Here is a 72,089-nt window from a genome sequence, read left to right as displayed (position 1 = left end):
TTTGACATATGCACGCTTACATGCCCATGAACAAACTCGTATGCTCGCGACGGCCTGCGCCGCCCTCAGCAGCACCCTGCTCGCGTGCCTCAGGCTCATCGCTTTGAGGAAAATATCAAGGAAATGGATTGCCGCTTCTGAACCACGGTGGTGATGGGGGTCAGCTGCCACAGGTGTGGGGTTTATATGGGGGCAAAGGGCGGCACATACCGTGGACCGTGGTGACTAACAGGGCCGGGCCCACAGTTGTCCCAAACGTGCGGCCCGCACAGGGCCCATAATTTTGGGGGGGCCCAATTTTTTTATGCAGGCCTAGTATTTCAAAAATAATCCAGATCGAAGCCATACAGGGCCGCTGGGCGCTGAAGCTGGCCTTAGTGGAGGCCATCGAGCGCTCGTGCCTAGTGCTCGATCTAAACTCGATCGATGGAAACAGGATCTTCCGTGGAAAAAAAAACCTGAGATCGCATCGCAGCCTACGCCCTAGAGCAGTTGACCGGGAAGATGGAATCGGGAGCGTCTCCATCTGGCCATAACTGCAGTCGCGTCGGTGTCGGGCCGTCGGCGACCGGGCGATAACGCTACACCAAACCGAACCCTGCAGTCGCGTCGGGCCGTGGGGCATCGGCGATCCGGGCGATCAGCCGATCACGCTACACCAAACCAAACCCTGCAGGAAACGGATCGCCTTGGCCTCATCGGACCGGTCGGATTCAGGCTGCTGCCATGGTTGCCTTCTTGTTCGTTTCCTCTCCCAAGTTTCAGACTCGTCGGATCACCGACTCCAGCCTCCAGGTGCTTAGCGAGTCCTACTTTTCAATTAATTTTGATTCTTACTCCTAATTCCTAATTTCCCAATTAACTTTTGGCATGGATCGTCGTTTCGTGTCTTCGTTAGAGATCGGTTCTTACCTCCCCGGTTAAAGATCACACTCACATTTTATTCATCTTTGATATATGCTATTGTTCAATTGTATTTTATTCATCTTTCATATCTTGTGTTTTAATAATACATTTTTAAATCATCATGCGAAACATCAGTTTGGTTCCTCTAAGCGCAAGAGAACAGAAATAAAACAAAAATTAATTGATAAATCTTATAAAGGTGGAATGAACATATATGTTAGAAAAAAAGCACCGCCGTTGTCATCCGATAATCAGTCTGTTGATCCTTAGTTTTTTTTAGTGTGATAGGGCCCCGTTTTTTAGTTTCGCACAGAGTCCCGGATTTTGCCCGCCCGGCCCTGGTGACTAGTGCCGTGTAGTACGGTTGGGCTTCAAAACCATCAGATTACTGAGCCTGATGAATCGATTGGTTCTTCGTCGCATCGTCGACATGCCGGTGTTTTTCTCTTCCGGCGTGCGGTATTGGCCGTCCATGAGGCAGCGTTCCGTGTACTGGGTTCACAGTAACCGGTGGCCGGCGGTCGGTCACTTCTCACGTGTGGACGAAACTGAAACGGTCGTGCGTGCACACAGCTTGCTGGAGGGAGAGTGCGACGTATGGTTTTTGTTTCTCGCTTGTGGAGCACACAGGTAACGGGAATCTAATGTGCTACATAGATTTCGTCTTCTCTTCAGCTTAACCAGTACTCCATCCACCTGTACTCTCTTCGATTCATATCAATTGTTGCCAATTGAGTATCAGCGACAATTAATATGGATTAGAGTGAGTACTTTTTTCCAGGCCGGTGATCAGGTTTACAAAATTCGGACTGCCGTTTTCTATAGCATGGATGAACTGTACGAACAATTCCAAAAAAAAAGTATGAACCATACGAAGGCATCTGTAAATTCAGAGCGACCGTATGTACTGAAATCCTCCCGGATAGAGCTCCTTGAGCGCCTCCACCGTGCCCGCGCCCATGCTCATCGCCGCCGCCCAGGACGAGGCCGTCGCCTTGCCGCCGCCGCTCGCCATCTGACAAACTGTAGGACTGCAGATATCGAGGTGCTTCTGATGCAGAGGCCGGGGATAACCTTTTTTTTGAAAAGGAAAAAAAGATATCGAGGTGCTCGACTGAGTGCTTCGTTCGTTGCTGTTGCTGTGTGTTGCTCACCTGCCTGCGAAATGGCGGTGTTCCTCACGGTAGTTTTATAGGGGATGCCGCTGTCGGCGTGTGAGCCGTAGTACGTCCCGGCCGTCGCTGCCTCTGCGTAAGGGTGCGCGCATGGTTTGTGGACTCGTGGGCGGAAACCGTGTGCAGTGCCGGCGGCCTTGGCGCTTCAGGTTGTTGTCGGACGCCGAGGTCGGGAAATGCGGCGCCCCGCTTTTGCCACAAGTTGTGTGCTGCTGACACGGTGCTACTACTACTCTTTTCGTTCGGAATTACTTGTCTTGAAAATGGATATATCTAAAACTAAAATTACAAGTTTTAGAGTGGTTGGGCTTTTTTAGAACCGTTCGTTGATGTCGATCTAACGGCAGACAAATACGAAGTACTGGGTAGTACTCCGATGAAAATACGCGAAAGTACTAAAACGAGTGGGGCCGGTACTCGTGACAAGGTGGGGACGCGTTTTAATCTAGGGGCAGTTTAGTCCTAGGAAAATATGCACGCGCCGCCCCTCTCGTCGAATGAATAACCGCCGCCATGGTGCTACACATTTCATAATTACTCATCGGCGGCCATCTCCTCCCTCTCCTCCATGTCCACCGCAGTCATCTCCTCCTTCTTGCCGCTGCAACTTCGCTCCACTCAGGCAACCCCCCACCCCCCCCCCACCCACCCCCACCCCCTCTTTCACGGCAGATCGAGCTGATGGCCGGCGGCGAGAACACCGACTTCGTGCAGATCGCCGGCGGCGACCAGGTCAAGTTGGCCAGGTTGAGGGAGATCCGTTCTTGGTTTGACAACACAAGGCAGATGAGCTGGACGGCAATGGCCACTCTCAAGAATTTGACGAAGAAGGAGAGGGCAAAGCTTTTCCCCAGCCCGCGCAACCGATTCAGAAGATCGAGATCCTCCTCTGGGCGATGGAGCAGGCCAATTCGTCCAGCGAGTGGACCAGGCGGAGGTGGTGGGCGTTCAGATCCAGGGTAGAGCATCCACTTGATCAGGAACCCACCGTGCACGAGGTGCCGTTGCAGATTGTGCAGCCTCCAACCGAGTCACCGGAGACTTCGAAGCGCAAGATGAGGAGGACAATGGTCGCGACCTCGCTTCCCCGCCGTTCTCCACGCTTCCCTCGCCGCTCTCCTCGTCTGAACGGCGGCGGTAGCTATGTTTAGAGTAAGCTTCCCCACTCCTCATCTTTCTACTGCTCGTGCTTACATCGTGGTGATACTGATCATAATAGTTCAGAGAGGGAAGGCTAGATGGCATTTTGATCTCAATGAATTGCATGAACATTTGAGTACATGGATTTGGAGGATGGATTATGATGTATGTGAACCCTAGGCATCATATGAACCCTAGGAAAAATTAGTAATGTTGTAGTGGTAGACACTGAAATATTTCGGTACACACCGGTAGGCACTGAAATATTTCGTTACTGCCCTAGGCAAAATTTGTAATGTTGTAGTGGTGGACACTGAAATATTTCGGTACACATCGGTAGGCATTGAAATATTTCGGTACTGCCCTAGGCAAAATTTGTAATGTTGTAGTGGTGGTAAACACTGAAATATTTCAGTATACACCGGTAGGCACTGAAATATTTCGTTACTACAATTTCAGTACACACCGATGCACACTGAATTATTTCACTACTGCAGTTTCAGTACACACCGGTACACACTGAAATATTTCAGTACTGCAAATTCTATACAAAGTTGGCATTTTGTCATTTATGTGTGAATTAATCCATGCATCATATGGCCTAACTTTGTACATGAGTTTGGGTCAATTTCATGTCTATTTATTGTTAAAATTATTGTCATGCCATGAAACACAAGACAAGTCACTGACCCAAGCTTGCAAAGATGCCATATCAATGTTGCTGATATGAAATATGCATGTTTTCACCTAGTCTTGTGTCTGAATTAAAACTGAGCATTTTTTCTTGATGGTATCCATGGATCTAGAACTCCTATGAATTTGCTCATGTTGGATGTTTTGTTCTCCATCATTTGTACTAGCATTCCGTGCGATTAGATGCCATGACAAGACCCCTGGCATATTTATTTTCTTGCCTCCAACATCACATGTGTGTTTTGCAGGAAAAAACCTGGAGTTCACCGGGCTGGCTGAAGTTGTGAGGCTGGGAGGCTGATGGTGCTGCTACTGGCTGATCCTTCTTCTTTCAGTTTTTGCTCGTCATTTCTCAAGCCATTAGACCAGTGCTACTTCCCTATGTGCTGTTAATGTATTAAGTAGTTCCTTCGAATTTGTAGTATTAGTTAGTTTGAATGTGGAAGTACCTTAATTTGTAGGAACGAAATGTTGCTATGTATGACCAAGGGTTTCATACCTTAATCTTTGGATAATTAATTATGTGAACTGTTGGATGTGGTGCATAACAAAACGTCTCTACCATTGATACTAGTTCAACATGTCGGTCCAATTAGAGACCAGCCACTACCATATAGAACAGTTAGCATTTCATACTACAACCTGGCACGTACAAAACATCACACAGTGGAAGCACATCCCTAAGCACCTTGCATTGTACAAGGTCTTAGAGACAAGCCTGTACCATATATAACAGTTACCATGTCACACTACAGCCTATAAAACATCACACAGTGGAATAATCATAGCTAGTAGAGCATTAGGTACCAGTTAATAATAGTTGCAATCCATCACAAGCAATAGTACCTAGATATGAGTAGATATAGGTACGGTAATACACGACAAGTACTCGCAAACAAGAGCTAACATAACAAGTTCATTTCAGATTGATACATGGCCCACCGCAGTTCTAAATGAGGTGGATGGTGATCATCATCCTCAAGTCATGGCGACGGGTGTTGGCAACAGTAAGTAGGATGGCCTGTCCTACCCGAAGATTCTTGGCACGAAGGAACTTCTTCCACCCTGCCCTGCTCAAGACAGTGCGACCGTCCGTGTCCACTGCATAGGCACAGCTGGTGATGGAGCCTGTTCTGGTAAGGCGTAGTCCAGCAGCCATGCCTTCTTCGTCTGGGTCGATGCCACAGCTATCAAGTAACCTCTTAGGTAATTTCTGAAAACAGTTGACATGATCATATACATTAGTGGAAATAGCAAAACAGTTGACATGATATATGATCATGTCACGTGCAATTATCAACAAAGCATACACTTGAAGACACATATATCATTGGATTCAACACTGAGCATATATATCATCACATCAGTACACTATACGCCAAGTATCAAATTACTACAGTAATTAGGCATATCATTAGATTACTGCGTACACTAAGCATATCATCGCATATTACTACACTACATGCATGTCATAAAATTCTTCACTAAATGAATTCTAAACTAGGCCTCTCATCACAGTACTACAACATGCATATCATATGAACTACTACACTAACTAAGCATGTATATCATGTAATTACCACACTAAGTAACATACCATGATATGCCGTTTAACATTCGTCCTTGTGAGGCGGGTCACGAATGGCTTCCCTAGGTAGTCTTCACGTAGCGGAAGCATGTCCCAGAGGTTGCCGATTTCCTCGTCGCCCAGTTTGAGTCCTTGGGCATACAGGTATTCAACAAGTGGGTTCTCATCATCATCAGAATCGTCATCATCTGACTCAGCACCATCTTCCTCCTCATGAACTTCATCCTCACTATCCGGAATCAAATTTAGATAGATAACAGAAATCTTGGGCCTATCTTTTCTGAAGGAGAAGCTGATCAATTCACCCCCACTAAGACGGTTGCGGGCGATGAAACGATCCCAATCATCTCCTCCTATCTGGGTTATCTTTCGCCCCTTCTCGACCTGCATAGTGTATGGGCCCCCAAGAGCATCGAAGGTCACGGTGTCTGCGACGAGCTCATTGAATGCCAATCTCACATTGCATGGTACGATCTATGTAAGATAAAAACAAATAACAGACACAATACATTAGTGGAAATAGCAAAAAAAACAAAAAGAATGTACTGTCAGAAGGTTCATATAAATTGTTACCGCTGCGAAAACAAAAGTAGGCTGGAAGTAGATGCCGAACATCGTGGCAGTAGAAAGGCTGGTCCGGCACCGTGAGTTGCAGCATCCACATTGTGCTTCCTCCATTCTACACAGAACGTGTTGAACTCTAAGTTGAATTGTACATAGTACAATACAAAGATCATACATATAATAAATCATAGTGATAACCTATACTGGCAATGGCCAATCAATCTATTTTGTATCATCTACGTAATAAAGCAATGCCAATGACAATGGCAATGCCCGTCTCATCTAAACCTGGGAATAGTTCGGCATCCAAACTAAAACCAGTCCAATCCACAGCACACATCAAAACCAAACCAATCCAGATATTTTCATTTAGAATCTAGACCAAACCGAACTATACATGCTCGTCATCCAACCCAGTCGAAACCGTTTTCAACTTTTGAATTGAATCCAAAGGTTCAAACCGTGGACAAAGCCATATGCGAGGGCACGTCCTGAATCTAGATCAGACATGACGTCAAAGCTCGTGTGAGCCGACGAGCTCCGGCCGGCAACAGCGGCTCTTGGATTTGAAGCAGTAGTAGGTGGTAGTGGCGGCTCAAACTAATTGATTGATTTGGTCTCAAACCATATAAATCAAATCAAGATCCAATCCAAAAACTAAGTTTCAGTCCAAACCAATCGGCTCAGATCCGCCTCCGTAGGGAGACGCGTTTGGGGAAGGGAAGAAGAGGGGAGATATCACGTACTTGCCGGAGTTGGCGGCGGCCGCGCACCGGCAGCGAAGAGAGGGGTCGTCGGGAGATGGCGGCGGAGGCGGCGGCGCTGGTCGAGAAGGGGAGAAAGAAAGATGTGGAGTGGTCGAGACGGGGAGAAAGAAAAATGTGGTACATGTGGTGGCTCGGTTGTGTGGATGACAAGGGGACCCACTTGTGAGACCGATAGCAATTGATGGCAAACCGCAGGAGGTGCACGACCGCGTGCACGACCGCCACGTCCCCACGTGGAATGGAGACGGCCGGGTGGGTGTGTCAAGTCAAATCGGCACCCTCGGCTTCTCGGTAACTCCAAGAGGCAGGAGCAGTGCCTTTCTTCCCCAAATCGGGTAGAAAACCCTCGTCCTCTCCCGAACCTAACCACCCTCTCTTCCTTCGTCACCACCTCACCACCCTCTCCTCCTTCCTCACCACCCTCGTCCCTTCCTACGCCTCCCTCCTCCTGTCTTCGACCGACGATGAAGCGCGGGCGTGAAGATGCGGCGGACGAGCCGGAGGCAACCATCGGAGCACAGCAGTCTGCTGCCGTGGCTGTAGCCGTGGGTGCAGCGGCTGAGTCCGCCGTAGCGGCGGAAGCTGGCGGTGCAGCGACCGTTGTGCCTGCTCCCGCTGCCATCGCAGCCGTCGAGGCACCCGTCGGCGAGCACAAGGTCGGGGAAGATCTGGAGGAGGAGGAGATGAGAAGGCGTAAGCGGAAGGTGCATGACGAAATCGACGAGCTCATGGAGGAGAACGCCATAAAGGAGTTCGACGTAGATAGCAGGAAGGGCAGCGACTTTGACGAGGATGCCATCGACGAGCTATCTGAGGTAGTACTCTGTTTTTTGCTCTGTTTTTTCATGACATTGGGGTTTTTCTTGTAAACTAGATGAGCATCAATTTCACTTGGGCGTGCTAGTTGTACGTATGTAGGATTGTAGGGGTGTAGCATAGATCTTCATGTTGGATGTGGATTTTTAAATCTGATTCACATTCTGATTCCAGCAGATACTCTGGGTTTTTTTTTCATGGCATTGGGGTTTGTCTTGTTAACTAGATGAGCATAAGTTTCACAAGAGATACATTAATGAAAGAAGTGGGGTAATGAACCCAAATACAAGAAAATGTTCATGGCAAGGATACATTAATGAAAAAGTGGGTTAAACAATGGATATATGGCAGGATTCTCCATTGGCTTCCCAAGGACAGTGACAAAATGCTGCAGTTCCTGATTCATTTTAGTTTATGTAGATGAATTAATTTGCACACATGTTCATATATGATTAGTTTGCACACATGTTCATAGATGATCCATTTGCAAATTCTATACAGCTTTCCATTTTGCAAAGGAAGTGATCGCTCCCTTAATAATTATGGGCTGACAGTACATATCCACTGGATACCAAAAAATCAAAACATTTCATCTAGCCAATTTTGCACAGTATGTTATCTAGATGATCACAGCCACATCTCTCATCAATATGAACAGTGAGAGACCCCATAGCTCCTTTACCAATTTCCTTCTGAAACTTATCAGGGTCTAACAATGTTGGAGAAGCAGTATTGCCGCTGTCAGAAAGAATAATGGTTTCTTCATTCCAGTAGATAGAACAAACCCCCCTTGTGTGAAGCATGGAGGAGTATAATGAAGCCATTCTTCTGATTCCAAGAAGAATTACACCTATAACAAGTATCAAATATCATTAAACCAAGCCACTTCATGAAGTCTTTCATGTGTTAATTATGTACTACTTGTGCACTAATCTATAAATGCAACTATTCCACCGTCCATATTTATGCATGTCAGTTTATTTGGATCAATTATGTATGTGCACATACGCCTTGTTTCTAGCAAATAGATAGTTGCCATGTTACACATGTGTACTTTCAAAACATTGTAATTAAAGTCAATGTACCATAATAGATTAGCTGAGTTGTTCTATGTGTACTAATTCACTAATTCACAGGAGGATGACGACGACGTGGACTACAGCATGGACAGCAGGCACAGCAAAAGCCGGTACACCCTGAGGCATCTGATTGCTGGGAAGATCAAGTACCGTTTCTTTGGCAAGATTGGGTGCCCTTTCTGTTGCAAGCAGATCGGTGGCGGCATAGATGGCATGATCCAGCATGCCTTCAGCACTGGCAATGGACATGGTAAGAAGCATCAAGCCAGTACTCTGGCTAAACATGCTGCCTATGCACGCTTCCTCGAGATTGTCAAAGTGAATGAGCCCTACAACATGCATTGAAGAAGGGAGAGAAGTGATGTGCTGCTAGAGTGCTGCTGCTGCCCCAGGACCGCCGTGTCCTCTTATGTTATCTATGTTTCTTTGTTGTTCGAGTCTAAAACTGATGTCCTATGGTGTGTCTGAACCTATGCTGAGCGGTGGTTGATCTGCCGTTTATGTTAAGAGTTTGCTGCTACTCTGGTTTAGTGTTCCTAGTTGTTAATACTATTTTGGTGATGCATGTTTAAACCTTGTACAATGCTAGATGCTTAGGGTGGTGCTTAGAAAAATAAACAGGGTTTTTCTGAAGCACCGGTGCCTATTTGTACAGGAGAGACGCTGAGTTATGCGTCTACCCTATACAAATAAGCACCTATGCTTATGAAAAGCCTGGTTTATTTCTATAAGCAACTCCCCTAAGCACCTTGCATTGTACAGGGCCTTAGCAACTCAAGTATCGTACGGTGGTCTATGTTATGTTTGCTGTGTTATTCTGCCGTACGGTGATGCATGCTAGGAACTCTAATAATATGACTATGGTAGTTATAGCTTGGCATGACTATGTTTAGTGTATAACTCAGCATGTTCCTGCCATATCTATGAGCAGTTACAACTGAACTATGCATTAATTTTTGACAAAATTAAAGCATGCAAATGATTGCCGATTCGACCTATTGCTAAATCAAGCTTTGTACTGATGATGCATTAGATATTGCAATAAGTAGGGGATGCTCATGATTGCCAAAAGTACCTATTTCCACTTTCTGATAAGAACTAAACGTGTATCAAATGATGCTAAAAGTAGAGCATGAGCACGAGAATGTATCAATGCATTAGATATTGCAGTAAGTAGAGGATGCTCATGATTGCCAAAAGTACCTATTTCCACTTTCTGATAAGAACTAAACGTGTATCAAATGATGCTAAAAGTAGAGCATGAGCCTGAGCATGTATCAATTGATGATCAATTGATGCTACCTATTTGTGTTTGAATGGGCTCAATAAAGCTGGTGCTGGTTTATGCTCTCTGCGTGACCGTGATGGCAACGAAGACACTTGGTTGGCTATGGTCTTGCTGTCAAATTTAAGTTTCAGTTCTTTAAGACTCTTTGTTTTTGCTGCTTGCTCGGGATCGACTAGCTTTCTCGGGCGTCCACGTGCTCTCTTCCTTTTGGGGGAGTTGGGTGCACCATTTTTTGGGGAGTTGGCTGCACCGGTATCCTTCTGGGAGTTGGATGTGTCAGGTTCGTTGGAACCATCGGGATTGTTGACTAATTGTACGTCCTCTTCTGAAGCATCAGGTAAAACTGCTTGCTGGGCATCGTACACCTCCTTCTGTATAAGAGAGAGTGCTGTGTTAGTTCTAATCATGAGACTTATGAAATAAATGATATATTCTTCATGTAGCGCTAACCGTTATGGGGAACTTATATGATTCGAGACGAAGCTCATTGCAATTTGAATGCAGTAAGGCTGTACATATTTTCCACCTGAAAATATCTATCCTTGCCTATATTGGATAACCGACACTGACGTCAGCATAGCTTTCAAGCTAAACAGAGTACAAATTTAAATTAGGCATTCAATTACCTGGTTCAAAATATCGGTCATTTCATCCCCGTTCCATGATAACATGTACTGCAGTGTCCAAACCGCACAGGAAGTCCTGCGATGTTTAGTTAAAGATCAGTAATCTTATTCGTGTACGCAAATAATAATTTATGAGGCCATGCGTACCCATCGGTCTGTTGTGGTATGTTCTCATAGCGTTTTTTGGTCCATTTGGCAAAATTGATGTTATTAGCTGGTGATATCAACCCTTTCTTGACAGCTTCGTCAATGCAGAACTGAATCGAGTCCACCTAGGCTACGACGAGTTATACATAGGGTTACGGTACTTTGGGAGCTCATGTTCCATGCGGATCAAAAGAGGCAGCAAGAGAACACTTACAAGAGAATCTTCCTTGGTCTTGTCGCAATGATAATTCATGGAGTTCAGAGTCTGAATTTCTTTTTTGTCAAAATTAAACATCATTAGCATCCAATGGTTTTGGTGTACATTGAGTGGGACATGCACCTGCAGTAAAATTTGGGTTGGGTTGAGAACCGAAATTTGTTGTGTACAGTGTGTACGTAAACTATGAAAGTGTGGAAAACGTGTACCTTTCGGCGCCCTACAAATTTTCCTGCTACACGAGCTAACCATGAGGCTGCACGTCCAACAGGAACCACCCCCTTCATTTGTAACAGCTTTTCGGTTTCTTGAGGGGATATGATTGAGGTACTATCATTCTCAATTTGGCTAATGAGAGCATATGTCATAATAACCTGCCAAATTTTCAATCATACAATAATAAGACAGTTGTTGCAGTAATGATGTAGAATAGAGTATAATGGGCTTACATCACCATAAATGTATTTCTCGTCCAAATTTCGCTTCAGATTTTCTGCTGTGAGGGAAATGTCTCCGATTCTAGCTATTTCAATAGGGTCATATGTTCCGCGGATGTAAACGGCTGTCTCTATGTCCTCATCCATGAACTTGTAATCATTACCAAAGACAGGCTTCATCGGAGTTAATTGTGGTTCCTCATTGTTTTCCGTCACATGTCTTGCACTTGGTGTACTCGAAGTCGCTGTCGTGATTTGGCTAGCCCTAGGAGTTCCTGTCAGGGATGAATTGCACACATTGACTTGATCCTACAATAAACAAAGGTAGTTCATCATTAGTTTGTTACTTTTAGATATTAACGTGTTGGGCCAATTTTGATCACCTGCACGCCTCCTTTCTGTGACACTGATTGTCGGTTCCTTGTAAATTCATATTTTAAGTCCTGTAACAATGCAAACAATAATGAACATGAAGGAACATATTCATAAAAAATACAAAATGCACAGTATGACATACATGGAGTTCCCTCCTTAAGTCTTTAATTTCGTCCTCGGCCTTCGACAACCTAGGATTAGTGCCAGTTTTAGTCTTCATGTCGATCAAGTCTTCACCTAGAGTCTGGTATTTGACATCAAATCTGTGCTCAATTTCCATTAACTTCCTGCATACCTTCTTTTCATGATCAGCAATGCGTGCATTCATGACTTCAACTACCATTTCAATCTGTGTAAACAAAATAAAACCCCGTTGGTAACAATAGCTAAATGAATGAGGTTCCATGACACCTATTTGTGATATTGCAAAAACAAATAGTCTTTGGAGTACATACTTGCTGGCTACTAAATTGCTGTCCTTGTGATGGTGCTCGATACGAATCATGTTGATGCACATGCTCATCTTTTTTTCTTGAAAAATTATTAGAATTCTCGGACGGTCATTGAGGGTCACAAATTTCCATGACAACCTATTTTTTTAAAATATAATGAACCATTAGTACCAAATAAAAAATCGGATATAGAAAGTTCAATTGTAGATAGGTACCAGCCCGTTATGAAGACCTCCTTTCTCGTAAGCATCGCTTCTTAAAGTAGCCATCATTTCGTCCCATCGTGCGATCAATGGAGGGGGTCTAGAAGCATACATTAATCGGCCACTACGCACGTGCTCCCAGTACCAATACTACACAATAAATTAGTTCATCACCATACAGATATGCAACAAAACAATAATTAAAGGACATTAAGTAGTGATCTATCACTAACCTGGAGCAGAATTAGATTTCCTTGTAGATTTACGTGATCTCGATTTCTAAACTTGTGAACGGACTTGAAGAAGTGATTAAGTGTGAAACATCCCCAGTTAAATTTCCGAAGGTTTTGAAGATCTGTAACAAGGTTGAGAAATTTCGAGTCCACATAATGTTGTGCTGTTGGTGCTAGAACAGTACCAATTGCGTACAGAATGAACCGCCTCAGGAAATCGCCATCTGGGGCTTTGGAAGCTCGGATCGCCGTTTCAAGGTCAGAAATCAAAATTTGCCCATTGTTTGCATAGGCGGTAAACAATTCTGTGTCGGTTTGCATTTCCAGATGTGGCTCTATATCCTACCCTTCTATCGGAATGCCAAATATACCTTGCACGTCCTCTTTTGTTATAGGAATTGGCGTTTTACCGATGGTAATGGATTGCGTGTCCATATCTATGCTCTTGGCTAGTCTAACCAACATTATGCGCCATAGAGTCACTTCATGCATCTGGGTTAGACCGCCAAGACTGGTTTCTGATATGATGTACTTTTTGTGGTCTTGTGACAACAGTTTCATGGTTTTTCCGAACCTTGTCTGTGAGCATACTAACTTCATATGACCATGCTTTTCGGCGAGTTCCTGTTACATGCCATTAAATATTACTGAGTACACATGAATTATGTGTACGAAACGATTGTACACAAACAGTAAATTACTTACCACATCGATAATTTCGGAGATGGGCTTTTCTCCATTATTAAGGTTCGTATCTGAAACTGACATTGCTGCCTCGTATGCAATGATAAAATCAGGCTCAATTAATCTGAACAAAATTGGAAAATGTATAACAAAATTAGCAGAGAATTAATTTTAACAAAATTAACTGGGTCATTTAACATATGATCCACTTATGGGTTTAAGCACAGAACCTATTTGGGTGCAAAACCTATGAGGGTTTAACAACTAAAGCGTCGGCGGACAACGATTATAAAGAGTTACATCAGCTAATACCTTATCTCGGAGATGGTGCCACCGAGTAGATGGCGGCGGTTAGTGCGTCGGAAACTATAAGTGCCGGTATAGCGCGGTCGACGGCGCAAAGGAAAAACGGCACGTTCACGCGAGGAGGAGGCGGCGAGAAGAACACTGACGTCCGAGCCCTCAGATAACGTTGGCGGTGGGCGGCGAGTGGTGGCCGCCGACTCCTGTATTCTGTGGGCGACCGGCATCTCCGATCTGATCTTGCAGCGGTCGTGGGAGGTGCGGACGGCCCGGGTGGTTAGAATGCGGAGCTGTAATCGCGGGATTTAGGGAGGGGTGGGCCGCGTGAGTTATGTGAGATTTGGATAAATGATATAAAGAAATAAGAAAATCTTGTGAACTCGGTGTGGGGTTTATGGGGTTTAGGGTTTAGGGGTTTAGAGTTATTAGGGTTTAGGGGTTTAGGGGTTTAGGGTTATCAGGGGTTAGGGTTATCAGGGTTTAGGGTTGAGTGTTTACATGCAAGCCCGGAAATGCGCGTGTCAGAGAACGTACTTGCATGTATATGTACTAATGATCCCAAACTTTCTTAATGGCATCCCACGACCACATAGAGAATCAATGCATAATGGTTTCCATGTTGGGCAAAATTTTGAATGTTTTTACGGTTTAGTGTGGGGGGGTGGGGGGGTTTAGGGTTATCAGGGTTTAGGGTTTAAGGGTTTTAGGGTTGACGGAACTATGTTTGTCTTACGGTGGACGTAGCACACACACCGGACATTGGTCGAGCGTTGGTCTACAATGGATTCCCTCTGGTAGCATCGATCCGATCCGTTGAATGGCTCGGCCGACAAACCTCGTGCCACATAGAGCATGCATCCATCCACTGGACCGGATCAATGTTTGGTTGGTTTCATACACGTGAGGAACCCAGCTAGTGCTTTCGGGGTGTTGACATGCTAGGCCGGAAATGCGCGTGTCTGAGATCGTACTTGCGTGTATAATCCCAAAAATCTTTCATGGCATCCCATGACCACATAGAGAATGCATGCATAATGGTTTCCATGTGGGGCAAAAATTTGAATGTTTTTACGGTTTAGTGGGAGGGGTGGGGGGTTTAGGGTTATCAGGGTTTAGGGTTTAAGGGTTTTAGGGTTGACGGAACTATGTTTGTCTTACGGTGGACGTAGCACACACACCGGACATTGATGGAGCGTTGGTCTACAATGGAGTCCCTCCTGTAGCATCGATCTGGTCCGTCGACTGGCTCGGCCGACATACTTCGTGCCACATAGAGCATGCAGGCATCCACTGAACCGGATCAATGTTGGGTTGGTTTCATACAGGTGAGGAAAGCAGCTAGTGCTTTCGGGGTGTTGACATGCTAGGCCGGAAATGTGCGTGTCAGATATCGTACTTGTATGTATAATCCCAAACTTTTTTCATGGCATCCCATGACCCCATAGAGAATGCATGCATAATGGTTTCCATGTGGGGCAAAAATTTGAATGTTTTTACGGTTTAGTGGGGGGGTTAGGGTTATCAGGGTTTAAGGGTTTTAGGGTTGACGGAACTATGATTGTCTTACGGTGGACGTAGCACACACACCGGACATTGGTGGGGCGTTGGTCTACAATGGATTCCCTCTGGTACCATCGATCCGGTCCGTTGACTGGCTCGGCCGACAAACTTCGTGCCACATAGAGCATGCATCCATCCACTGGACCGGATCGATGTTTGGTTGGTTTCATACACGTGAGGAACCCAGCTAGTGCTTTCGGGGTGTTGACATGCTAGGCCGGAAATGCGCGTGTCAGAGATCGTACTTGCGTGTATAATCCCAAAAATCTTTCATGGCATCCCATGACCACATAGAGAATGCATGCATAATGGTTTCCATATGGGGCAAAATTTTGAATGTTTTTACGGTTTAGTGGGAGGGGTGGGGGGGTTTAGGGTTATCAGGGTTTAGGGTTTAAGGGTTTTAGGGTTGACGGAACTATGTTTGTCTTACGGTGGACGTAGCACACACACCGGACATTGATGGAGCATTGGTCTACAATGGAGTCCCTCCTGTAGCATCGATCTGGTCTGTCGACTGGCTCGGCCGACATACTTCGTGCCACATAGAGCATGCATGCATCCACTGAGCCGGATCAATGTTGGGTTGGTTTACATGTACATGTACAGGGACCCGAAATGCGCGTGTCAGAGATCGTACTTGCGTGTACATGTACCATCCGTTCCATCCACTGGCTGGGCCGACAACCTTCGTGCCACATTGTTCACATTGTCCAATTAACACTTTGTATAGAATTTTTTGGTAAAAAATGAACGAAATAATGCAACTAATCTGAACGTAACGTTCGGCATGTATCAAACCAAGTTGCCACTATTCCTCAAAAAAAAAAGAACCCAGTTAGCCACTAATTGCGCCAAACATATCTTGTAATTACGAACGAAAAAGGGTTGACAATTATATCTATCTGGAAATTCTTGGACTGAATTTATTGCTCTTCCTTTTTTAGAGAACAATAAGTTAGAATGGTGGGCGGCGGGTTGGCACGGGCACGGCGATGGATCGGGCTTGTGTCATATGTGGTTCGACCCGCGGTCAGTGCACATGTTTTCGAAGCCCCGAAAAGATCGCGCTCGTTAAAAGAAAACTTGCATCGAAGCGCATTACTTCAAAATAACTAATTAACCCTACAATCACGGATATATACCTTCCCATTCTACCGCATATCTACCCTATCCTAACCACCCCCATCTACCCTGTTTCTCCTCACATAGCCATCGCCGGGATCGCGCCATCGCTTCTCAAGCGACCACGCCGACGCCGGATTAAAAAGATCTCTTCCATGGCTTCTCTCATCTTCGATTGCAGTGCTGATTATTTTTTCCATTGATTCGACCAACAAGTTATTTCCGAAGAGATTAGAAAATCCAGCTTTTGCCATAGTTGAGTAGTTCTGGTGTGATTCGAGTACAGGATGTCATGCAAGAGCTTTTTGATTGATAGTTTGTACTAGTTGATCGTACGAACTGATTATGAATATTTTTTCACGGTCGTATTGTTTCGAATTAGTTGGATGAGGGTGTGGATACAGTTTTCATACTATGGGTATATGTGTTGCTGTAGGGACCATGGTCTCAGAGGCGCATAACAACCGTGCGGAGTACGACAAGTCTTTGCATGAAGCGCGTCGGGAGATCGACTTGAAGGTGCAAAAGGATCGCGCTGAGATAGATAAGAAACTGAAAAAAGAACGTTCATACGTGGACAGGATGATAAAGGAGGAGAGTGAGGAGTTTTACCTTTAGATGGCGAAGATGCGTCTTGAGATTGAAGAAAAGTATAAGAGGGACTGTGAGTACATGGAAAAAAAGTTTGTCTTTGGCTACAAGGAAATGCATCAAACGTTGCAGAAGGACCGGAAGCTTGTGGACAGTATTATACAGACATAGCGAGTCAAGATGGATGCCTATGTGTTGCAGGCACGTGCGGATATGGACAGTAAGCTGCTACAGGAGCGGTCGGACATGGATTATAAGGCCATGCTGGAGAAGGTCCGCTTGGAAGGACATATGTTAGAAGACCGTGCGATCTCACGGCCACCCCGACAACATGTCTTCAATTATTCTCCCCCTGTAAGTATCTCGCACCGATTCTATATATTAAGGACCTACGTATTCTATGATACAAACATCTTCAATTTGTGGCAACCTTATGTCGGCGATTGTATGTAGGCTAAGCATCATGAGACGGCACATTCGCCATTCACTCGAGACATTGCGATAGAGTCATCCGTTCAATGGCACATCAGTCCACCCCAACAACATATCGTCAATTCTCCCCTTGTAAGTATCTCGCAACGATGCATACCCAAGATATGGTATGACCTTTCAAAACTTGTGTGTAAACCCACTATCGACGTTTCATACGCAGGATAAGAAACCTGTGATGGCAGAGTCCCCAGTCACACCACATGAAGGATACATTCCACATGAAAAGGTGAGAAGGTTTGAGATGGCACAATCCCCAGTCACTCCACATGAAGGATACATTCCACAAAAGCAGGTAACAACGCCGCAATGTTGCTATGCACATAAAAAATTATGTTTGCCCCTTTACTCATTGAATGTATTAACTCTGATGTGAGATACTAGGTGCTGGTCATGGAATTTTTTGTTAATAGGGATGATGAGATGTCACATGTCCCGAGAGCATACTTTGATGAACACCCGGCAGAAGTCAGAATTTATGAACCCGCCAAAGTGACCTACGATCTCATTATGAGTGAAATGAGAGATACTTTTGGTTGCAAACTGGGAGCAGAACTGTACTACTTCTTACCCGGGTCTGCGTGGAAGCTGCCAGAAGGAATGTTCTTGATGATGTACAAAAAATGCTTTCTGATCTGAATGGCAGCAAGACATGTCACATGTACATTGTGTACAATAGAACTACGGGTTGTTTTCCCGAGGATGACATTGATTCCGAGGTTCAAATTTTACATGTTACATGCATCTAGTTTATGGCTACGTCTTTTTTTAGTTCTTCCTAATACAATTCCTATGGTTTTCTACAGGAAGTGAGAATCCAAGAAATGGAGGGTCTTGCTAGAGAGTTGGCAGAGAAAGATCAAGAACAACTTAAGTTGTATGGTTACATTGATGTTAAAGAGAAAAAGATTGAAGCACATGGGTCGTCGCCAAGCCCGACGCAATCTCCAACGACGCAACGCAAGAGGTCACTGGATTTTGGCAGTGCAGAAGACAATATGGAGTAGGCTCAATTGTTTTTCAACCAGTTTAAGCTTCAAACCAGGATTATTTAGTTGCAAACAAACATTTTGTTTTCTTTTTCACACTATGTTCGCAATTATGGTACAATTTATTCATGAGACAGTTCTTTGAAAAACAATGCATGTGTTTTATGATCAATCATACAGTTGTTTCTGAGTTGTTTTTGAGATGGCATTGTGTCTAAAGAAGTTTCCATCTATAAAACTTGGCACGCAGTCGCATCGGAATCGCGTATCACGCGAGAGGCGTGCGTCGCACGGGAGAGCGTCGCACGCGAGCTTGTTTTCGGGTAGAAATCATAACATATTTCGGATAGATAAAGTTCACGTCCGGCACCCGCGCATGCAAACCCACGTCGCCGCCATTCCCATGCATGCATGCCTCAGGCGCAGACAACTAGACGGCCCATCCGAATTAGGCCCATTCGAAGTAGGCCATTAGAACCCTCCCCCACTCCACCTATTCCCCTCGCACTGTGGCCTCCCTCCCTCCATCGCCAGATCCCCCACTCGTCCCCCTCTGTCCGCCGCCCCATTACTCATCGGCGACTCCACCCCCGCCGCCCCCGCGCCCCCCAAACGGGATCGGCCGGATCCATCTCCTCAACCACGGCAGGACAGCGCAGGTACCCCAGTTTCTGTTGACGTCTCAATGGTATCCATGCTGATAATGCTAGGTAGATCGACTGAGTGTAGCAATTTTGTGCCACCAATCCACTTTTCTGGAAAATTCTTGCTAGAAAACCATCTGAAACTTGTGATGCTTGCTACTGTATAATATAGGACTTTTCAAAGTTCTGTTATGATGGCACTATTGGACACATATAGTAGAGCTGCGTTTTTAGTTGTTATACTTTCAGTTAACATCACTGCTTGGAAAGGACGAATTGGATGCATTCAGGTCTGTAGTTGATAGTGTATCATCATAATGTAGGTGCTGTGTTGTGTGATTCTTCATGCTGAGAACTTCAGCTTTTTCAGTTATAGTGAAAGGCTTCTGTATAAAAAAAACTACTAAATGATCACAAAAACTTCTAGACAACATTCTGTATGATCTGACCAAAACTTTAACTAAATGATCACCAAAAGTTGAAGGATTTTGCATCACATCACAACCATAAGTGTTCTGCACCAGCATCATAACAATCACATAACTACATAACAAAAGCAAACTTGTTCATCATTACAAAAGCAAACTTGTTCAACATAACAAAAGCTAACTTGTTCAGCATTACAAAAGCAAACTTGTTCAACCACATAACTGCAAGCTGAGACACATAATACCACAAACAACTCAATATCCCCAGTAGTAGGGGTCATCCCAATGATCCTCCGCCTCTTGCCAGTACTCCAAACCTTCTTTGACGATATCGATTTTCTTCCATGCCTCGTAGGTGATGTACGCATCTTTCGCTGCGTACTCGATGAGGTTGTTTGGCAGTGGGCTGTCCCCCCATAGTTTGTGGTCCAATTCCTTGTTGATCTTCTTCTTCATTTCCTTGTACGATGGGTGGATGAGGCTGGCTGCAAACTCAGCCAAAGCCTGCCACTTCTTTCCATTCCTTGGAACTCTCCATTTGCGCTGCATGTCGATGTACTTGTCGGGGTTGATCTCCAAACCAGACAATTTCAGCTTCTCCTTGTCACCTCCAATGGAGAAGCCAACAAAGGTGTACAGCTTCTTCTCCTGCAGGAGCGGGCGGAGTTCCTTGGGCCTGCATCAAATTAATCTGGTGCATCAAATTCATCTACTTCAAAAACTTCAAAAACTACTAATTAGACATAAAATTCAGAACTAGTATTGCATCTACTCCAGAACTTCAAAACTAGTATTGCATCTACTTCAGAACTACAGAACTATTGCGTCTACTTCAGAAACTTCAGAAACTACTAATTAGACAGAAACGTCAGAACTTCAGAAACTTCAGAACTGGATGTTTTTACCATTTGGTTGCCGCGGTGATGTGGTATACCAGGACGAGATCCTCCACGCATAACTATAGAACTGCAGCCTTTTGCGGAGGTCCATCTTCCCTCGTATACTCGACATCAACGCCGATCGACCGAGGAAACATGCCGCCGAGCCTCCTCCTGATCTCGCGGATCCTCTTGTCGGCTACGTCTGGATTGCTGGTGCATACGACATCCAGCTTCTCCTTCTTCAGGTGGATATCAACCATGAGCGCCACGGTGTAGTCCTGCTTCTGCCCGGGGACCAGAACGTCGTCGTCGACCACCAGCGGCTCCTTGCCAGATGCCTCACCTTGGTGATGCTTGGTAGACGGAGGGGAGTTGCTCCACGATGCCTCCGCCATTCTCTTGGCAGACGGAGGGGAGTTTCTCCACGATTCCTCCACCATTGCCCTCCTGGCCAGCGATGGTGGAGGCAGAGGGGAGTTGCTTGATGGTGGAGGCAGAGGGAGGAAGATGGAGCGGCAATGGAATGAGGAGGGAGGCAGAGGGAGGCAGATTGAGCGGCAATGGAATAGGAGGGGAGTTCCCTGCGTCCTGGGGAGTTGCCAGTGGAGGGGAGTCGTGGGGAGTTGCCAGTGGAAGGGAGGCGTGGGGAGTTGCCACGAAAACTCAAACGTCCTGCCCTTTGGCCCTCGAAAAATCTGGAGGGGAGACGTGGGCCCTTTGGTTTGTCCTGTTTCTGAAACAAAACAAAAAAAATAACAACCAGATCAAAAATGGCACCAAAAAGTCACTGCAGCCATCCTAAATGGCACGAAAACAGCACCAAAACAACATCAGCCAAAACAGCAAAAAATGCATCCATCGATCGTTCTTTATTTCTTCTAACATTCCGTGTTCTGTGCAGTGAGATAGACACAACGCTACAAATGCAGGCTGACAACGCCCGCGATTTCATGACCATCAGGACAGACGGCGGCTTCATCCACGCTCCGGTCCCATGAGTCGAGTCGAAAGTAGTGATGCTATGTGTAGTTCTGAAACATTGATTGGCTCATGTTGTAATTAAACTTTAATGAATTGTATGTCTCTTTGGTTTGGACAGTCGTTAAACTTAGATGTAATCGATGCTATTTATTACTAGGACCATGAATTGTGCTATTAATGTCTTGCTTTTCTCTTCCGATCCTTTTGTTGCATACTTATTTATTGCTTATGTATTGTCTGTTGTTTCGCTTGTGCATAGAGATGCCGTCGTATGTCGTGTACAAGGGTAAGGTTCCCGGAGTCTACGACGACTGGGAGGAGTGTCGGAGACAGGTTCACCGTTTCAGCGGTAACAGTTACAAAGGGTACACCACTAGGGCGGAGGCGGAATCTAGATACGCCCGCTATCTAGCGGGAGAGAGGTGGGAGCGTTGGAGGAACCGGATGAAGACCAGTTTCATCGCGATGATGCTCATCGTGATGACCGCAACTCTCTTCTATGTGATGGTAGTTTAGATGATCGATATCGACTTGTAATGTGAAGACAAACTCGCTACTCGTGGTCTCGAGACTTGTAATGTTCTATCTTTGTTCGGTCTTTTGAATTCGGAGACTAATATGATGAATTGTATTCGGAGAGCTATCTTCTATTGTATTGGATGAATGTGCTGTTGCTGTGTGGTGTTGTCTATATTCTGTCCAATAATATATTTTGTAACCTGTGAAAATATCAGAAATGTGCATTTTTTCGACCACCTCCAAATCACCTCAGTTTTGGCACACATGATCTCTTCCACAAACAAAACTAGGTTTCCAAGTTTTTGTATTTTTTTAAAAAAATTTGAATTTATAATGCCCTCTAGACTGAATGCTGAAAACATCGGTCTATGCCTCAAGGGGGCATTGTAAAATAATTTTTTTCAAAATTTTCTTGCATACACATGTTTTGCACATGTGGGTCACCATGTACAAGAAAATTTGGGTGATTTGGAGGTGGTGGAAAAATTCACGTTTTTTCAAAAACTGGCTTAAGTTAGACCAAATGGTCCCTCCAGGAATGCGGGCATTTTTTCGACCACCTCCAAATCACCTCAGTTTTGGCACACATGATCTCTTCCACAAACAAAACTAGGTTTCCAAGTTTTTGAATTTTTTTAAATTTTTTTGAATTTATAATGCCCTCTAGACTGACTGCTGAAAACATCGGTCTATGCCTCAAGGGGACCTGCATGCAAGAGTCGGGGACCTGCATGCAAGAGTCGGGGACCTGCATGTGAATAGTGATTCATCAAGGCCTTGACAGCTACTGGCACAGCGGCTGCCGCCCGATTTGCATGCAGCGAAGATGAACGTGCATGGAGGTTTTTCAAAGATTTCCAAGCACACCCTAGTGGGCCCCGCTTATTTAAAAAATACGTCAGTCATTATTGCTCTGTAAATGAAGAATATGCATGATGATTATGAATGTGCATGACAACCATAGTAAGGGTGAAGAATCATAGTGCCCAATTTGTCGAAATACATCATCATTCTTAAAGTTGGACATCAAATGATACACACAGAAAATGGAAACGAAAGATGTCGAACTAATACAGTAACATGCCAGTACAACCGCACTTCACTAAATTACTGTCACGATGAAATAGAATGTAAAGACCACGTCACACAAACATGAATGGCACACGACTTTCTCTGGCTCATCGTCGGTTCATGATGTATGTAGATATCACAGTTCAGCCTCGATATCCTACACAGAAGAATAGAATAAATCACATGGACATCAATTATGAGTAAAACACATGCAAAAAAAATATGAACATATTTCGTACCTCTAGCAATTTAGCGCATTTACGTCGATTGTGACCTGATTTCTTGCAATAGCCACAGATATTCTGTGATCTTGACTTCTTTGTCTTTGCCTGCAGCCTTTTCTTCAGTGCACCTTGTCCTGGCACATGCACGGGATCCAGAACCTTATCAACTTTCTACGAGTGCGGCATCAACAGGCCAAACCTAATGCTGTTATGCTGAGCATTAGTTGACTCCTTGCTGTCAGCTTGTTCAAAACTTGATTGCTTGCCATGATTTTGTGCTTGCAAAAGCATCTTTAGACGGTGATAGTCCTCATCAGAGTGGCATGCCTGGAAAATTGCGGCGTGAATACAATTCCGCAACTCGCGGTACCTCTGCAGGCTTAGCGAATAGTCATACATCTGGTTTTTTCTGGTAGGTGCGTATGCACATTTTGCATTCATAGTCCACCTAGTGGGAACGCAACAACCGGGCAGAATTGTTTGTTTTAAAATCCTCAATATGTAAAAAATGTGGGAACATGGTGTGCCTGCGCATTCCAGCTTACGGCAAGAACAACTCACCCTGTGCAAAAGACCTCCTTGCTCTTCAATGCGCACTCCAAACTTTTTATCCATTCTATCCTGCTTGGACACAACATAAGTGGAATCTTCTGATCCATCTAGTATCTCTCTAATCTGACATTTGCTGACAGCATCTATGCTCCATAAGACCATCTTAAAGACACTAGGTGTGAAAACTGTTGCGGCGTGTTTCTCAAGCGGCGAAGCATTTTCCTCTGTAAATGGAACGGACTGCAAGGCTTCGACGTCATGGAGAGCTTCGTTAATCCGTCGCGACGCAAGGCAACGCTCATAGTGCTCTAGCATTTCAAACAACGACATCTTACCCTCAAGATGCGTATGTAGCACAGAGTTCAAGCTCTTACTCCTCTGATTGCTGCTCAATCCTAGGAAACAACGCCCCTCAAGATATGGAGCACACCACAACTTTCTCATCTGATACATCTGATGCAGCCAAGACTCCTCACTGGTTACTTTATTCGTTGTAAGAATTGTATCCATTTTATCTCATGCTCTTCAATGGAAGAAGTATCATAAATGAAAGATCTGAATTCCTCCTTTACGTCGTCATCATTCAGATGTCGTACAATGTTCTGCTGAATGTGCCATATACATAGTCTATGGTTTGAGTCTGGCCAGACCACCCTTATTGCTCTCTGCATTGCAAGGTCCCCATCTGTGATCACAGATATCGGATGCTTCTATGCCATGCAATCAGAAAAGGTCCGCAACATCCACTCGTATGCCTGGCTTGTTTCATGAGAAATTATACCACAGCCAAATATAACAGTGCTGCGGTGGTGATTCAACCCGACAAAAGGCACGAATGGCAGATTGTATTTGTTGGTTCTGTATGTGCTATCGAAAACAATGACGTCTCCGAAAGCCTCGTAGTCAAGTCGCGATTGACTATCAGCCCAGAACAGTCCCTTCAGATGGCCATGCTCGTCTACCAAGTACTTGAAGAAAAAATCCACATCTCGCTCTCGCCTCGCCATCATGTGCATGATCACCGTTTTAGCATCACCGGCACTGATTGTCTCCTGCTTATTAGCATGGCAGAAATTATAAACGTCCCTCTTTATGCATCCAACCTTATCAAATCCACCGTATTGAAAGCACAAAATATCCATAATACGGTATTTGCGGATCCCACATTTTTCCATGTCCGCAATGTCCGCTTTCTGCTCATCGCTAATTCGTCTGTGTGAACGCAGCAGACAAGAAAGATCCCGTGGGGCTAGAGGATGGCTGTGCTCATCGATGAAATCCTTGACAAACCACCGACCGGTTTCCTCCTGTCTCGTAATGACCAATTTAGCATTACACCCAACACGAGTTAAACTTCGTGGCCTCCTCTTTCTATCTTCCATCTTTCTTTTCATGTGCTTATCTTCGCGAAACCCTTGACGACTACACACAATTTTCCTTAAAGTTATGTATTTGTTGGATCCATCCCACTCAACGTAGCTTTTCCTCACACTAAAACCTTTTTGAAGAGCATATTTGTTGTAGAATTCATAGCCTTCAGCCTCACTATCAAACATCTTGCTGACAACATTTACATACTCGAACATACTCTCATCACTTGCATACGCCATGTCTTCCTGCATATGACATGTGAGGGAAACCAATCATCAACATCTTTCTGTTTATCAATGTTGCAGGTGTAAAATAGCTCATAGGCAAAGACAAGTGCATGGAAAAGACTTTGCTGGTTTGACATGTGAGGGAAACCAATCATCAACGTCCAACAAGTAGTATCTCATCTTTCTTTAACCTATATTTCATGCGCTATGCAAACCTAAAGTGATGATGACTTTAATAAACTAAATTAAGTGAACTATGGAACCCGTATCTCATCTTTCTTTAGTATATCTCATCTCAAACGTCAACATCTTACTTAAACAAACATGATGCGATTAGCTCAAGAGAAACTATGCCACGATGAAGCTTTCCATTCGTTGTTCTAGTCCGTACCCGGATCTTGTGGGGTTGAGGTTGTACTGCATGCACGGTGGAGGGGCGCAACGGCCAAGAGAACGAGCAGAACGGCAAGCCGAATTCATACCTTAAGGATGGTACGCGCGAAGAGATGGGATCGCCCGTCGCGGTCGCCGCCGATTCAGCCGGCGCAGATCCGGCCTTCTTCTTCTTCGGTGACGGCGTGGGGGGCTGGGGTTGGTTGGGTGGAGGACGAGGACGATGAATTTATTCCTCTCGCCGGGCAGGTCGAGGACGGAGAAGGTCAGGAGCGGCGAGCGGCGACGAATAGATCGGAGGAGGATTCTGAACTGGATCGAGTAGACATGGATCTGGTCCTCAGGTGATCGGTTCAAGAAAAGATATTTCCCCCTGAACCATTATGCCCTTATCGCAATTAACATATTAAATTTAATCAATTAAAATTCCCCGCAAGATCTGACGGCTAATAAAAATCAGACGTGATCAGACATGTAAGTACTGCTAAGTACTCCGAGTACTAACCCAATCACCGTAAAACAGCTCAACTAAAATATGTCTAGATACATCTATTTCTGCGATAAGTAATTCCGAACGGAGGTGGTACATCAGATGATCAGATCAGGCTTGGTGGTGGCCCATGAATTGTCTTGCTTTTAGCACACGGGAAGACAAAGATCGCTCAATCACGCAAATCTGCCAAGGTAGAGTTTATTCGACTATTCGAGGCACGCAGCGTGCGGTAATCGTCTCCCCCCTCTTAGGATATGCAAGTGATTATTAGACTAATAACAATCCTCCTTTCTGCAACACGTAGGTTAAGTACTGTAGGATTTTTGGCCACATGCTCTGCTCTTGGGGAGACGCGGACGGGCAGGGAAAACCGGAGGCCGGTGGCCATGGTTTCAACGATACCAGCCGGCCACTGCAACTGGAAAGTGGACCGTGTTGTGTCTCACTCGGTCATCACTCTGATTACCAGTAAACACGTTTACTGAACTTATTAATGTTGTCTTATTAAAAAGATCACTCTGATCATTCTTTTAGTTTAACATGTTATTTTGTCCGTTGAGCAGATTGCCGAGAAAATAAATTCAGAACAACAGGTTCGCCTCGCATGCACAGCCGGAGCGACAGAAAGCACATCTAGCAGGTCAGACTTCATCAAAATATATAATCAGAGAAGAAGAATTTGGTTGGAAGGAGCGCAACGCTGGAATCTCTAAGACTCTAACGGACACCGCTTGCAGAGCGACTGGAGATGTTCGAATTGATCAAGAGAAGATGCGAGATCTTGGAGCGCAGAGTTGGGCTGCTGTGTACGGGTAGCTGAACCTGCTCTGTTTTCGGCATGCTATGCGAGTTCTTTGAGATTCAACTCCCTTGTTGTTTTCCCCTGTTCCATCCTTTCTGCAGAGTTGGACTGCGACATATAGGTAGCCGAACCTGCTCTGTTTTCGGCTTGCTTCTCAGCTTTGCGGAGTTGCTCTCCCTGTGCAACTCTCAACATTTTTCTGCCTCTTTTGATAAGGATTGGCCTTCGGCCTTTAGGAAACTAGTCACAGAAGCACAATGGCAAGGTATGGCAAGGTAGGGTGATATACAGTCGTAAATTGAGGCCGAAACTTTCTTCATCATCATCATCATCATCATCATCATCATCATCATCACTGTGGTATCTTACAACGGTGGGGAAAGGGCAATCAGCCAGGTCTCAGGCCATGGCTGCATACTTTGCTCCGACGAACACAACACCTCTAGCTACTATAGTACTCCTAGTTTGGGCCCCAGCAGCTGAGGTACATGACCGTCCTCAGCCCCTCCTCGGCCTTGTCTGCTCGCCGCCTCTCCGTCACTGCCGCCGCAGAGGTCGGAAGCTGCTTCTTGCCTTGCGAGACGCCGCCGCCGCCGCGGACGTTGGCCTTTGCCTTGGCTGTCCGATGGATGGACCTGAGGGCATAGTTCCAGCGGCAGAGCCCGGCCTGGTCCTTGAGCGCCTCCACGGCGCCCACGCCCATCGCCACCATCCACGAAGCCTTCGCTGGACCAGCCATCTCCTCCCCTTCTTGTTCCCAAGTTGCTGGAGAGAAGATACTGAATTGTGATCTCTGTGTCTGTAGAGCTACTGAACTTGCGGTAGTGAAGAAAGTGTGCTGATGCTTGTTCGTTTTTTGTGGACTGCCTGAACTGATGCCTGTTTGTGTTGATGGGAGGAGGAGTGGGAGTAGCCTGGGTTTATATACGGGAGAGCCGGAGCAAAACAGCCGGCCGCCGGTGCTGGTTTTCCAGGATACCGGGTGCCTTTGAAGACACCTTTGCTTAGTTGCGCCGCACCTCTCGCTGTCGATATCCCGGTGGAGGTGGCGGCCTATCTCGCCTTGTCTAGTTTTTTTTTTTTTGAGAGAAACCTTGTCTAGTTTTCTTGCGGCCGAGCGGCTGGTTTTGTCCACTGGGATCGGACCAAGGCGGCAGAGTTGAGATACGAGTGATGGACGACGAAGTAGTTTAGACAAGAGGAGGCTGGAAGCGATGCCAATCTCAGTTTCTGAAATCCTTCCGGATCATGAAAGTATGTGAAGTACCGGAAATTTGTTGGTGCTCCCAGGAGCGCAAGCTCCTGCATGCGGAAAAAATATTTCGAAGTGTGAAAAAAATTGAAACAAAAGTTTGGCACATACATCTCGACATTTTATGTGTGCACGTCAAGTTTCGGAGAAAACCGATATTTTTTATGACTTGTGTAAAAAAGACAAAAGGATGTCTTGTGAAATGCATTTTGTAACACCGGATTTTTGTCTTTTTCAAACGCGACATATAATTTGTCTGTTTTTCGCGAAACAACTTTGTGAGCATGTACAATATTCAGATGTACGCATCAAGTTTTTGTTTGGAATTTTTTAACATTTCAAAATATGCTTAACACACATTTTAAAAACTGGAGCATGCGCTCCCATATGCCAAAGAACATTGCTATACGGACGACAAACTCAGACGACTCATAAACGACAGTGATAATCTGGCCACACACATGCATGTCCACAGCGGTGCAACGGCCGTTAGATTTATTGTCGTCCACATATTGTCCATGTTTTGTCGTTCATAGAGCAGTTTCGTACGCCAAAACGCCACTCTCGTAAAGTACCGTGTCTTGCACGAGCTCGAGAGTCAGCGTGCATACTGAGCTGAGTTCACATCATCCAGCCACATGAAGTGGTGCGGCTAGCGCAAACCAATCCGGCCATCTTCTAAGAGCATCTTTAACAGACTTCACAAAATATCGACCTCCATAAGTCTTTTATAGTTCGCGGAAAAAGATATATACAGACCGGCGTGGGCAAAGACAGACTCAGAGCTCGTATAATCAACCCGTAAAAAATATTCTTTAAATATATCAAATAGACCAGCTAGCTCTTTTTTTAATCGTCCTCTTTTTCGTGTCAATCCGGCAGATAAACAGACGAGAAAAAACGTGAGACGAGCGCGGCGCAGACGGAGGCCAGGGCGGCCGGATCAAACTGCCGGCGCATCGAGCTAGCTAGCTAGCTCTTCGAATCCATTAAGCTGCTAGCTGTTCCAATGGATTGAGCTAGCTAGCTCCGTTCGAGAGCCGCGGAGCCACGGGGAGCACAGCGGCCGGCTATCCGACAGCGTGCGGGCGAGCGCGGTGGCCGGGCGGCGGACGGCCGCGGCGAGTTTCATGACGTTGGCGGAAGCAAAGATTCCTCAACCGTCAATGTTGATCAATATGCAGGGCCTGTTAAAGTTGTCCTCAAAACTGTATATACAAAGGTTTCGCATTCGCGTTTACAGAGTCCCTTAAATTTTTTTAAGAATCGAAGGATTTTAAGGAATCTATTCAGACTCGTTTTTTTACTGAAATTATAAAAAATGATTATTTTATATATTTGATCACTTATACGGATGTGCTAGAGATGCTCTAAAAAGATCTAAAGGGCCGTGACCGATGACTAGTCAGCTAGTTAGTTGTTGGGTCCCCAGTTGCTGAGGTACATGACAGTCCGGAGCTCCTCCTCCTGCTCCTGCCTCGCCTTCCTCCTCGCCGCCGCCCCGCCGGCAGCGAGCGGCACCTTGCCCTTGGTGCAGGCGCCGTTCCCGGCGGCCGCATTAGTACTACCGAAGCGCTGTTGGACGCACGGGAGCGCGTGGTAATTCCAGCGGCACAGCCCGGCGTGCCGCTCCTTGAGCGCCTCCACCGTGCCCACACCCACGCTCATCGCCGCCGCCTAGGACGAGAACGTAACCTTCCCGTTGCCGCTCGCCATCTGACTAATTGCACGATTCCAGGTATAGCCGAGCTCGAGTGAGTGTTTCGTTCGTTGCTGTGTGTGTAAGTTTGCTCGGCTGCTTGCCAAATGGTGGTGCACCTCACGGTAGTTTCATAGGAGATCACCAGGGAGATGCCGATGTTGGCATGGGTAACCGGCCGTCGCTAGCAAGCTGCCTCGTACGAGCGCGCGCGTGGTTTGTGGACTAGGCGTGGCCTCGTGGGCGGAAACCGGGTGCCTAGCTAGCTTGGCGCCTCAGGTTGCTGTCGGACGCCAGCCGAGGCTGTGAATTGCGGCGTGCAACAAGTTATGCGCTGCTGTCAGCTTGTCACTGTGCGGAAGCCAGTGTGTTATCCACTTGCTGGGAATAGTCTCTGCATCATGCAGATCTGCCAACCTAGAGTTGTTCATTCAGTCCAGCCCGAATCTTCTCCCTGTTTTGGGATCGGCAAGTGATGATTAAACACTAACAATCTTCTCTCTGTTTTGGGAAGGCTAACTACACCTTCTGGCCACATGCTATCGGGCAGACGCGGACGGGCAGGGAAACCAGATCCGTAGGCCATGGTTTCCACGATACCAGCCGGCCATGACGGTCTGCTTCTTCGTGTCAGCGTTCCACTCTGTGTCCCACTCTGTCATCACTTTGATCAGAAAAAAAAACGTTTATACTTAACTTATGAATGTGGTCTTAGTAAATGACACCACTCTGATCAAGCTTTTAGTTGAACTTTGTATCGTGCCGTCCATTCAGCAGAGTGCAGATCAACGAAATTCATAACAGGTTCGCCACTAACGATCTCATCGCATGCACAGCCGGCCGACTCGAGCCACAGATACAGATCCAGCAGGTCGACTCCATGAAAATAGTAATCAGAAAAGAAGAATTTGGCTGGAAGGAACACAACACCGACATCTCTAACGGCCGCCATTTGCAGCGACCTGGAGGTGTTCGGAATGATCAGAGAAGATGTGAGTGAGATGTTGGAGGGCAGCCGGGTGTATCACTGAGATCAAACTCCTTTTCTGTTTCCCCCCTGCTCCATCCTTTTTGTGCACGTAGCCGAAGCTGCTCTGTTTTCTCTGTATGCCTCTCTGCTTGCTTTGCTGGGTTACTCTCTCTGTGTAACTCAACTTTCTTCCTCTCTTGATAAAGATTGTGGCCTTTGGCCTTTTGTCCGGAAACTAGTCACATAAGCACATGAACAAGGAGGGTGATGTAAACTCATAGCAGAAATTTTCATCATTGTCATCATCATGGTATGTTTACAACCGATCACATGGGGATTGTCACATAACATAAGCATAAGCTGCAACGAACTCAACACCCCAGCTACTAGTGCTCCTAATTTGGGCCCCATCAGCTGAGGTACATGACCGTCCTCAGCCCCTTCGCAGCCTTCTCCGCTCGCCGCCTCTCAGGCGATGTCAGGTCTCTGGCATGGGATGCCTGTCAAAACCAACATATTATTAAGTGGGATATGTGGGTTTAGTGCGATGCCTACTACTAAACGCTTGGACCAAATTGCCCTTCTATTCATTCTCTGTTGTTTGCAGATGATTTGTTGGTTTGTGGTCAAGCCACTATTTAGGAAGCCACTGCTATGGCTCAGCTCATTCACCACTTTTGTTCTATTTCAGGTCAAACTCCAAACTGGGCCAAATCTGCCATTCTCTTTAGTTCTCGAGTTAGTCAACCTACAAGGCAGGAGATTAAGCAAGTTTTTCCTGTTTCCTCCATGGATACCAATTTCACTCATCTTGGTCATCCGCTTATTCTTCCTGCTAAAAATAGAACTGCCGCCTATAACTTTGTTCTTGATAAATTTATGAATAAATTGCCTGCTTACAAAGCCAATATGCTTTCTCATGCTGCGAGGCTTGAATTGATTTGCTCTGTTTTCTCTGCTATTCCTGTTTATTATATGGCTAACATCTTGTTCACAAAGAAGTTTATTGCAAAGCTCACTGCTGTCATTAGAAATTTCTGGTGGACAGGTGTTAGGGAGAATGATTCTTCAAGGAGTCTTTGTCTTTGTGCATGAAAAGACATATGCAATTCTAAAGAAGAAGGTGGACTGGGCATAAGAAATTTGAAGGCTATCAATGAGAGTCTTGTTCTTGCAGCTGCTTGGAGAATTGCTAAATCCCCTTTTCTCAGCTGTATTTAGTTCTTAAGGCTAAATATTTTCATGACTCCTCCATCTGGGTTGCTCATTCTTCTGCTCCTAAATCTGCTTTTTGGGCTTTGGTATTAAAAATGATTCCTAAATTGAAAGCTCATTCTTTTTACCAATTAACTCAAGGTAATATCTCTATTTGGAGCACACCTTGGTGCTCCCTTTGGACTTCCATTCATGAACATCTCATTATTCAAGAACCGGGCTTTAGATATCCTTCTTTAGTTAAAGATCTTTGGCTCCCTGGACAAAAAATTTGGAATAATGAGCTTGTTCATTTACTTTTCCAGCAACCTATGGCCTCAATTATTCTCCAAACTGATATTATCAATGATGATGGTCCAGACTTGCTTTGTTGGGATCTCACTCCGAATGGCATTTGTTCTTCCAAATCTGCTTATAAGCTTTGTTTGCAGGACATTCATGCAGTTACCAGAAATGCTCCTTCTGTTCTTTCTTTGGAATTGAAGAATCTTCTCAAGATGGTTTGGAAACAAAAACAGGTTTTGCCTAGGGTACAAACTTTTGCGTGGAGGCTTCTTAGAAGGGCATTGCCTACAGGTTTGCGAGCTAGTCGACTCTCTGTTCATATATCTAAAAACTGTTGTAGGTGTGGCCATCAGGAGGATGAATCCCATTTATTTTTTCTTTGTCCCTTTGCTCGTGCTGCTTGGTTTGACTATCCTTGGTTTATTAGGTCTGATGTTTTAATCCAAGGTCATACTTCCATGCATTCTATCCTTATTGCCTTGCTTCAAATGGGACATCCTAATGGTTCTATCTCTAACATTCTTAATTTCTTATGGTGTCTTTGGAAGGCTAGAAATGATTTTCTTTTTGACAGGAAAAACGCTCTTCCTCATCATGTGCACATTGCTACTATGGCCTTGTCCTCTGATTCTTATAATGACTTGCCTCATTTCTCTAAGATGCAGGTGATGCCACAAGTTCTTTGTCCTCCTGATCATCTTCCTACGCAGGGTCGAACTCTTAAGTCGGATTTGCTCATTACAGGGACCAAAATGTTTTCTGACGCTACTTCCAGAAGTTCAAAAGTTCCTGGTCTATTACAGGGAGCAGTTGCTACTGGAATAGGGGTCTATCTTGTTTTGCCTCAAGATCGTTTTGAAATCAATGTGCAAATTCAAGCATCAGCTCCTCCCACTACTTCTCCTCTACATGCAGAAGCTCTGGCTCTTTCTTTTGCAGCTCAAGTGGCTAATAAGCTCAATATTCTTCAGCCAACCTTTCTCATGGATTGCCTCTCTTTATCTTTGGTGGCTGCTATCGGCAAGATTGTGGAATCTACCACCCCTTGGAGCATCAGGAAGCCTTTGGCTGATTTCTTCAAGCATGCTAACAGCTTACAACCTCGAGTGTTTCACATTTCTAGGGAAATTAATGGCATAGCACACAATGTAGCTCATCAGGTTCTTCATTCTAGGGTTGAACCTCAAGTTTGTTGCTTCGCTTCAGCTCATAGACATAGTTCCTGTCCTGTGGTGTCTCTTCTCTCAAATTTTCAGGTTCAGGCGTTTGTAATTCACGTTGTACACTGTTTCTGAGCTGAAATGAATTTGGCGCTTCGAGCGCCTTTTGTTGTTAAAAAAAAACTATTACAACGTAATATAATACTGAAGCATCTTTTTGTGTGTGAGGATGATACTGAAATATTGACTCATTACACAACACAATGGTAGCATTGGATGGATCCCATGGATGGATGGTAGTACACTAAATCTCCTCTCTTCCATTGCTATAGATTTCCTCTCCATTGCTGGTACAGGACGGATCATGTGCTGCTATGCACCTTCCTCTACCTTCAGACTGCTGGCCTAATGATGCCTGTGCCTGGACAACACACAAAAAGCTCACTGTAATTGTTACTATTTGTTAGGAAATAAAGCAATCCTCGTTCCCTCCATGAAATCAGGTCACATAATAACATAAACTATTAATAGACACAAATTGTAAAAGTAGCAGATTGGCTGCCTCTAGATTTCGGTGGGCTAGCTACACTGCTTGCATTCAGAAACTGAGAATACAGTCTCCGCAGCATAATTTTATATCTGAATTCTGAATGTGAATGTGAATATTAAAATGCTCCACGGAAACAAAAACAATAGCTGAGGCGACAGTGCAACTGCTTATCATCCCAGGACAGTAACAATTACTGATATAATTCTTAGTTTTTTAGCGTGATATAATTCTCAGTTACCATCACTATTCCAAGTTCTCAAGGAAAAATTCCTTTCAGTCCTTTGATGCAAATCAAATCAAATCACTTGTTTGACATGCCCGCAACTGCTACTGCATTTTTTTACAACGTTTTGCTTGGGACCAAAACAGAATTTTCAGCATAATTTTGAGGTAAGTTGCCTTCCTTTCCCTTACTTAATCTGGTACATTTGCATGCCTAACAGTAATATATCGACAAACCAATGCTTTGAGGCGATTAAAGTATCCACAAGATATATAGTAATGTGAAACAATCTTCATTACCTCATAATCCAAGTTACTGTCAAAACAACTCTAGTCACAAGGAAGAAGAAACATCCACTGCTATTGCTGTCAGGTGTCGGTTTCCATGGGACGTGCGCACGCAAAGAGGCTCGGAACTGTCGTGAAGGGTTGTGCATAAGATCAGTGCTCCAATCTTAAGAAGAGGAGCAACCAGATGAAAATAACACATTAAGCTTCAACAAAGAAGCTCAAATCATAAAGAATCAACGAGACAAGGATGATAACACCAAGAAAACATCCACTTGACGATGTGATGACCACTGACCACGATAGGTTTTTTTCTTCTCGCAAACATAACCACTGACCACGATGTTCACCGGCGGGTCAAAATGATGCACTTTTCACCATGCCACGCCTTGTTCTTCTCCAAAATTTTAGCATGTCATGCCAAATCCTGCAAGGAACAACAGAACGAACAGTTCAGTATATGAGACTCTGTGTGCAAGAAAGAAACAACAGAATGTGCAAGAAACTACAGAATACGGTTCAGTACAGACACTGGCTCACAGGCAAAAATGGACTATACTACCAGAATGTGCCAAAAACAACAGAACCAACAATTCGGCACTGAAACTATCCCAGGCAAAGAAATAATCACTTGTAAAATGTGCAAGAAACAAAAGAACCAACAATAATAAATTTGTATGTACAGTGCAGTGTGAGTTGGAAAGATTAATTTTTTTTATAACATGCATTTTAATATTCACATTCATCAGAATTCAAATGTCCAAGGAGAGACAATTAGCCACTCAGGGAAAGGTATAAATCTGCTTGATCAGGAATTACAGAATTGTGCGCTCAAATTCAGCTACTCCTTGGACATTTGAACTAAATCGGCGACAATTAATATGGATTGGAGGGAGTACTTAATTTTGATTTTGGATAAGAATCACAAGGTTACATTTGAAGATATAAATGGTACGAGACAAACCTGAGGAGCTTCATTCGGCTGGCTCCCAATGGCTCCAAGTCAGCAAGGAACTCGTGCTCTGGGAGATTCGCTGGCAAATTCACCATTTGGTGACTTCCATGCTGTGGCGGAATGGATAATCTCATCTCCTTGACTTGAGGATTATCCTGTGGACTCAGCCCATACAGGAAACCTGCAACCTGTGTCCGTAGATCTGCTATGCATATCAAATTCTTCAATATATTCTTTGGCGTGATGTAAGTATAGCCAGTCCCCTGTAGACAGAATATACACACAGTCAGTAGCCATTTGACCATTGTTATTTGGCGATTTTATGGGTAAATCGAAGAACATAAATTGCTCCTCTGACCTTTATATCATCCGAGTTAACATAAATGTGGTTGACCCGGAGATACAGGTTCATAGCAGAGATGGCCCTGACACGCAAATCTGTCTTCGATGCAAATGCTGCTTGCTCATACCCTTCCTTGTCACAATAATTTGCTTTGACTTCCAAGGGATCCAACATACCCTTCCTTGCCACAATAATTAGCTTTGTCCTGCCCTCGACGGTTTTTTCCTGCCCATACACTTGTGTGGATGACCTGCAGATTATAATGCATTTTCATTCAAGTCTTCCAAGTTGTGATACTGCGCAGTACGTCATAATTGCAAGAAAACTAGAGCTAAAAGCAAAACAAAGGGAACAAACCTTCAGAAATAGTTGGTTCACCAGTTCTTGGATTGAAAATAAAGATAGCACCATTGATTGGTTTGGCCGTCAAGTTACCCTCGGTTTTGTGAATGGTAACTCCTCGATAGACATCTGTGTCATCCACAAACCATATGATTTGATTGCTGAATATCTCTCCGTGCCGTAGTTCTGTGAAGACAGATATGGCTTGGTGGGTGGTGGGTTCAGAATACAACTGAAGACCCTTTCCTATTCTCTCCCTCAGCACATACAGAACATGATTTGACTGTCAAAAGAGAAAATAAACTAGCATGTCATTTACTGTATTAAATAAGACATTTTTTTACTACAACAGAGATATCTAGATTTGTTACAGTTAGCATGGTTATTACCATCGATCTTGTTCATTGCTTGCTGAAGGAGGGGCTTTAACCCGGGGAACCAATTACCAAAAGCAGAGTGTAAATTATAAGCTAGATCAAGTCCAATCATCACCCCTGCAAGAAATATTAATCAACATTAAGCACAGAAGACTCGGCAAGGCAAGAAATTGGCAGTCGATGGACACTCAAAATCATACCAGTCGGAGAACGGTAGATGGACAAATTATCTGTCATGTAGTCCATAAATTTTGCTCTTGCGTAACATTCTATGTCATGTGAATCGTAATCTCCCCATCTTGGTTGCACATGAATCCAGTGCTTGTTACTGGCTTTCTGATCGAAGACATCCTTTGACTCAGAAACTAAGCTTGGTTTGGACATCTGCCCCTATGTGCAGCAAAAACAACATCTGCACATGAACTGTTCATCTTGCAACTCTTCCTTGGATGTATTGTCTCCTTCTGTACTGTCTCAATCTCCAGCACATCCTCCTGAACCAGAACTTGTCAAAGATTCATAGCAACATTTTCATGGACCTTGTGCCAAAGATGTGCACGGGAAATAGTTGGATAAACAGAACCTGCTTCTTCAGGTGTCACATATGACCCATCTTTCAAGTAGTTGTGTTGTCTCACTTGTTCTGCCTTCAGCCACAAATGAGTTAACCTTCCAAGATTTTGGCGGCAGACAGTCTTGTCAACTGTAGCACCACGCCGGATATGCTCACGACATTTGTCCACCAATCAGCCTTGGACTTCACATAATGTTGTATCGTGTTCTCAATACAGGACCTTCCAGCAGCGTCATGCCTCACTAGGATGCTGCAGTATATACTCCGGGCCTTGTTTTGCTTGATGCCCTCTGACTTTGCATTTTGCTCTACCAGAAGGCTACTGGCGAGTGATGATTCTGGCTTCAGATTGTCTTATGGTGCTGAACAAGCTACAGGCCGGAGCTAGTTGATGATTCGACATCCATTGCTCTTCAGATTCGGAGTTGGTTTATCTCTCATGTTAATCGTATCTGTAGTAAGAATGTACAAGAATCTGTTGTGATACTCCAAGCCCTCGGCGCATTCGAAACCAGCCGTGCCGAAGGTCGGCAGCATATCCATTGAAACTAGGTGGACCTAAAATCTCATACTCCACCAAACATCTTTGACTATCTCCTCAAGCCCACAATCACCTAACTGATCCAGCTAAAATCTCATAATCCATCGTAAAATTGGGTTCAAGATCATAATCACCTAACTAAATCCAAATTCCTCAAAAATAATTAAAAATCTGTTTATCCACTAATAAAATAATCAAATCTCACAATCCACCAAACATTTTTTACTATCTCCTCAAGATCACAATCAACTAATTAAATCGATCAAAAACTCATAATCCATCATAAACTTTGCTTCAAGATCAAAATCACCTAACTAAATCCAAATTATTTCAAGATTAATTAAAAATATGTTTATCCACCAATATAATAATAGTCATGCTCATACTAGACCTAAAATCTCATAATCCACCGAACATCTTTGACTATCTCCTCAAAATCACAATCACTTAAGTAGATCCACCAAAAACTCATAATCCAACGTCAAATTTGCTTCAAGATGACAATCACCTAACTGAATCCAAATTGTTTCAAGATTAGCGAAATATATGTTTATCCACCAATATAATATAGCCATGCTCATACTAGACTTAAAATCTCATAATCCATCGAAGATCTTTAACTATCTCCTCAAGATGACAATCGACAAACTAAATCCACCAAAAACTCATAATCCATCGTCAAATTTGCTTCAAGATCACAATCACATAAGTAAATCCAAATTCTTCCAAGATTAATTGAATATATGTTAATCCACCAATATAAAAGTAGGCATGCCCATACTATACCTAAAATCACATAATACACCAAACATCTTTGACCATCTCCTCAAGACCACAATTACCTAACTAAATCCATCTAAAATCTCATAATCCATTGTGAAATTGGTTCAAGATCACAATCATGTAACTAAATCAAAATTGCTCCAAGATTAGTTAAAGATCTGTTTATCCACCAATAGAATAATAGTCATGCTCACTTACTAGCCTAAAATCTCATAATCCATCAAACATCTTTGAGTGTCTACTCAATAGCACAATCACCTAACTAAATCCACCAATAATCTTATAATCCACCATGAAATTTAGTTAAAGATCACAATCACCTAATAAACTCTAAATTGTTCCAAGATTTAACTAAATATGTGTTTATCCAATAATATAATAATCATCATGCTCATCCTTTAACCTTAAAAACTCATAATCCACCTAACATCTTCTCAAGATTATAATCACCTACCTAAATCAACGTAAAATTTTGTAATTCACCGTGCATTTTTGTTCAAGATCACAAGCACCTAACTAAATATAAATTGTTGCAAAATTCCTTGAAGATTTGTTTATTCGATAATATAATAATCACCATGCTCACCTAATAGGCCTAAGATCTCATAATCTCCCGAACATCTTTGACTATCTTCTCAAGATCACAATCACCTAACTAAATCTACCTAAAATCTCATAATTCACTGATAAATCTGCTTCACGATCACAATCACATAACTAAATCTAATGTGTTCCAAAATTAATTGAATAATCTGTATATCCACCAATATAATGATCACCATGCTCATGTACTAGACCTAAAATCTCATAATCAACCGAACACAATCACCTAACTAAATCCAAAGTGTTCCAAGATTAATTGAAGATTTGTTTATCCATCAATATAATAATCACATTACTCACGTGCTTCACCTAACTAAATCCACCAATAATCTTATAATCCACCATGAAATTTAGTTGAAGATCACAATCACCTAATAAACTCTAAATTGTTCCAAGATTTAACTAAATATGTGTTTATCCAATAATATAATAATCATCATGCTCATCCTTTAACCTTAAAAACTCATAATCCACCTAACATCTTCTCAAGATTATAATCACCTACCTAAATCAACGTAAAATTTTGTAATTCACCGTGCATTTTTGTTCAAGATCACAAGCACCTAACTAAATATAAATTGTTGCAAAATTCCTTGAAGATTTGTTTATTCGATAATATAATAATCACCATGCTCACCTAATAGGCCTAAGATCTCATAATCTCCCGAACATCTTTGACTATCTTCTCAAGATCACAATCACCTAACTAAATCTACCTAAAATCTCATAATTCACTGATAAATCTGCTTCACGATCACAATCACATAACTAAATCTAATGTGTTCCAAAATTAATTGAATAATCTGTATATCCACCAATATAATGATCACCATGCTCATGTACTAGACCTAAAATCTCATAATCAACCGAACACAATCACCTAACTAAATCCAAAGTGTTCCAAGATTAATTGAAGATTTGTTTATCCATCAATATAATAATCACATTACTCACGTGCTTCACCTAACTAAATCCACCAATAATCTTATAATCCACCATGAAATTTAGTTGAAGATCACAATCACCTAATAAACTCTAAATTGTTCCAAGATTTAACTAAATATGTGTTTATCCAATAATATAATAATCATCATGCTCATCCTTTAACCCTAAAAACTCATAATCCACCTACCTAAATCAACGTAAAATTTTGTGTTCCAAGATTAATTGAAGATTTGTTTATCCATCAATATAATAATCACATTGCTCACGTGCTAGACCTACAATCTCATAGTCCACCAAATATTTTATACAGCTCCTCAAGACCACAATCACCTAACTAAATCCACCAAAAACTTATAATCCATCGTCAAATTTGCTTCAAGATCAATCACCTAGCTAAATCCAAATTAATTGAATATATGTTTATCTACCAACATAATAGTAGTCATGCTCACACTAGACCTAAAAGGTCATAATCCATCGACCATCGTTAACTATCTCCCCAAGATCACAATCACGTAACTAAATCCACCTAAAATATCATACTCCCTCTAGTACAAAGTTAGTACAAACTTAAGTCATTTATTTTGGGACGGAGGGAGTAATTCACTAACAAATTTGCTTAAAGATCACAATGTCCTAACTAAATCAAAGTGTTCCAAGATTAACTAGAGATATGTTTATCCACCAATATAATATTCACCATTCACACGTATTAAATCTAAAATCTCATAATCCACCATGAAATTGGGTTTGAGATGACAATCACCTAACTAAATCCAAATGGTTCCAGGATTAATTAAATTAAATCTCAAAAACTGTTTATCCTCCAACAGAATAATCAAATCTCATAATCCACCGAACATTTTTTACTATCTCCTCAAGATCACAATCAACTAATTAAATCGATCAAAAACTCATAATCCATCATAAACTTTGCTTCAAGATCAAAATCACATAACTAAATCCAAATTATTTCAAGATTAATTGAAAATATGTTTATCCACCAATATAACAGTAGTCATGCTCATACTAGACCTAAAATCTCATAATCCACCTAACATCTTTGACTATCTCCTCAGGATCAGAATCACCTAAGTAGATCCACCAAAAACTCATAATCCATCGTCAAATTTGCTTCAAGATGACAAGCACCTAACTAAATCCAAATTGTTCCAAGAATAACGAAAGATGTGTTTATCAACCAATATAATATAGCCATGCTCATACTAGACTGATAATTTCATAATCCATCGAACATGTTTAACTATCTCCTAAAGATCATAATCATCAAACTAAATCCACCAAAAACTCATAATCCACCACACATCTTTGACTATCTCTTAACTAAATCCAAAGTGTTCCAATTAATTGAAAATATGTTTATCCACCAACATAATCACCATTCTCATATACTAGACCTGAAATCTCATAATCCACCAAACATTTTTGACCATCTCCTCAAAACCACAACCACGTACTTGAATCCATCAAAAACTCATCGTCAAATTTGCTTCAAGATGACAATCACCTTACTAAATCCAGAAATTCAAGATTAATTGAAAATATGTTTATCAACCAATATAGTAGTAGTCATGCTCATACTAGTCCTAAAACCTCATAATCCATCAAACATCTTTGTCTATCTACTCGAGATCACAATCACCTAACTAAATCCATCAAAACCTCATAATCCATCATCAAATTTGCTTCAAGATGACAATCACCTAAATAAATCCAAATTGTACCAAGATTAACTAGATATGTTCATTTATTCATATAATGTAGACATGCTTATATTATATCTAAAATCTCATAATTCATGGAGCAACTTTGACTATCTTCTCGTGATGAGAATCACCTAACTGAATCCAGGCTAAGGTATCATAATCCATCATGAAATTTGGTTTAAAAATCACAATCACCTAACTAAATCCAAAATGCTCCAAGATTAATTGAAGATCTGTTTATCCACCAATATAATAATCACCGTTCTCACGTACTAGACCTAAAATCTCATAATCCACCAAACATTTTTCAATCTCTCCTCAAGATCACAATCACCTAATTAAATCCATCAAAAACTCATAATCCATCGTCAAATTTGTTTCAAAATCAAAATCACATGACTAAATCCTAATTATTCCAAGATTAATTGAAAATATGTTTATCCACCAATATAATAGTAGTCATGCTCATACTAGACCTAAAAATCTCATAATCCACGGAACATCTTTTGACTATCTCCTCAAGATCACAATCGCCTAAGTGGATCCATCAAAAACTAATAATACATCATCAAATTTGCTACAAGATGACAATCACCTAACTAAATCCAGATTGTTCCAAGATTAACGGAAGATATGTTAATCAACCAATATAATATAGCCATGCTCCTGCTAGACTTAAAATCTCATAAGCCACCGAGCATCATTAACCATTTCCTCAAGATCACAATCACCGAACTAAATCCACCAAAAACACATAATCCACTAAACATCTTTGACTATCTTCTCAAAACCACAATGACCTAACTAAATCCACTAAAAACTCATAACCATCATCAAATTTGCTTGAAAATGATAATCACCTAACTAAATCCAAGTTGTTTCAAGATTAATTGAAGATATGTTTATCACCAACATAAAAGTAGTCATGCTCATACTAACCCTAAAATCTCATAATCCACTGAACATCTTTGACTATCTCCTCAAAATCAAAGTGACCTAACTAAATCCAGTAAAAACTCATAAACCATCACCAAATTTGTTTCAAGATAAACACCTAACTAAATCGAAGTTCTTTCAACATTAATTAATGATTGTTTATCCACCAACATAATATTAGGCATGCTCATACTAGACCAAAAATCTCATAATCCAGCAAACATATTTGACTATCTCCTCAAGATCACAATCGCCTAACTAAAACCACTAGTAAATTTGCTTTAAGATCACAATCACCTACCTAAATTCAAATTATCTCTAGATTAATTGAAAATATGTTTATCCACCAATATAATAGTATTCATGCTCATACTAGACCCAAAATTTCATAATCCACCGAACATCTTTGACTATCTCCATATTATCACAATCACCTAATAAGTAGATCCACCAAAAACTCATAATCCATTGTCAAATTTGCATCAAGGTGACCATCACCTAACTAAATCCAAATTGTTCTAAAATTAACGGAAGATATGTTTATCCACCAATATAGTATAGCCATGCTCATTATAGACTTAAAATCTCATAATCCACCGAACATCTTTCACAATCTCCTAAAGATCACAATCACCAAACTAAATCCACCAAGCAACTTTGACCATCTCTTAACTAAATCCAAATTGTTCCAAAATTAATTGAAAATCTATTTATACACCAAAATAACCACCATTCTAATGTACTAGACCTAAAATCCCATAATCCACCGAACATTTCGACAATTTTTTCAAGTTAGGGATGACAATGGGTAGGGTATGGGTGGGTACAGCCTCCTACCCAAACCCATACCCATAGAAACTGTCTATACCCACCCATTTCAGTACCCATGGGCACAAATTGACACCCATGCCCATACCCATCGAATACCCTATACCCAATGGGTACAACATAGAGCATTTAAATTTTTAAGTAGTGAAATGAGTGTAAAATTCAATGGGCGATCTGTCTAGTACCGATGCGACCTCCTCAGGTGGGCGGCCAATTCTTTCAAACCATCTGCTAGAGGTTGTAACAATCTGAACGATCCCACTACATCAGGACCCTTTCGGCGTTGCACAAAAGCCATTACTTTACGTTCAGCTAGCACTAAAAAGGCTACTCCTAGTAGAAGTGGTAGAATTAAACAAAGTATTTCCGCTGGAACAGCTATGTACGTTTTTGATTTTCTATTCACTCATGATCGGGCCTGACCTGGTCGACCCGATCAAACTATTTCACTTATGATCTGGCCTGGTTGACCCAATCATGATATTGAAGGATGGGACCTTTTATCGAAAAACTCCGGATCCCGAGAAGTTTTGAAGATGGTGCTCCTGTTACGTTACTTCGAATGGAATCCTCACTTGACTAAGCATAAGGGAGTACGATAAGCGGTTGGTGGAAGCCCGACATAGTGGGAGGCGGCAGCAAAAACTGGGGATTGCTATTTCAAGAATTGGCCAAGTGTGCGTTGGTGATCAGTCGAGATTTCATCATTTCGAGGAGTCACATAGGACATAGGAGTGCAAGCTGGTTGTTGCGAGCCTATGAGCTATGGTTGGTTTAGGGGATGAGGGATTGAGAGTTGGGCCATAGGAGTTGGATGTTGGCCCCACATGTCATAGGAGTTATTTTTATTTATTATTTTTTTCTGGGTATCCAATGGGTTACCCATGGGCGCAATCTAATATCCATGCCCTACCCATATATTTTGCGGGTATGGATACCCATTACTCATGGGTACAAAATTTTGCCAAGTCTTGCACTCTTGCCCATGCCCGTTGTTTTGGGGTAGGGTACCCACGTATACCCATACCCATGGGTAAAACTGCCATCCCTGCCTCAAAATCACAACCATGTACTATCAAAAACTCAAACCGTCATCAAATTTGCTTCAAGATCACAATCACCTAACTAAATCCAAAAAATTCAAGATTAGTTAAAATTATGTTCATCAACAAATATAGTAGTAGTCATGCTTATATTAGTCCCAAAACCTCAAAATCCACCGAATCTTTGTCTATCTATTCAAGATCACAATCACCTAACTAAATCCATCAAGATCCCATAATCCATCATTTTGCTTCAAGGTGACAATCACCTAAATAAATCCAAATTCTTCCAAGATTAACTGAAGATATGTTTATTTATTCATATAATAGTAGACATGCTTATACTATATCAAAAATCTCATAATCCATGGAACATCTTTGACTATCTTCTCAATATGACAATCACCTAAGATATCATAATCCATCATGAAATTTGGTTTAAAAATCACAATTACCTAACTAAACCCAAAGTGTTCCAATATTAATTGAAGGTATGTTTATCCACCAATATAATAATCACCATTCTCACGTACTAGACCTAAAATCTCATTATCCACCAAACATTTTAGAATATCTCCTCAAGATCACAATCACCTAATTAAATCTATTAAAAACTCATAATCCATCGTCAAATTTGCTTCAAGATTAAAGTCACGCAACTAAATCCAAATTATTTCAAGATTTTAATTGAAGATATATGTATCCACTAATATAATAGTAGTCATGCTCATAATAGACCTAAAATCTCATAATCCACTGAACATCTTTGACTGTCGCACAAGATCACAATCACCTAAGTAGATCCACCAAAAACTCATAATCCATCGCCAAATTTGCTTCAAGATGACAATCACCTAACTAAATCCATATTGTCCCAAGATTAACGGAAGATATATGTATCAACCAATATAATATAGCCAAGCTCATATACTATACTTAAAATCTCATAATCCACCTGTCTTGGTTCGCTTTGGTACTTCCTTGAGATCTTCTTGCTCGTGCTGCTCTTACCGATGAGCGCACTATTGAGACTTCTATGAAGTCAACATCCACCTTTGTGTCCACCTTCATTCCCTGCCAGTCTAGATGGGCATCCTTTGCCTTGCTGCGGGTTGCTATGGGTGCTGTCTCAATCCCACATCCCGTGTTCCCTTGTTGTGCGACACCATAACCACACGCTCGAGCACCACCAATGGTGAGCAGGAGCTCGGACAGTCGACGCGTACCTGGATTATGCACGGCGAGCCGAGGACAAGGCGCTACCTAAAGCCGGGGCCAAGGGCGCACAGTAGAACCTGGGGTGCTTAATCAAGTGCGTGACCCACAACCTGCAAACAGGAGAAGAACACCAATCCGGATCGGAAGGGTACGGAGAGTGCACAGGCACGTGGGATGCTAGATCAAGTCCCTCTGCTGCCACCGCCGCCAGTCTCTGCCTCTGTTGCCTTGTCTACCAATTATTTTCAGTAGTAGCATCATCGCCTTGGGCCACTTGTGATCTCTCATCCTTAGTTTGACATGGTCTTCTTGGATCCGTCTCCGACGATGTCTCTAAACCGTCAAGGTTGTCGGCTATGTAAAAATGTCTCTAAACCACAAGCCGCAAACAGGAGAAGAACACCAATCCGGATCGGGGCACGTGGGATGCAGGATCAAGTCCCTCTATTGCCACTGCCGCCAGTCTCTGCCTCTATTGCCTTGTCTACCAGTTATTTTCAGTAGTGGCATCATCGCCTTGGGTCACTTGTGATCTCTCATCCTTAGTTTGACGTGGCCTTCTTGGATCCGTCTTCGACGATGTCTCTAAACCGTCAAGGTTGTTGGCTATGTAAACATGTCCAATTACCTTACTCATAACGAGACAGTGTCTCGGCGTCCTTTTGACCTTGTTCACTCTTATGTCAGGGGTCCATCTCCCTTTGCCTCGAAAGGAGGTCATCACTAGTGACTTCTCTCGACACACCTGGATATACTTTATTTCTTCTCGTAGTGAGGTCTTATCTATAAGCGTTTTGCTGCCATGGTTCATACTCAGTTCTCTACGCCTATTTGTGTGTTCTGTGATGACTATGGTGGGAGGTATATATCCCAAGCTGTTGCGTGGAATCCTTGCTGAGCAGGGTACTCTTGCATTCGGTTCTCTTATCCAGGTGCACATGCTCAGAATGGCATGACTGAGTGCAAGCATCGTCACCTTCTTGGGACGGCTCGTCCGTTGATGGTCATTGCCTCTCTTTCCTCGCACTTTTGGGCCAAGTCTGTCTCCACTTCCATCTATCTCATCAACCTTCGACAATCCACTGCTCTGCAGGGTGGCACGACTTTGATCATTTCCTGATTATTCAACGCTTCAAATGTTTGGTTGTGTTTGCTATGTCCTTGCCCCACGTGAACGCACCAAACTGACTGCTCAGTCCCTTGTGTGTGTCTTCTTAGGATACCACTATGAGCATAAGGGATATCGCTATTGGGATCATGTTGGTCACAAGATGACTATTTCTCGGGATATGACTTTTGATGAGTCTCGTCCCTACTACCCGCGTCCATCTTCCTCGACCTTTTCAGTGGACTCTTTCCACAATTTTCCCGACACTCCTATCACTCCTGTTGAGCCCTTATCCATTCGTCATACTACTCCTGCTTCTCCGACTATTGCAGAGCCAACACCATCATCTCCTATGATTTCCTCACCTCATTTATCACAGGATTCTACACCATCATCACCAGTGGCTTCCTTGTCTCCATCACCTTAGTTTATCCCGATGATTTCAAATCGTATTCTTCCATCTTTTCCTCACTTTTATACACATCATCCGCATGTTGTGGATGCGTCTACTGATGTGCCATCTTCCCTGCCTCGGCCTACTTATGACTTGCTTCCTCGTTCGCTTTCGTCTGTTGACCGCCTTGGTCTTCCAAGCGTTGGGCTGTTGTTCTTGAGCCGATCTCTTATCATCACGTTGTTCATACCAAGTGGCACCTTGCAATAGCAGAGGAGATTGCTGCTCTTGAGCACATCGGCAAGTAGGACATTGTTTCTCTTCCTCCTCGTGTTCGTCCCATCACTTGGTGGGTCTACAATGTTATGACTCGCTCTGATGGTTCTTGAGCGTTACAAAGCTCGTCTTGTGGCTCGTAGCTTTCAGCAGATTATGAGTCCTGATTACAATGAGACTTTTTGCTCGTGCAAACCATATGACCACTGCTCGCACACTTCTTGTTGTGGCCTCTATTGGCCACGGGTCTGTCTCGGCTTGATGTTAAGAATGCCTTTCTTAATGGTGAGCTGCATGAGGAGGTTTACATGCAACCACCACCTGGGTATTCTGCTCCGGACGACATGCTTCATTGTCTTCATCGCTCTCTCTATGTCTTTAAGCAAGCCCCTTGTGCCTAGTTTGAGTGTTTTGCCTCTGGGGTGGTTGTTGCTGGTTTTCAGCGAGTGCTCATGATCCTACGTTGTTTGTCCACCTTTCTGCTCTTGGTAAGAGTCTTCTTCTATATGTTGATGACATGATCATCACGGGCAAAGACCCTGGGTATATTATTTTACCTTTGTGATGACACGTCTTAGTAAGGAGTTTCTTATGTCTGATTTTGGCCATCTTTGCTACATTCTTGAGTTTCGGGTCTCTTCTTGCTCAAAGTTAATAATCCAGGATCTTCTTGCTCTTGTTACTCTTACTGATGAGCGCACTGTTGAGACTCCCATGGAGCTCAATGTTCACCTCCGTGCTACTAATGGAGCTTAATGATCTAACGCTTTATCGTCATCTTGTTGGGAGTCTTGTCTATCTAGCTGTCACTCTTAACTAAATCCATAGTGTTTCAAAATCAATTGAAGATTTGTTTATCCACCAATATAATCACCATTCTCACATACTAGACCTAAAATTTGACTATCCACCGAACATTTTTGAACATCTCCTCAAAATCACAATCACATAATTGAATCTATCAAAAACATATAATCCGTCGTCAAATTTGCTTCAAGACCACAATCACCTAACTAAATCCATCAAAACCTCATAATTAATCAAATTTGCTTCAAGATGACAATCACCTAAATAAATCCAAATTGTTCCAAGATTAACTGAAGATATGTTTATTTATTCATATAATAGTAGAAATGCTCATACTATATCTAAAATCTCATAATCCATGGAACATATTTGACTATCTTCTCAAGATGACAATCACCTAATTAAATCTAGGCTAAGATATCATAATCTATTGTGAAAGTTGGTTCAAATCACAATCACCTAACTAAATCTAAAGTGTTCCAAGATTAATTGAAGATTTGCTTATCCACCAATAAAATAATCACCATTCCCAAGTACTAGACATAAAATCTCATAATCCACCGAACACTTTTGACTATCTCCTCAAGATCACAAGCACCTAATTAAATCCATCAAAAATTCATAATCCATTGTCGAATCTGCTTCAAGATCAAAATTACATAAAAATCCAAATTAATTCAAGATTAATTCAAAATATGTTTATTCACCAATATAATAGTAGGCATGCTCATACCAGACCTAAAATCTCATAATCCATCAAAAATCTTTGACTATCTCCTCAAGATCACAATCACCTAAGTAGAGGCACAAAAACTCATAATACATCATCAAATTTGCTTCAAGATGACAATCACCTAACTAAATCCAAATTGTTCCAAGATTAATGGAAGGTATGTTTATGAACCAATATAATATAGTCATGCTCATACTAGACTTAAAATCTCATAATCCACCGAACATCTTTGACTATCTTCTCAAGACTGCAATCACCTAACTAAATCCAGGCTAAGATATCATAATCCTCCATGAAATTTGGTTCAAAATCACAAGTACCGAACTAAATTTATATTGCTCCAATATTAATAAAAGATATTTATCCACAAATAGAATAATCATCATGCTCACCGACTAGCCCTAAAATCTCATAATCCACCAAACATTTTTTACTATCTCCTCAAGAGCACAATCACATAACTAAATCCACCTAAAATCTCATAATGCTCCATAAAATTTGGTTAAAACCATAATGACTTAACTAAATACATTCTTGTAATACTAATTGAAGATTCATTATTCAACAATATAATAATCACCATGCTCACGTAGTAGACTAAAATCCCATAATCACCATGAAATTTAGTTAAATATCACAATCACCTAACCAAAGCCAAATTGTTCGTAGATTAATTAAATATATGTTTATCCAACAATATAATAATCATCATGCTCACCTACTAGCTCTAGAATCTCATAATGCACCGAACATTTTTAACTATCTCCTCAAGATCACAATCACCTAACAAATCCACATGAAATCTCATAATCCACCATGCAATTAGCTTCAAGATAACAATCACCAAACTAAATCTAAATTGTTTCAAGATTAATTAAAGATATGTCCATCAATATAATAATCGCCACGCTCACCTACTAGCCCTAAAATCTCATAATCCACCGTATATCTTTGACTACCATCTCCTCAGTATCACTTCTACATCACCATCAAACTACCTCATCTTTTAATTGACAAAAACCATTTTTGTATGGCAACCCAACTTGGTGCATACATTGGGAGCTTAAGGGTGTAACATGATTGAGTCACAAAATCACAATCTCATGTAGGGCTTCATTCCAATCAGAAATTGTTAGTGCTTAATGGGTCCTCTTGCAATTCCATAAGTTAAGTACATCGGCATAAGTCCATGCTATCACATCCTTGATAGTTAGGCTGGGTTTCTTGGGTTAGGTTTGGTTTAGAGAAAGGCTTAAGCTTGAGAGAGAGGAGAAACTCCGACTAAGTTGAAGTTTGTACAATTGAAGATGCAAGCCTTTGCATCTTGAAGGTCTCTTGGTGATAGGTCTATACAACTTGAACAATCGAACAAAAGTTTTCTCAAGTACAATGCAAGTATAGAGTCCACTTGATGGTACATAATTTCCCATGATTGATGTTTGTCCATTCTCGTCACAGTGTATAGGGTATCCACCTAGCGAGGGATGTACACTAGACAGACCAAGATACTATGTTCAACATCGTCCCATATTGGGGTAATGTGCTAAGATTCTTCCCAAGTCCTAGGATTTATATGACTCGCATGGCTAAGCACTATTAAACTTGCACCTATGACCCACATTTATTTGTGACCAGTGGGTATGTGGTCCTCCAGTTAGAAATGAGGGGTTTTAAGAATGTCAAAGGGGGTGTCAATATCAAGCACATAGGCATAGCTAAACCCCAGCTAATTTACTTAGCATAGCAATACTAGTAAACAATACTTCATGCATGCAAAATAATTTTAAGTGTGTAATGCAAATATGGGCTCAATATGATCAAAGTAGGTTGCTTGCCTCGCTCGGCAAAGTCTTCAATGCTTCTTCGAAGGGATAGTGTTTGTGATGATTACTTCTTGAAACAAACCACTTGATAATCTCTCGATGGCGGGTGGGCTAAAAAGGGGATGTGAAAACACTTGTAAGAAATCAGAGCTAAACATGTTAACACGGAATAACAGAATAAAACATATGATTCAAATTCGAGTTCAATGATTGCATCTCGGCCTTTTCTAATGAACAGAAATTGCAGCAAGGCAGCATAATTATTCCAATCTCTATTGAAGGTTTGCACTTTGGGTTCACATTTCCATGACGTGAATCTAAAGCCACAAATGAGTTTAAACCAAATTTTGCATAGCATCAACGATTTGGTAATTTTCACCACTGAATTCTATTGAAGATATTGTATCCATCCAGATTTGTAGTTTAGATTCGACATACAATGTTTGACTATACCAGCACACTGCGCACTTTCTGAATTGCTTGCACGAACTGGTGTAGACTCTAGTTCCATCAAACTCTCAGCTCGATGGAACAAGTCTGTAACTTGGCATATAGTGCGGTGATGGGCCTTTCCCATAGCAAAGCAGGTTCAGTAGTTAATCTAGCATACTTCCTAGTACTAGACAAATTATGGAATGGGCATAAAAAACAGTGTACCTAAACAGCATGTGTACAGCATGCATAGACTTCTCTTGCTCCTTGATGCAGCATCTCATCTCCTTTGGCAATAGTTCCTAATTTAATTGTGATAGTCTTATTAGGATATTCATTCAGAAGCAAAGATTGTCAAAAGGAAGCTACTTTTGGTATGCAACAAGATGTTGTAATTTACTTTCCCAGTTGTCAAACATGAATGTGGAACACTTCAGCATGTTTCCAAGTTTAAACTATATTGCGAGTCATATGACTTGTATCCACACCTTATTAAATAAAATTAACTAACTATATAATATTTAGTTTCTGCGTTTAATCATTGTATTAAATCATGGCTCAACTGCCACTCTGTGAGATGGTCAATCTTAGAATTATGTTTCCTACAACTTAAATGGGATAACTTACCTGCTGTATCAATCATATCATCCATCACAACAGACACTTTTCCTCTTAACATCTCCAATCAGATTCATTACCTGCAATAAATGCACAAGACAAGTTGTGCTTGTTTAATCTGACAGAGCTGATCACACAAAAGCACAGAAAAATAAAACTAGCATGCACCTTGTGAAGCAGCACATCTCCATATGCAATATACATTTCCAGCAGATTGACTAGCAGTGGATAAACCGTGACCAACTACAAAAGAGCCTCGATGAGTATTTTCTTACTATGCATCCTAGTTAGCTGCTCATATACCCACTGTGGACAAGAATGTAAAACAAGTTAAGCCGTTCTTCCACTCGCGCCCATTCATCCAGCTATAATACTACTTGTTGCCTCGGCAACATTGTGTCCATGCCTTCTTTTGTCTACAATTGTTAGAGGTGCATCTGCTTTTTGGCAAAAGTGCGTGCTCTGGCAACGCCACCAACATCGGGCGAAACCACCACCAAGTCATTCGAACAAATTGTCTTGCTGGCGAAGTAATCAAGAATCACCGGCTTGACAGATCAATGAGGCAAAGACAGAAACAGTTATGAATGATAGATATCACATGCCAGTTTTGAAGTACTTGATCAACTGAAGCAACGCTGTTCAGGAAGGAATAAGACTAGGATTACCCACAGACATGATTTAATTTTGTGGATTTTTTCACTCCGTGCACTATGCTGGACGCAGACGGAAGTTTTTCACTGGAGAAGCATTGTGTAGGTTTCAGATTTCCTCACAAAATAGTTTGCCTGAATGCAAACGCTTCATGTCTGTTCAACTAGGATTACTCACGGCTACAATCAGATTGTGTTCGTCTAGTATTACTCACAGCTAGAATCAAGACCTAAGGCCGCACAGCAGGCCTCCACATGGGAGGTTGAAGAGGGAGAAAAGCAAGCACACGCAATTCAATCGCCGGAATCCGCGGCCTCAGACGAGACGAGATGAGAGGAGAGGAGGGGAACGCTAGCCGGACCTGCGTGGAGATGTGGGCGACGTCGACGCCCTGAGAGATGAGGGCGAGAAGTGCTTGGGCGCGTCGAACTTGTCGCCGTCGAAGCGGGAGTCGAGGAGCGCCGGGTCGTCGTGGAGGTGCGCGTCCGCCCCACCGCCCGCGGCGTTGCCGCGCCGCTGGCCCGCATCCCAAACATCCCCGAATCGCGCCCTCGTCGAACGCGGCGGCGAGGCGGCGCGGTGCGAATCTCGGCGGCCGTCCGTTTCGCCGGGTAGATGCGTACCGGGCCGAACTTGACATATAACCTGGGCCGTCACTGGGTAGTATTTTCTGTGGGCCTGGTCCATGTATATCCATCCGGGCGGCGGCCTGCTACTAGTGGGGTACCGGTTGTTAATTCATTGTTCTCCTTTTAAAACTTTATTATTCTTTTCAAAACATGTTTGAAAATGTGAAAAATTGTTTGGTATAATAAAAAAATCTTGATTTCATATATTGTTTAGAATTTTAAAAATGTTTTGAAACTTCAAAAAATGATCCCATTTTTGATTTGTTTTATTCACAAATTTAACAAATGTCTGTGTTTCAAAAATAGTTGATAAATTTTTCTAAAAGTATGTGACTTGTCATTTATGTTTAAAGTTTTCATCAATTGTTGGAAAATTTCTAACAATTTTAGAAAATTTTTGTTCAAGTTTGTAAAATTTTCATACACAATTTCAAATTTCAAAATTGTTGACAAATTTCAAGAAATGGTTAGGCTATAAGAAAATGTTCATGCTGATTGATAACGAAGGAAATTCCAAGATAATAGAAGCATGCAAATTAGGAAAAACAATATGCTCATGGATGCACCCGTCTGACCTAGTCTAGTACATTCCTCTTAACTGATGGCTTGTTTTACTATGGATAATTGACCCTAGCTTTTTGCAGCAGCCTAGCACGAACATATGAGGCATCCATGTTAGGTTTGAAAGACTTCCAACATTGTTTGCACATTGCAACACAATCAGCCATTTATTGGCCTTTTTCACCGAAAACTCCGGAAAACACAAAACTTGTCAAAAATCCAAACAACTTGGCTTTGCTGCCTTGAATTTCTCATAAAAGACGATGGGGAAAATCTGGTATCGTTTGACGGATGTAGAAAAACATCCTCCATTAAACATGATCTATTTTTGCACACCCTTGAAATGACCCCAACCTTTTCAAGCATGCGGGCATGCCTGGTAAGCATCCATGTCTGGTTTGAATGAATTTCGACACCGTATACAAGTTGCAACACGCCCGACCATTTATCGGTCTTTTTTAACCGAGAAAACTTGAAATAATGCAAAACTTAAGGAAAACTCAAATAACTTGGCATGGTGCTTCGAATTAGTCATATAAGCTCTAAAATAAAAATTGAGGCCATTTAAGGATTGTCGAGAAACAAGGTGCTCCCAAACGGACCCTTCTGCCTTACCCGAACACTCTCTGTTGAACATGGTCTATTTTTGAACAACCTTGAACTTTTTCAAGAAGGTGGGCATGCCTATGGTAGGCATGAATGCCAGGTTTGAACGGATTCCGATATCATTGGATGTTGCGACACGTCTAGCCATTTATTGGCGTTTTTTCACTGGGAAAACTTCAGAAAATGCAAAACTTATCGAAAGCCCAAAAAACTTGGCAATGGTGCCTTGAATTGGTCATACATGGCCATGAAAAAGTTGGGCCATTTCAAGGATGTCGAGAAACAATGCGCTCTCAAACAGAGCCTTCTGGCCTACCCGAACACTCTCCATTCAACATGGTCTATTTTTGGGCATCCTTGAAATGACCACACCTTTTTCAAGCTGGTGGGCATGACCATGGTAGGCCATACATGTTTAAATTGATTTTGACACCATTTGCATGTTGCGGCACGTCCGACCATTTATCATCCTTTTTAACCGGGAAAACTCCAAAAAATACAAAACTTGTCAAAAATCCAAACAACTTGGCATGGTGCATTGAATTGGTCATACACGTCTATAAAAATGAATTGGGATCAACTCAAGGATGTCGAAAAACAACATGCTCTCAGACAGAGGCTTCTGACCTACCTAAACACCCTCCATACAACTGAAGGAAATATGCCATAGAGGCAATAATAAAGTTATTATTTATTTCCTTATATCATGATAAATGTTTATTATTCATGCTAGAATTGTATTAACCGGAAACGTAATACTTGTGTGAATACATAGACAAACAAAGTGTCACTAGTATGCCTCTACTTGACTAGCTCGTTAATCGAAGATGGTTATGGTTCCTAACCATAGACATGAGTTGTCATTTGATTAACGGGATCACATCATTAGGAGAATGATGTGATTGACATGACCCATTCCATTAGCTTAGCACTCGATCATTTAGTATGTTGCTATTGCTTTCTTCATGACTTATACATGTTCCTATGACTATGAGATTATGCAACTCTCGTTTACCGGAGGAACACTTTGTGTGCTACCAAACGTCACAACGTAACTGGGTGATTATAAAGGTGCTCTACAGGTGTCTCCAAAGGTACATGTTGGGTTGGCGTATTTCGAGATTAGGATTTGTCGCTCCGATTGTCAGAGAGGTATCTCTGGGCCCTCTCGGTAATACACATCACTTAAGCCTTGCAAGCAATGCAACTAATAAGTTAGTTGCAAGATGATGTATTACGGAACGAGTAAAGAGACTTGTCGGTAATGAGATTGAACTAGGTATTGAGATACCGACGATCGAATCTCGGGCAAGTAACATACCGATGACAAAGGGAACAACGTATGTTGTTATGCGGTCTGACCGATAAAGATCTTCGTAGAATATGTAGGAGCCAATATGAGCATCCAGGTTTCGCTATTGGTTATTGACCGGAGACGTGTCTCGGTCATGTCTACATTGTTCTCGAACCCGTAGGGTCCGCACGCTTAACGTTACGATGACAGTTTCATTATGAGTTTATATATTTTGATGTACCGAAGGTTGTTCGGAGTCCTGGATGTGATCACGGACTTGACGAGGAGTCTCAAAATGGTCGAGACATAAAGATTGATATATTGGACGACTATATTTGGACACCGGAAAGATTCCGGGTAAGATTGGGATAATACCGGATCACCGGGAGGTTATCGGAACCCCCCGGGAGGTATATTGGCCTTATTGGGCCTTAGTGGAAAGGAGGGGAAAGGAGCAAGGGAGCCCCCCCCCAAGCCCAATCCGAATTGGGAGGGGGGCCGGTCCCCCCTTCCCTTCCTCCTTCTTTCCTCTTCCTTCCCTCTCCTACTCCTAATAGGAAAAAGGGGAGTCCTACTCCCGGTGGGAGTTGGACTCCCCCCCCTTGGGCGCGCCACCCTCCTTGGCCGGCCCCCTCCTCCACTCCTTTATATACGGGGACATGGGGCACCCCAGAGACACAACAATTGATCATTGATCTCTTAGCCATGTGCGGTGCCCCCCTCCACCATAATCCTCGATAATATTGTAGTGGTGCTTAGGTGAAGCCCTGCGACGGTAGAACATCAAGATCGTCACCACGCCGTCGTGCTGACGGAACTCATCCCCGACACTTTACTGGATCGGAGTCCGGGGATCGTCATCGAGTTGAACGTGTGCAAAAACTCGAAGGTGCCGTAGTTTCGGTGCTTGATTGGTCGGGCCATGAAGACGTACGACTACATCAACCCCGTTGTTATAACGCTTCCGCTTCTGGTCTACGAGGGTACGTAGACAACACTCTCCCCTCTCGTTGCTGTGCATCACCTTGATCTTGCATGTGCGTAGATTTTTTTTTGAAATTACTACGTTCCCCAACAGTGGCATCCGAGCCTAGGTTTTATGTGTTAATGTTATATGCACGAGTAGAACACAACTGAGTTGTGGGCCATATAAGTCATACTGCTTACCAGCATGTCATACTTTGGTTCGGCGGTATTGTTGGATGAAGCGGCCCAGACCGACATTACGCGTACGCTTACGCGAGACTGGTTCTACCGACGTGCTTTGCACACAGGTGGCTGGCGGGTGTCAGTTTCTCCAATTTTAGTTGAACCGAGTGTGGCTACGCCCGGTCCTTGCGAAGTTTAAAACAGCACCAACTTGACAAACTATCATTGTGGTTCTTGATGCGTAGGTAAGATTGGTTCTTGCTAAGCCCGTAGCAGCCACGTAAAACTTGCAACAAACAAAGTAGAGGATGTCTAACTTGTTTTTGCAGGGCATGTTGTGATGTGATATGGTCAATGCATGATGCTAAATTTTATTGTATGAGATGATCATGTTTTGTAACCAAGTTATCGGCAATTGGTAGGAGCCATATGGTTGTCGCTTTATTGTATGCAATGCAATCGCCCTGTAATGCTTTACTTTATCACTAAGCGGTAGCGATAGTCGTAGAAGCATAAGATTGGCGAGACGACAACGATGCTACGATGGAGATCAAGGTGTTGCGCCGGTGACGATGGTGATCATGACGATGCTTCGGAGATGGAGATCACAAGCACAAGATGATGATGGCCATATCATATCACTTATATTGATTGCATGTGATGTTTATCTTTTATGCATCTTATCTTGCTTTGATTGACGGTAGCATTATAAGATGATCCCTCACTAAATTTCAAGATAAAAGTGTTCTCCCTGAGTATGCACCGTAGCCAAAGTTCGTCGTGCCCAGACACCACGTGATGATCGGGTGAGCTCTACGTCCATCTACAACGGGTGCAAGCCAGTTTTGCACACGCAGAATACTCAGGTTAAACTTGACGAGCCTAGCATATGCAGATATGGCCTCGGAACACTGAGACCGAAAGGTCGAGCGTGAATCATATAGTAGATATGATCAACATAGTGATGTTCACCATTGAAAACTACTCCATTTCACGTGATGATCGGTTATGATTTAGTTGATTTGGATCACGTGATCACTTAGAAGATTAGAGGGATGTCTTTCTAAGTGGGAGTTCTTAAGTAATATGATTAATTGAACTTAAATTGATCATGAACTTAGTACCTGATAGTATCTTGCTTGTTTATGTTTGATTGTAGGTAGATGGCCCATGATGTTGTTCCGTCGAATTTTAATGCGTTCCTTGAGAAAGCAAAGTTGAAGGATGATGGTAGCAATTATATGGACTGGGTCCGTAACTTGAGGATTATCCTCATTGCTGCACAGAAGAATTACGTCCTGGAAGCACCGCTGGGTGCCAGGCCTGCTGCTAATGCAACTGACGATGTTAAGAACGTCTGGCAGAGCAAAGCTGATGACTACTCGATAGTTCAATGTGCCATGCTTTACGGCTTAGAACCGGGTCTTCAACGACGTTTTGAACGTCATGGAGCATATGAGATGTTCCAGGAGTTGAAGCTAATATTTCAAGCAAATGCCCGGATTGAGAGATATGAAGTCTCCAATAAGTTCTATAGCTGCAAGATGGAGGAGAACCGTTCTGTCAGTGAGCATATACTCAAAATGTCTGGGTATAATAATCACTTGATTCAATTGGGAGTTAATCTTGCAGATGATTGCGTCATTGACAGAATTCTCCAATCACTTCCACCTAGCTACAAGAGCTTCGTGATGAACTATAATATGCAAGGGATGGATAAGACAATTCCCGAGCTCTTCGCAATGCTAAAAGCTGCGGAGGTAGAAATCAAGAAGGAGCATCAAGTGTTGATGGTCAACAAGACCACTAGTTTCAAGAAAAAGGGCAAGGGGAAGAAGAAGGGGAACTTCAAGAAGAACAGCAAGCAAGTTGCTGCTCAGGAGAAGAAACCCAAGTCTGGACCTAAGCCTGAAACTGAGTGCTTCTACTTCAAGCAGACTGGTCACTGGAAGCGGAACTGCCCCAAGTATTTGGCGGATAACAAGGATGGCAAGGTGAACAAAGGTATATGTGATATACATGTTATTGATGTGTACCTTACTAGAGCTCGTAGTAGAACCTGGGTATTTGATACTGGTTCTGTTGCTAATATTTGCAACTTGAAACAGGGACTATGGTTTAAGCGAACACTGGCGAAGGACGAGGTGACGATGTGCGTGGGAAATGGTTCCAAAGTCGATGTGATCGCGGTCGGCACGCTATCTCTACATCTACCATCAGGATTAGTATTAGACCTAAATAATTGTTATTTGGTGCCAGCGTTGAGCATGAACATTATATCTGGATCTTGTTTGATGCGAGATGGTTATTCATTTAAATCAGAGAATAATGGTTGTTCTATTTATATGAGTAATATCTTTTATGGTCATGCACCCTTGAAGAGTGGTCTATTTTTGATGAATCTCGATAGTAGTGATACACATATTCATAATGTTGAAGCCAAAAGATGCAGAGTTGATAATGATAGTGCAACTTATTTGTGGCACTGCCGTTTAGGTCATATCGGTGTAAAGCGCATGAAGAAACTCCATACTGATGGACTTTTGGAACCACTTGATTATGAATCACTTGGTACTTGCGAACCGTGCCTCATGGGCAAGATGACTAAAATGTCGTTCTCCGGTACTACGGAGAGAGCAACAGATTTGTTGGAAATCATACATATAGATGTATGTGGTCCAATGAATGTTGAAGCTTGTGGCGGATATCGTTATTTTCTCACCTTCATAGATGATTTAAGCAGATATGGGTATATCTACTTAAAGAAACATAAGTCTGAAACATTTGAAAAGTTCAAAGAATTTCAGAGTGAAGTTGAAAATCATCGTAACAAGAAAATAAAGTTTCTACGATCTGATCGTGGAGGAGAATATTTGAGTTACGAGTTTGGTTTACTTTTGAAACAATGCGGAATAGTTTCACAACTCACGCCACCCGGAACACCACAGCGTAATGGTGTGTCCGAACGTCGTAATCGTACTTTACTTGATATGGTGCGATCTATGATGTCTCTTACAAATTTACCGCTATCGTTTTGGGGTTATGCTTTAGAGACGGCCGCATTCACGTTAAATAGGGCACCATCAAAATCCGTTGAGACGACGCCTTATGAACTATGGTTTGGCAAGAAACCAAAGTTGACATTTCTGAAAGTTTGGGGCTGCGATGCTTATGTGAAAAAGCTTCAACCTGATAAGCTCGAACCCAAATCGGAGAAATGTGTCTTCATAGGATATCCAAAGGAGACTGTTGGGTACACCTTCTATCACAGATCTGAAGGCAAGACATTTGTTGCTAAGAATGGATCCTTTCTAGAGAAGGAGTTTCTCTCGAAAGAAGTGAGTGGGAGGAAAGTAGAACTTGATGAGGTAACTGTACCTGCTCCCTTATTGGAAAGTAGTACATCACAGAAACCGGTTTCTGTGACACCTACACCAATTAGTGAGGAAGCTAATGATGATGATCATGAAACTTCAGAACAAGTTACTACTGAACCTCATAAATCAACCATAGTAAGATCCGCACCAGAGTGGTACGGTAATCCTGTTCTGGAAGTCATGCTACTAGATCATGATGAACCTACGAACTATGAAGAAGCGATGGTGAGCCCAGATTCCGCAAAGTGGCTTGAAGCCATGAAATCTGAGATGGGATCCATGTATGAGAACAAAGTATGGACTTTGGTTGACTTGCCCGATGATCGGCAAGCAATTGAGAACAAATGGATCTTCAAGAAGAAGACTGACGCTGATGGTAATGTTACTGTCTACAAAGCTCGACTTGTCGCGAAAGGTTTTCGACAAGTTCAAGGGGTTGACTACGATGAGAATTTCTCACCCGTAGCGATGCTTAAGTCTGTCCGAATCATGTTAGCGATTGCCGCATTTTATGATTATGAAATTTGGCAGATGGATGTCAAAACTGCATTCCTGAATGGATTTCTGGAAGAAGAGTTGTATATTATGCAACCGAAGGTTTTGTCGATCCAAAGGGAGCTAACAAAGTGTGCAAGCTCCAGCGATCCATTTATGGACTGGTGCAAGCCTCTCGGAGTTGGAGATAGTGTGATCAAAGCATTGGTTTTATACAGACTTTGGGAGAAGCCTGTATTTACAAGAAAGTGAGTGGGAGCTCTGTAGCATTTCTGATATTATATGTGGATGACATATTTGAATTGGAAATGATATAGAATTTCTGGATAGCATAAAGGGATACTTGAATAAGTTTTTCAATGAAGTACCTCGGTGAAGCTGCTTACATATTAGGGCATTAAGATCTATAGAGACAGATCAAGACGCTTAATTGGACTTTCACAAAGCACATACCTTGACAAAGTTTTGAAGAAATTTAAAATGGATCAGCAAAGAAAGGATTCTTGCCTGTATTACAAGGTGTGAAGTTGAGTAAGACTCAATGCCCGACCACTGTAGAAGATAGAGAGAATATGAAAGATGTTCCCTATGCATTCAGCCATAGGCTCTATCATGTATGCAATGCTGTGTACCAGACCTGATGTGTGCCTTGCTATAAGTTTAGCAGGGAGGTACCAAAGTAATCCAGGAGTGGATCACTGGACAGCGGTCAAGAACATCCTGAAATACCTGAAAAGGACTAAGGTATGTTTCTCGTATATGGAGGTGACAAAGAGCTCATCGTAAAGGTTACGTTGATGCAAGCTTTGACACTGATCCGGACGATTCTAAATCGCAAACCGGATACGTGTTTACATTAAACAGCGTCGTTGGTGCAGGGATCTACATGTGAAGCGGAGTACATAGCTGCTTCGAAGCAGCGAAACGAAGGAGTCTAGATGAAGGAGTTCATATCCGATCTAGGTGTCATACCTAGTGCATCGGGTCCAATGAAAATCTTTTGTGACAATACTGGTGCAATTGCCTTGGACAAAGGAATTCAGATTTCACAAGAGAACCAAGACATCAAGAGACGCTTCAATTCCATCCGGGATCTAGTCCAGGTGGGAGACATAGAGATTTGCAAGATACATACGGATCTGAATATAGCAGACCCATTGACTAAGCCTCTTCCACGAGCAAAACATGATCAGCACCAAGGCTCCATGGGTGTTAGAATCATTACTGTGTATCTAGATTATTGACTCTAGTGCAAGTGGGAGACTGAAGGAAATATGCCCTAGAGGCAATAATAAAGTTATTATTTATTTCCTTATATCATGATAAATGTTTATTATTCATGCTAGAATTGTATTAACCGAAACGTAATACTTGTGTGAATACATAGACAAACAAAGTGTCACTAGTATGCCTCTACTTGACTAGCTCATTAATCGAAGATGGTTATGTTTCCTAACCATAGACATGAGTTGTCATTTGATTAACGGGATCACATCATTAGGAGAATGATGTGATTGACATGACCCATTCCATTAGCTTAGCACCCGATCGTTTAGTATGTTGCTATTGAAGGAAATATGCCCTAGAGGCAATAATAAAGTTATTATTTTCCTTATATCATGATAAATGTTTATTATTCATGCTAGAATTGTATTAACCGGAAACGTAATACATGTGTGAATACATAGACAAACAGAGTGTCACTAGTATGCCTCTACTTGACTAGCTCGTTAATCAAAGATGGTTATGTTTCCTAAACATGAACAAATGAGTTGTTATTTGATTAACGAGGTCACATCATTAGTTGAATGATCTGATTGACATGACCCATTCCATTAGCTTAGCACACGATCGTTTAGTATGTTGCTATTGCTTTCTTCATGACTTATACATGTTCCTATGACTATGAGATTATGCAACTCCCGTTTGCCGGAGGAACACTTTGGGTGCTACCAAACGTCACAACGTAAATGGGTGATTATAAAGGATCATTACAGGTGTCTCCAAAGGTAGATGTTGGGTTGGCGTATTTCGAGATTAGGATTTGTCACTCCGATTGTCGGAGAGGTATCTCTGGGCCCTCTCGGTAATACACATCACATAAGCCTTGCAAGCATTACAACTAATATGTTAGTTGTGAGATGATGTATTACGGAACGAGTAAAGAGACTTGCCGGTAACGAGATTGAACTAGGTATTGGATACCGACTCGAATCTCGGGCAAGTAACATACCGATGACAAAGGGAACAACGTATGTTGTTATGCGGTCTGACCGATAAAGATCTTCGTAGAATATGTAGGAGCCAATATGGGCATCCAGGTCCGCTATTGGTTATGACGGAGACGTGTCTCGGTCCATGTCTACATTGTTCTCGAACCCGTAGGGTCCGCACGCTTAAGGTTACGATGACAGTTATATTATGAGTTTATGCATTTTGATGTACCGAAGGTTGTTCGGAGTCCCGGATGTGATCACGGCATGACGAGGAGTCTCGAAATGGTCGAGACGTAAAGATTGATATATTGGAAGCCTATGTTTGGATATCGGAAGTGTTCCGGGTGAAATCGGGATTTACCGGAGTACCGGGAGGTTACCGGAACCCCCGGAGCTATATGGCCATGGGCCTAGTGGAAAGAGAAAGGAGCTGCCCTAGATGGGCTGCGCGCCTCCCCCTTCCCCTAGTCCTATTAGGACTAGGAGAGGTGGCCGGCCCCCTCCTCCTCTTTTCCCCCTCCGAGGAATCCTAGTTGGACTAGGATTGGGGGGGGGGGAATCCTACTCCCAGAGGGAGTAGGACTCTCCTGCGCCCTCCTCCTTGGCCGGCCAGCCCTCCCCCTTGGCTCCTTTATATACGGAGGCAGGGGACACCTCTAGACACACAAGTTGATCCACGTGATCTATTCCTTAGCCGTGTGCGGTGCCCCCTGCCACCATATTCTCGATAAATACTGTAGCGGAGTTTAGGCGAAGCCCTGGCTGCTGTAGTTCATCAAGATCGTCACCACGCCGTCGTGCTGACGGAACTCTTCCCCGACACTTTGCTGGATCGGAGTCCGGGGATCTTCATCGAGCTGAACGTGTGCTCGAACTCGGAGGTGCCGTAGTTTCGGTGCTTGATCGGTTGGATCGTGAAGACGTACGACTACTTCCTCTACGTCGTGTCAGCGCTTCCGCGTCGGTCTGCGTTGGGTACGTAGACAACACTCTCCCTCTCGTTGCTATGCATCACATGATCTTGCGTGTGCGTAGGAAATTTTTTGAAATTACTACGTTCCCCAACAGCTATTGCTTTCTTCATGACTTATACATGTTCCTATGACTATGAGATTATGCAACTCCCGTTTACCGGAGGAACACTTTGTGTGCTACCAAACGTCACAACGTAACTGGGTGATTATAAAGGTGCTCTACAGGTGTCTCCAAAGGTACATGTTGGGTTGGCGTATTTCGAGATTATGATTTGTTGCTCCGATTATCGGAGAGGTATCTCTGGGCCCTCTCGGTAATACACATCACTTAAGCCTTGCAAGCAATGCAACTAATAAGTTAGTTGCAAGATGATGTATTACGGAACGAGTAAAGAGACTTGCCGGTAACGAGATTGAACTAGGTATTGAGATACCGACGATCGAATCTCGGGCAAGTAATATACCGATGACAAAGGGAACAACGTATGTTGTTATGCGGTCTGACCGATAAAGATCTTCGTAGAATATGTAGGAGCCAATATGAGCATCCAGGTTCCGCTATTGGTTATTGACCGGAGACGTGTCTCGGTCATGTCTACATTGTTCTCGAACCCGTAGGGTCCGCACGCTTAACGTTACGATGACAGTTTCATTATGAGTTTATATATTTTGATGTACCGAAAGTTGTTCGGAGTCCCGGATGTGATCACGGACTTGACGAGGAGTCTCGAAATGGTCGATACATAAAGATCGATATATTGGACGACTATATTTGGACACCGGAAAGGTTCCGGGTAAGATTAGGATAATACCGGATCACCGGGAGGTTATCGGAACCCCCCAGGAGGTATATGGGCCTTATTGGGCCTTAGTGGAAAGGAGGGGAAAGGAGCAAGGGAGGGGGCGCCCCCACCCCCCCAAGCCCAATCCGAATTGGGAGGGGGGCCGGCCCCCCTTTCCTTCCTCCTTCTTTCCTCTTCCTTCCATCTCCTACTCCTAATAGGAAAAAGGGGAGTCATACTCCCGGTGGGAGTTGGACTCCCCCCTTGGGGCGCCACCCTCCTTGGCCGTCCCCCTCCTCCACTCCTTTATATACGGGGACAGGGGGTCACCCCAGAGACACAACAATTGATCATTGATCTCTTAGCCGTGTGCGGTGCCCCCCTCCACCATAATCCTCGATAATATTGTAGCAGTGCTTAGGCGAGGCCCTGCGACGGTAGAACATCAAGATCGTCACCACGCCGTCGTGCTGACGGAACTCATCCCCGACACTTTGCTGGATCGGAGTCTGGAGATCGTCATCGAGCTGAACGTGTGCAAAAACTCGGAGGTGCCGTAGTTTCGGTGCTTGATCGGTCGGGCCGTGAAGACGTACGACTACATCAACCGCGTTGTTATAACGCTTCCGTTTCCGGTCTACGAGGGTACGTAGACAACACTCTCCCCTCTCGTTGCTGTGCATCACCATGATCTTGCGTGTGCGTAGGAAATTTTTTAAAATTACTACGTTCCCCAATAACAACATGATCTATTTTTGGACATACTTCAAAATTCAAATGACCCCAACTTTTACAAGTAGGTGGGCATGCCCATGGTAGGCATCCATGTCAGATTTGGACAATTTTCTGATACTGTATGCAAGTTGTGATACGTCCGACCATTTTATTGGCCTCTGTTGCAAAAAAAATGAAAAATTGGGAAAGAAATGAAAACTGAAAAAGAAAGAAATAGTGAGAAAAAGACCGGTTCGGTACAGTAAAACGGTCACTGAGGGATAGTTCTTGTAGTTTGTGTTTTTGCTACTTAGACACTCAAGCTTATTAGCTCGCATGGCTAGCGACGAGTGATCAGGGGTGGGAGTCACAAGGTTCAATCTCTTCACACTGCCAACCCTTTTTCGGTGAAATTATTCGTGTTTCCGCGTGCGACAATTGGCTGACCCAGTTGGCTAGCCTCCCGTGCATGGCGTCATCTATTTGATTGTCGCGGATTATGATATGTCTCGTGTCTACAGCAAGCAAGACGAGAGGAAGTCTGCTGAAGGCGGGCTCCATATTAGGCTGACCCATTGCACCATAGGCCACATGCCATATTCTTATTTTTTTTCTTCTGTTTTTTAACTTTTTTGTTTTTGTTTTTGTATTATTTTACTTTTTTTGCGGGCAATTCAAAGAGCTTTTATTCATATGAGAGCATTCCTAGGACAGTCAGCCATAAGGCTGGTCACTAGAAAGCTAGGAGTTACATCCATCCAACAATCGGTCATATTGAGAGTGCAAGCATGCTTAGCACAGAGATGCGCCGGTAAGTTTGCTGATCTATTAATATGTTGAACATCAAAGGAAATGAAGTGATTACTAAGCTCTCCTATTTCTAACAGAATCGGAGCCACAATTGAACGAGAAATGTGGCGAGTGTTCCAGAGTGTCACTAACTCCGCGCAGTCAACTTCCATTATCACATGCAAGAGTCCTCGAAGAGTGGCGAATAAAACTCCATCTCGCAGAGATAAAGCTTCCATAATCAGGGGGTCTGAAAATCCCCATATATGGCTTGCACCAAGAACCTAGCAAAGCCGAAGAGGATCGTGCGACACCACCTGCACCGCCCCGCCCCTCGGCAAAGTTCAGTGCACCATCCGTCGTGATTTTTACAGTAGCATCATCAGGTGGTCTCCAGCCATAACCAGGTAACATAGCGGCTGCCTTGCGCGGAAGCTGAAGGAGAGCAAGGGCCTCCTTGATTGCTCTAATCATCGATGTTGGATCCCTTCCCTCTTCGCCATGTTTGATTCGATTCCGAGAGTGCCATATTGACCACATTACAGTGGTGATCTTGGCTCGGTCATCATCAGAGAAGCGGGGATCACATGTGATATCGCGAGCCCATGAGTCAGGATGGAGTCGGGGTAGCCGAATACCAAACCAAGCACATGCCTCGTCCCAGAAGCGTTGCGCATGGGAACAGTGAATAAGAGCATGCTCCAGATCCTCCCTCATCGCTAAGCAGACTTTGCACCGATTAATTGGTGCGATGTGACGATAGTTGAGAGTAGCTTCATCCGGAAGAATCCCACGAAGAACTCTCCACCAGAAAACCCTCACTTTCGGTATGACATTCAATTTCCACAAGGCCTTCCACAACTGATGATCGTCTACTGAGGTTCCGGTAGCCGTCCCTTCCTCCAGAGCCAAACGCTCTTTCTGAGTCATTAGAACACGGTACGCTGACTTCACAGTGTAGTTGCCTGATTTCTCGAATGCCCAAGCAAAAGAATCCTCACCTCCCCCTTGCCTGATAGGAATGTTCAGAATGGCTTCGGCATCCGGGGCGATGAAGGTTTCCCTAACCACATCTTGCCGCCACGACCAAGTGGTCGTATCAATGAGCTCGTCCACCGTTTGAATGGTGGTGTTTGGCGGTTTGAAGATTGGTTTCATCGAAATAGTTCCAGCAATCCATTTGTCATTCCACACTGAAATCGTGCTGCCATCTCCCACTCGAGCGATCAGCTCGGCCCCTAGGGCCTCCCTTCCCGCCAAGATTGCCTTCCAAGTGGCCGAGGCCGACTTTGGAGCAGATGCATGCATAAAATCTCTGTCGGGAAAGTAGCGACCCTTGAGCACTCTAGCACACAACGATGTAGGGTTTGTCATTAATCGCCACCCCTGTTTGCCCAGCATGGCAAGATTAAACTGATGCGGGTCATGAAACCCCATCCCTCCTTTGCACTTAGGTGTGGCCAGCTCGTTCCATGACACCCAGTGCATAGAATTTCAATCCAGAGAACTGCTCCAAAAATATTTTGCCATAGGAGAAGTTAAGCTCTTACAGACTTTCTTTGTTAGTAGGAAAGTGCTCATTGGGTAGGTCGGGATAGCCTGAACGACCGATTTCAACAAAACCTCGCGGCCGGCACAAGCTAGTAATTTTTCTGACCATCCTTGAATTTTTCCCCGGGCTCTCTCACTGATGTGTTTAAAAGTGCCGCTTGTAATGCGCCCCACAACAGTTGGGAGGCCGAGATACTTTGCGCTGAAAGCTTCAACTTGGATATTCAGAGTTGACTTCAGAAGTTGCCTCAAAGAGTCAGGTGTGTTAGTACTGAAATAGATAGAACTTTTACTTTATTTACATTTCAATATATTCTATATTACAAAAATTACTTTACATAAAAAATTCAACAGATGTTAATCAAGCATTTAAAATATTAATTGTATAAAAAGTATTTCTAATGTGTACGTAAAATGTATAAAAATATACGATGTGTATTAAAAAGTTGAACATGTAATTTAAAATTTTAATCAACCATTTGATTTTTTTCATCTGTATGAAAAATGTTGACCATGTATTAAAAATGTTAATTTAGTATTTTAAAAAGTTAATCAAGCATTTGAAATATGCATGTGTATTAAATAATGTTGAGCATGTATTCAAGAAATGTTAATTTGATATTTGAAATTATTTAGTCAAGCATTTAAAAAATAATAAATGTGTATATAAAATTATCACATATTCAAAAAATGTTAACATGTATTTGGAAAATTTTAATCAAGCATTTAAGAAATGTTAAAATGTGTATAAAGAATGTTAGTCCAATCATTTGAATACAAATTAAGCATCTATTTGAAAGAAAATCAAGCATTTAAAAAATATTAAAATTTAATTAAAAAATGTTGACCATGTGTTCAAAATTAAACTTACATTTGAAAATTATTAATTTTATGGTAGAAAAATGTATGAAATATGTACCAAAACGTGTATATAAAAATAAACCTCAATAGAAAAAACCCGATGAAAACGAGAAAGAAACAAACAAAACCAAAGAAAAGAAAAGAATAAAAAAGAAAAAGAAACAATAGGAAAAAGCCAATGAAAACTGGGAAAGAAACAAATAAAAAAAGGAAAACTCCAGTGAAAATAGAGAAAGAAACGAAGAAAAACGATGAAAAATACAAAGAAAAACAAAAACAACGAAAACAGAGAAAAAACAAGTGAAAACCCAGCTTTTTTATCCTCAAGAAAGTCACACTCTACTATTACTAGAAGAACGCCCGTGCGTTGCAACGGGGCCACATTAACTTTAAGAGTTCAATATTAATCATGTTAATAATACATTTAATATTCTCATACATATCAAGTGACACTGGCGACCTTTTTTGTCAATTTGGCAACGGGCTCAGTTGCAACGGGCTCTTTATACATATCAGACAACTCGCTACTACTTAAACTACAACTTTTCTCAAAAAAAAAACTTAAACTACAACTGTGGCTACCAATATTTTTTTGTCAATTTAGCTCAGCAATAGTGCCTGGCTTAATAGACTGCTTTGTATTCACCCCCTCAGAAGACAGAGAGAACCAACTCAACATGTTAAAAGATTAACAGAAATTTCATTTGTATGGCATGAACATATAGCAGGAGCACCAACACATAGATCACCAGAGAGCAGAGCACAGCATGCACACACTCGGGCCATCTATATCATACACACACAGCAACGCACACATGCATCACGCTGGCATACACATACAGAAAAGCAGGCACACACGCATCATGCGCATTGGCCGGTGCGACGCACGCAGAGCAAGTACGTACGCACGGAGAGCAAGCTAGCAAGCACGCACGCGTCCAACCCCGCCGCTGCATGCGCTGGCAGAAGGTGAGGCAGCAAGGGAGACTGCACATTGAAGCTGTCCATGCAAGGCTGGAGGTGTTGGGCCGGCGACGGCGGTGTCGGGACGTCGCTTGATTCGTTCCCGGTGGCGTGGAGCTTGGGGCGGCAACACGGCGATAGCTAGTGCTCGAGGATGGGGGTTTGGGGCGGGGGCAGTCGACCCGATGGCTAGCGAAGTTAACAGGCTCGGGCGGCTGGAAATTCGGCGGGTGGCGGCGGCACAGCGCGAGGATGGGACAGGCGGAAAACCTAGCGGGCGTTCAACTACCAATACCCACGCCTTTTTTTAGGGGAATTGCTTGTGAAAATAACGTGCGACGATGACTTAGCGAGCGGATCCCCTTAAAAAAGACATAGCGAGCAGATTCCCTTAAAACTGGTAGGAATGGATACGATTGATGACATTGATAAATAGTGGTGAATGTTGGCCTAATTTACTATCATCATACATGGAAACGAATCATCAAGAAAAAGAATACTTCATATTACTACACTCATAAGAAGCTTCCTAATCTCTGCTACCAAACAGTTTCTGCCCAAATAAGGAAGGAAAGTTATGGACGTGATTCGGAAGGAAACAAACGTTATGAAGATTAATTAATTTAGATTTGATCTTTAGAGATTGATTGTGATTGATTCTTTTACATAAAGACATTACTAAATAATCTGCGTCAGTATGAAAAGTTCTGATCTGTTCAGTTTTTTTCGTTGTGTGAGAGGGTGAAGTGAAAATAAACCGATGAAGTGGGGGAGGCGACGAAAAAAATCTACGACGGTTAACCTATGAAAAAAAACCGGACGAAAGTGGTGGGACGAAAAAAAACCTGGAAGCGAGACTACCAACTGCTTCATTAGGAGTAGAGATATCAGAAAGCCAACAGGGCTCAGTGGCTCGCAGCGCTGGTTAGTAACCAGGAGACCCTCATTTCTTTCATTAAAGTGTGCCGTAATGGTCCGGCCATTTACTATATCTGCTTCAACGAGAGATCCTTCTACAAAATTAGCTCGGATATGCATCTTTGACCTCCAGATTTCCATAGAAATGCTATACATTTCTTCTTTGCATGCTTTCAATGATGAGATCAGTTGCCGGACTTAATGAAAGCAGGGCCTCAAGTATCAAAGGAAAGGAGAAAGAGGTCAGGGAGGAGGAAGGAAATCACAGCAACTACCAAGACAAAAGACTTTTTTTTTGAGGGAATGGCAGCTTAGTCTGCCTATATATTAAGCAGGAGAAAAAATCAAATACACATGTCTTACAGATTAAAGGACAAGGGAAGGCCCGAAACAGTGGGCAAAAACACAAGGAGCTAGTCAGGCTCTGGTTCTGGGTCATTTTCGCGATCGCTGAACCAGTTCAAGGAGAGTGCATGTTGCATGATGTCCAACTTAATGAGATCCAAGAGGGAATGCTCGGAAATGAATTTATGCTCGAACGCCCTTCGGTTCCTTTCCTTCCATAAATTCTAATTGATGTATACTCCATACTTCAAAGAGTACGCGATTTTGTTCGAATTCCAGCCTTGATCGCCCTATGCCCAAGGTGACAAGTCACATAATTCCACCAAGCCTTGCTTGAACTATCAGCCATAGCATAGCCTCCCAGAGCATGAATCTCGATCACATAAGGTGCAAAGGCGATTCGTTAACCTGATCACATAAGGTGCAGTAGCAGGGGTCGTGGATGATTCCTCGCTTTGCCAGGTTGTAGGTGGTCTGAATTCTGCACTTGAGCCACAACCAGAAGGAAAACCGGCACTTAGGCTCAACCTTGGCCTTCCAAACTTGCCTGAAGTTGACATCCGAGAAAGATCCCAGGAATTGGCAAGTGTATGCAGAACTAGCAGAGTAGGTACCAGAGGTGTCGCAGTTCCATGTAAGGGTGCCTACAACTTGAGGGTCCAGAACAATGTGCTGCACTTTCAGCCATAACGAGATGAATTGGCTTGTGTGTTATTTCTTCTGTTTATTTAGTTGGCTGCAGATTTTCTTGCTAAGGGAAAGTTTTTATTTTTTGAATTTTCTTATTTTGTTTTGAATTTTGGCTAAAGGAAAGTTCGGTTTGTATGCCCACCTTGTAGTGCCGTACACGATTCAGTTCGAATTCCAGCCTCGTACCCCATCTTTCTAGCAATCTACTGCTATTTTAAATGTAGATGATGACAAAAACAATGGTTAGATGTGCTGAATATAGTTTCTCGTACTCTGTAAGTATCTTTTGTTCTCAATAAAGTGGAGGCAGTGGGGCTGTTGCCCTAATATGCTAGTAAGTCTGAAGCTGCTACCACAGCCACAAGACAAGACAATTGCCACCAAATGTGCATAGAAGCCATCCATGTAAGGTCTTCTTCAGTTGAGCGCAAGGCGATAACA

General features: G+C 42.8%; 1 protein-coding gene, 1 long non-coding RNA gene and 1 pseudogene across 3 annotated transcripts; all 3 read right to left on the bottom strand.

Annotated features, from left to right (window-relative positions):
* Positions 1-27,331: 27,331 nt before the first annotated feature.
* Positions 27,332-27,922, bottom strand: LOC125534405. Its single transcript, XM_048697648.1, has one exon. The coding sequence runs from the start codon at positions 27,770-27,772 to the stop codon at positions 27,494-27,496; it is 279 nt and encodes a 92-aa protein (XP_048553605.1). The 5' UTR covers positions 27,773-27,922; the 3' UTR covers positions 27,332-27,493.
* Positions 27,923-29,698: 1,776 nt separating this feature from the next.
* LOC125534403 lies at positions 29,699-30,001 on the bottom strand (annotated as a pseudogene).
* Positions 30,002-36,329: 6,328 nt separating this feature from the next.
* Positions 36,330-53,339, bottom strand: LOC125540185. Of its 2 annotated transcripts, XR_007297230.1 has the most exons (7): positions 53,096-53,339; positions 52,249-52,323; positions 52,090-52,160; positions 51,688-51,764; positions 36,892-51,141; positions 36,704-36,808; positions 36,330-36,597 (listed from the first exon to the last, which is right to left on the bottom strand). It is a non-coding gene; the product is annotated as an uncharacterized LOC125540185 (long non-coding RNA). The 2 variants fall into 2 exon arrangements; XR_007297231.1 differs by lacking the exon at positions 52,249-52,323.
* Positions 53,340-72,089: the final 18,750 nt, after the last annotated feature.

The sequence above is a fragment of the Triticum urartu genome, chromosome 2 (assembly GCF_003073215.2).
Source record: "Triticum urartu cultivar G1812 chromosome 2, Tu2.1, whole genome shotgun sequence".
Lineage (NCBI taxonomy): Eukaryota > Viridiplantae > Streptophyta > Magnoliopsida > Poales > Poaceae > Triticum > Triticum urartu.
This window is presented reverse-complemented; position numbering and strand designations above follow the sequence as displayed.

Bases quoted from the DNA above. Each gene is read 5' to 3' on its own strand.
- LOC125534405 (XM_048697648.1), bottom strand. From the start codon at position 27,772: ATGGCTGGTCCAGCGAAGGCTTCGTGGATGGTGGCGATGGGCGTGGGC.